At 40.5% G+C, this 72089-nt stretch overlaps 2 protein-coding genes and 1 pseudogene across 3 annotated transcripts; all 3 read left to right on the forward strand.

Annotated features, from left to right (window-relative positions):
• The first annotated feature begins 11302 nt into the window (after window positions 1-11302).
• On the forward strand, window positions 11303-11689 carry LOC143621600 (uncharacterized). The gene has a single exon (XM_077092965.1). The coding sequence runs from the start codon at window positions 11303-11305 to the stop codon at window positions 11687-11689; it is 387 nt and encodes a 128-aa protein (XP_076949080.1).
• A 2609-nt stretch (window positions 11690-14298) lies between these two features.
• On the forward strand, window positions 14299-25432 carry LOC143621601 (DELLA protein GAI1-like; annotated as a pseudogene). Its single transcript, XR_013151569.1, has 3 exons — window positions 14299-14793; window positions 15404-16260; window positions 25341-25432. The product of XR_013151569.1 is annotated as a DELLA protein GAI1-like (transcript).
• A 4961-nt stretch (window positions 25433-30393) lies between these two features.
• LOC143621602 (DELLA protein RGL1-like) lies at window positions 30394-32579 on the forward strand. The gene is made up of 2 exons (XM_077092966.1): window positions 30394-31050; window positions 31582-32579. Exons 1-2 carry the CDS (start codon window positions 30394-30396, stop codon window positions 32506-32508), a joined length of 1584 nt encoding a protein of 527 aa, XP_076949081.1. The 3' UTR covers window positions 32509-32579.
• Window positions 32580-72089: the final 39510 nt, after the last annotated feature.

A 72089-nucleotide genomic window follows, 5' to 3' on the forward strand; every position in this document is an offset into this window, starting at 1 on the left:
ATACTCATGCAGGAGGCTCACAGCTCCGCGCGCACCTGAACATGGCGCCTGGAGCCAGAGCCGATCTGTATCTGCACGCGCCATACAGCCCACCAGTAAGAGGGCAAGTGGACGTAACCACACCATACAGGCCAGCCATCTTGGTGAAACATTCAAAGTTCACTGAGCGCATCGCGAAGGCCCCCATTCAGCACAAAACCAAGATGCCAAGTGGTTTGGGCAAATATGACGGCACAACAGATCCAGACGATTTCTTACAAGGGTTTTACAACACAGGAAACCTAGAAAGCTGGACGATGCCAACATGGTGTCACATGTTTGCTCGCTGCCTCACGGGCGCGGCGCGTGTCTGGTTCGAGAGCTTGCCGACTGGGCAAATCGATGGGTTCGAGGAGCTATTGGAAAAGTTCCAAGCCCACTTCGTACAGCAGCGCAGACACACGCGCGACCCTGATGACATCATGCACTGCGTGCGCAGGAATGATGAAACGATTGAAGACTACATAACTCGTTTCAATCAGGAGTCTCTGGCAATCGGAGGTATCACTGAGCAACTCTTGCGCGTGGCCTTTATACAAGGCGCGCGCAGTGATCAACTCCGCCGAGCTCTCGTAAGCAGAGATGGCATGCCAACCACTTGGGCCAAACTAATGGAAGCATCGCGAGTCTTCGCGAGAAATGAAAAACAAATTGCCCAAGATAGGGCAAGAGAAAGAGCGCATCAAGCTGAGACACCGCGCAGCAACGAAAGGAGGGGCAAACAGAACTCTGTATGGTCCAGGTTGCAACCAACCAGTTTTTCTCCCGCAGAAAAGCAGGCGCAACCAAGCTCACCCCAGCCCCAAAAAGACGTTCGTAATCGCGGGGAAGGTGACAAGAGGGAAGGCGGCAGAGATCCTAACAGACCTCTGCCAAGAATATGGACTCCCCTCACTAAAACGCCTTCACAGGTGTTAAGCACTGAGAATGTCCAGTTCAAAAGCCCCAAGCCACTACACTACAAGGGACCATCAGACAGTGGCAAGTACTGTGAGTTTCACAAGTCCACAGGACACAACACTGATGCATGCCACCACTTGAAGGATGCAATTGAAAAAGATGTGAAATCAGGCAAGCTGGCTCACCTGGTAAAAAACTCAAGACCAGAAAATGAACAACCAGAAGGTGCCTCTGCCAGCAAAAGGTTCAAAAGAATCTGTGTAGCCGAGGGAGGAAGGCAAGGGCAAAATTCAAGAAAGAGAAGCGCGCAAATCCAAGGAGATTGGCGCGAGCAACAAGTAATCTTCCCAAGAATCAGGGGAGGCCCTTCTATCAGCAGTCCTCTTGTCATCACTACACACATTGCTCATTATGAAGTGTCAAAAGTCCTGGTGGACACTGGCAGCGAATCAGACATCATGTATGAGCAATGTTTCAGGAAACTGGATCCGGCAGACCAAGCAAGGCTTGAAATTGTGAATGCACCGATCTCTGGTGTTTCAAATGAAATCATTCATCCCCTAGGTCAAATACAATTTGAACTAACCATGGGGGATGAGAAACACAAGCGAGCCGAAGTTGTCAACTTCTTGGTCTTGCCCACCACTTCGTGCCACAACATGATCTTGGGTAGGGGAACGATTGCCCAATTCAACGCCATACCGTCGCCAGCGCACGGCGCGTTAGGGTTCCCAACACCAACAGGTGTAACTTTTGTATACCGGGATCATCTGTGTGCAGTGACAAGTACTCCGCGGGAAGGGAGAATGAAACTTCCAATGGCAAACAACGCGCCAGAGGAATGGATTCTCAACCCAAAATTCCCGGAGCAAACGGTCACAATTGGCGCTACGATATCAGACGACACGAGGTTGAGAATGAAAAGATTGCTCACAGCATATATGTCGGTCTTCGCGTGGCAACACTCTGATATGACTGGGGTTCCGCGAGACCTGGCGCAACATTCTCTCAACACCTTCAAGTCTGTAGAGCCAATTGCTCAAAAGAAGAGAGTCATGGGGGATGAGAAGGCAAGGGCCATGAACGAGCAGGTTGAGGATCTATTGCGCGCAAACATCATCCGCCCGATACGATACCAGACATGGGTAGCCAATCCTGTGATGGTAAAGAAGGGTAACGGGTCATGGAGGATGTGCATTGACTTCAAGGACCTCAACAAAGCGTGCCCAAAAGATTGTTACCCCCTCCCAAACATCGACGCAAAGGTGGACTCCGTGGCGCCATTCAAGCTCAAATGTTTCCTGGATGCCTACAAAGGCTATCACCAGATTCAAATGGCACCACAAGACGAGGACAAGACCGCCTTCAGAACCGACAAGGGTGTTTTTTGTTACACAAAAATGCCCTTTGGTTTGAAGAATGCGGGAGCCACCTACCAAAGACTTATGGATGCCGTCTTCAGCGAGCAGATTGGAAGAAACCTCGAAGTCTATGTGGATGATTTGGTGATCAAAAGCAGGGAGGAAAAGCAAATGCTCAAAGACATCGAAGAAACCCTTGGGCGCCTAAAGGAAGTTAACATGAAGCTCAATCCGAGCAAATGCACTTTCGGCGTACTAGAGGGAAAATTTCTAGGTGTAATGGTCACCAAGGATGGTTTCAAGGTGAACCCTGAGAAGGTGGAGGCCATCCTTGACATGCCCTCGCCATCCACCATGAAAGAAGTCCAGAAGCTGAATGGTAGATTGGTTTCAATCAACAGGTTCCTAGCGAACCATGCAAGCAAATCTACCCCATTTGTCAACACATTGAGGAATTGCTTAAAAAAAAAAGCCAATTCAAATGGACTCCTGAGGCCGAGCAAGCTTTCAGTGAGATAAAAGAATGTTTGATAAATCTGCCCGCGCTCACAGCTCCACTTCCTGGTGAAACTTTGACATTGTACTTATCAGCAGGAGAGCGCGCCATCGGCGCAGTATTGTTGATGGATCGCAAGGGAATCCAAACGCCAATATACTATGTGAGTCGGGTGCTGACAGATCCTGAGACGCGCTACTCCATCATGGAAAAGTTAGTTTTGTCACTAACACACGCGTCGCGCAAGCTTCATAGATATTTCAATGGTCATCCCATTGAAGTTCTGACTGGTTACAACATCCAGCAAGTCTTGCAGCGTCCCGCGCTCTCAGGAAGGCTGAAAAAGTGGGCGCTGGAATTAGGTGAGCACACGATCGCCTATAAGCCCCGTCCAGCAATAAAGGGACAAGTCTTGGCTGATTTCGTTGCCGAAGTCCCCGAAGGAAAAATTGATGAGGCTCAGCGCGAGGTAGACCCTCCGCGAGCCAATGATGAAGAAAATGTGTGGAGATTATTCACCGACGGAGCTTCAAACAACGAAGGATCCGGCGCAGGCCTCAAGCTGGTGGATCCAGAGAATCAGGAATATACTTACGCCATCAGGTTGGACTTCAAGAGCACCAACAATGAGGCTGAGTATGAAGCCCTGCTGGCTGGCCTGCGCATCGCGCAGAAATTCGGAGTTAAAAAGCTAGATGCCCATGTTGATTCATACTTGGTAGCAGCACAGGTCAATGGCCTTTATGATGCCAAGGAGAACACCATGCCTCTGTATCTAGAGCAGGCGAAAAAGCTCATCGAGCAATTTGACTGCTTCAGAATCATTCATATTCCGCGCAGTGAAAACAAATCTGCTGACGCGCTGAGCAAGATGGCATCAACCAGCTTCGATCACTTTGGCAAAGATGTCAGGGTGGAAGTATTGAGCAACCCGTCGGTGGGAGCGAAGTCTGTCCTTGTAACTCATACAACCCCTTCATCATGGATAACTCCAGTCATGGAATTCTTGAAGGAGGGAAAAGTACCGGACGATCGCGCACAGGCGAGGAAGATAAGACACAAGTCGCAGAACTATGAACTGCTTGATGGAACATTATATCGACGCTCTTATCTTGGACCGCTCATGAAATGCCTAGATGCTGAGGAAGCAAGCTATGTGATCAGAGAGATACACGAGGGAATCTGTGGAATACATGCTGGCCCGCGCATGGTGGTTACCAAGGCAATGACCGCAGGTTACTATTGGCCAGGCATGTACTTGGACGCTTTAAAAGAAATCCAAAAATGCAAAGCATGTCAGAGCTATGCGCCAAACACCATGCGGCCAAAGAACAACTTGATTCCGGTGACCTCCGCATGGCCTTTCCACAAATGGGCAATCGATATTGTGGGTCCCCTACCGCAAGCGCAAGGGCGAGTAAAATTTTTGGTAGTGGCAGTAGACTATTTTACAAAATGGGTTGAAGCCAAGCCACTAGCAAAAATCACAGCCGAAGCGATGAAGCAGTTTATTTGGAGCCACATCATATGCCGTTTTGGCTTGCCCATGGAAATTGTGAGTGATAATGGCAAACAATTCACTGACAAGAAGATATCCAGCTGGCTCAAGGAATTGCGCATCAACCAAATCTTCACTTCGGTATACCACCCTCAGGGGAATGGCCAAGTGGAGCGCGCGAATCAAAGCTTGCTAAATGGGCTGAAGAAAAGGTTGGAGGGAGAATCCCATTCTTGGGTCGAAGAGCTACCTAATGTCCTGTGGGCACACAGGACATTAAGCAAAACCAACAATGGCGAATCCCCGTTCAGCCTAACTTATGGAACGGAGGCAATGATTCCAGCAGAAATTGGATGCCCATCCCATAGAGTACTCATGATGAGCAAGATTGACAACGAGCGCGAAAGAAGGTTGGATCTCAACTTACTTGAAGGGCGCAGAGAGGCGGCTATCATCAGTGAAGCCAAATACAAGAAAAAACTGGAAAAATATTACAACCAGCGTGTGAAAGAATGCCACTTCAAGAAAAATGATTTTGTCCTTCGAAACAATGAAGCTAGCCGCGCGATACCCCCGGGAAAAATGTCACCCAATTGGGAGGGACCTTATCAAGTCTCGGAAGAATTGGGAAAAGGCGCATACGCTTTAAAAGATTTGAATGGAAAGAAGATCCCGCGCGCATGGAACGCGGCACAGCTTAGAAAATGTTTCATGTAAAAAATGTCAAGTTTGTAATCAAGGCTTTTTAAGCCATTATGAATAATGATACGCTCTATCTTCTCTTAATGTGGATTCTATTACCTTTTGCATACATGTTTCACACTTCCTTTTATTAATTTTGAGCAATATGACAACATTGTATTGGCATCAAAACGAAATAAAAACGAAGTAAAACATACATGCGCGAGCTTCAAGCTCAAACGCGTTAACGAGTCTTAACTCTAAAACGTCAGGGCCTTAGCCCAATTCTATTACCTTTTGCATACATGTTTCACACTTCCCTTTATTAATTTTGAGCAATATGACAAATTGTATTGACATCAAAACGAAATAAAACGAAGTAAAACATACATGCGCGAGCCTCAAGCTCAAACGCGTTAACGAGTCTTAACTCTAAAACGTCAGGGCCTTAGCCCAATAATGTGAGCCTTAGCTCAAATCACTCACAACATCCATCCTACATACTGCGCAGCCTGACCATAAAAATACCTAAACACAACTAAGGCAAAACAAATGCCAAAACATAGTTGTTAAGGTCTCAGGTCGAGGTCGCGCATGCAATTGTAATGGATATCTGAGCAACACATATTGATACGTAAAGGCTAAAAAAACTCATAATTCCATATAATCAATGCGCGATAGCGTCGCGCAAAAGAGGAATAATGAAAAAGCCTAGGCACGTGTCAACATAATCAAGATATGGCAAAATCACTTACAATATGGCAAGGATTAAGTATAATAATTTCCTTACAACCTTGTTCTTATTTCAACGTGCAAGCATATCTTATATTCAACAAGCAAAATAAAGAGATGAATGGGGAATGCGTAAGATGCGAAGAAGGGAAAAACAAAATTTCATTCCAAAGCATTGAAATTTACAAGTATACAAGATGAAAAGATACAAACTACAAAATACAAATAAAAAAAATGAAGGGCTTCTCAAGTCTCCACGTCGACGTCAGCCTCTTCATAATCCTCATCATCGCCCTCAGCATCTGGCGCAGCCCGCTCCTCGTCATCTCCAAACTGACCATAGTCAAGTTCTTCGTCCTGAATGGAGTCTTCTATCACGACAGTGTCAGGAGCGGATCCTTTGGCCACGCCAGAGCCGCTAGCAACGCCAGCATTCCCCGCGCCATCATCACCGCCACCAGCCCCTTCGCACTCGTCAAGTAATTTCTTTAGCGCGGCGAGATCGGGCTGGTCAGCAAGCGCGGATATCTGCAAATCATAAGGAAAAATATGAGTATAAAAGGACTTGGAAAATAAGTCAAGGTTATCTCGTTAAGGTTAAAATACCTGTGCAAGGATGGGAATGGGAGTATTCAAATACTTCTCTCCCATCGCGGCCATGTCCGCGCAGGCAGCGTCGCTCTGATAAGGGTACTCGGATGGGTTCTTCTTCAACATGCCATATTCATAGCCATCCGTAAACCCTTCAGCTCGACCAACCAAGCGCGCGGCAGCGTTGCAATCCATCACAAGGGCCTGGAACTCGTCTGAGTATTTCATCGCGTAAGCACAACGAGTCATGCCCTGTGAGATTAGCCAGTGGCGATCCTGCGCGAGGGAAGCAACAGACGTCTCGAGGGCAGGAATCTGAGAGTTTAATAACTCAACAGTTTCCTTAGTCTGTTTCAGCTCCTCTTTGTCGGACGCTGCCGCCGCCAAGGTTTCTTCCTTCTCCGCCCGCGCAGCATCAAGTGCTTCCTGGCTAGACGCTGCCGTCGCCAAGGCTTCATCTTTATCGGCCTGCGCGGCCGCTAGCTCCTTCTTCAGGCGGGCAACCTCACTCTCCAGTGATGATTTGTCAGTTATAGACTGGACAAGAGCTTGGTCACGCGCCTCCGCGTCCAGCTCCAAGTCGCGCACTTGGCGCGCGTACTTGGCAGCGTCCGCCTCGGCCGCCTGCAGCTTCTCCCGCGCAGCCTGTAGCTCATGCCCACGCTTAACGAACGCGGTGTTGGCACTTGCCCTGTTCTCACTGAGCTCTGCTTGGAGCTTCTCAGCTCTCTCTCGAGCATCAGAAAGATGCCAAGCAGATACTTTAGCCTCTTGCTTGGCTTCCGCAAGAGCATCACGTACCTTTACGTAATCATTGCGAAGCTCTTGGGAGGCAGCAAAGAAAGCCGACCCAGCAAACAGATGGTCTTTGAGCAAGTCATCGCGAGCGCGGGCCTCCTGAAACCTCCTTTCAGCTGGAGGCACAGAATGAGCCCAGAAGTCCTCACACACACCCATGGACTGAAATGAGCTGTCCTCAGTAATGTTCCATCTCGGGCGGTAGATGTGATCGGCTTCCTGCAAACACAAAGTAATGATCTAAGTCATCAAAACACTAATATGAAAGTCCGCGCAGCGGAGAAAAAACAAACTTATACCTGCGGGGACGAAGCAGAAAAGTCAGCGGCAGGCCCACGAGAAGACGGCGACGCGAAACCTCGCGGCGCTGCAGGGCTGGCGCGGCCGCCGTCGGAGTCTTCAGCATGAACCTCCTCATCCTCCTCTGAAATAGGCCTTTTCTCCTGCGACCTAAAATCAAAATCAGTCTCGCGAGGAGGGCTATGCGCAGGAGGAGGTGAGGGAGGTCTCGACGCCGCCAGATCGGCGCGTAAAACGGCCTCCTGCTCCTTAGTAATCCCGATGAGGGGAGATTCATCGCCTGCAGGAGCAGGAGCAGAGCCAACGGCGCTGGCACCAGCGCCAGGAGTGCCGCCAGCAGCTTGTACGCCAGCTACGACTCCTATGAAAAAATCAACAAAAAGAGATGCTTCATGACTTGGTCTAAAAGAAAAAAGTCAGAAAATACAAGCACAATACGTACCTTGGCGCAACTCCGTTCGCGACGCAAACATCGCCATGAAGTCCATTCTACCCTTTTTCGAGGGTAAAACAGGGGACTTCGAAGCGACCTCCGGCGCAGCCTCGGCATCTTGTTGCGCTGTCGCCGGCTCTACAAACATTTGAGTGAGCAAAGATTCATCAGTAATTCTATCAGAATCGCGCTCAAAGAACAGTAAAGGATAAGCAAAGTATACCTGTAGAAGGCGCAACGCCGCTACCCTTTTCCGCCGCGCGAAGGGAGGAGGTAGTAGCACCATACCTCGTGTGAACAGGAGGTCTGCCCACTTTTTGAGGCAGGGAGGACAAGGAAAACTTGGGGGGAAAATCCTGGGTTTTCTCAAATCCCCCCGCCTGAGTAGGAGGATCCTGAGCAACAGGGGCAACATCTTTCTTCTGTTTCTTACTGGCCCCTGCGCCAGTTTTCCCCTTAGCTTTACGCTTCAGTTGGGGCGCCTCCTCCTCCTCCTCCTCTTCCGCGAGCTCCAGCTCGTAGTTTTCGAGCGCATCTACAAAACACGCAACAGAAGTGTTAGCAAAATTTGGTATTATAAAGGAAAATGCATAAGTACAAAGGCTTACCAGGCGCATCGCTGTCAAAGACAAATCCCAGATCAACAGGGATGAACATGTCATCAAAGCGATCGGGGAAGCCAACCTCCCCAGCGCCCAGCGCGACGGAGCCACCCTCCATATGCTCATCATAGGCGGCGTGGACATACTCCTTGCTGACTGCACAAAACAAATCAAATGATATCAGCAAAAAGATAAGTATTCGCGCAGAAGTAATTCAATGAGATCAACTTACACAAGCCGTCAACTTGGATCACGGGCTCAGTCGCGCTGTCAGCCCACCTCCTGCTCATACCCACCCCCACCAGCGCCTCCTCACAAATTTTCTTGGCGGGGGATGGTTCAGCAGTCAACTTTTTCACCCAGGCGCCAGTTGGGTTCTTGACGACACCCACATCCGCAGGCACAGAAGAGATCGCGCGCATGGTCATGCGGATGGGGATCACACCAGCCCTGATGTAAAAAAACCTCTCAGACCAGTCATGAAGGCTCTTGAATGAAACAGTGGAGCACTTGACCTTCTGACTGCGAGGAATAAATGAGAACCAAGAATCTTGGATCTTGGGCTTATAAAAAAATTGAAAGCGCCGAGGGGTGGGCTCCTCGCGCTGAGATTTGCACATGAACTCAAAATGAGTCATGCGCACAAGTCCAAACGGATGGACTTGGGATATATGAATCCCATAGAACCTAAGCAGCGCACCCACAAACCTTGTCATCGGGAGACGAAGGTTGCAGTGGGTGAAAAAATGGCAATACAAGGATATATAGCCGGTAGGCGGGTCCGCCACCGTTTGCCCGGCCCCAGGCAACATGCAGCCAAACACAGGGAGAAAACCCTGAGAGGCGATAATGCTGTCAAGATCGGCATGCCTCAGTTTGCAGGGGATTTCATTCCACCTCTTCACGGCCTTGGTCCTCCCTACCTCCTCCGATGAGGCCTCAGCAGCCTTCTTCCCCTTGCCGGTCTTCTTCAATGTAGACATTACTAACGATTTTCTACGGCAATGGATGGGGGAGAATGTGTCGTCTGAGCTATCAGACATACAACTGTGACAACGAACAAAGGATGCTTCTGAAGAACAGATAGCTGGAAGCAGAACAAAGGTAATCGGAATACAAAGAAAGAAAAGAGCTCTGAATAATAAACAAGAAGATGAAGTATAAAAAAACTCTAAGGGCTGGCTTTTATAGGCCCAGGAGAGAGAAAATTTGGTGCTGATCGGACTTCACGCGCCCCCACTCGCAGGTGTAAGCCAAAGCGAGCGCGACACGTGTCCTTGCCACTGTGTGAGGGGACACGAAAAGAAACTGTACAGCTGCTGCCAGAGTTCACGCGCCACCACTCGCAGGAACGGACCAACGCGAGCGCGACACGTGTCCCTGACAGCATGTGAGGGGACACGAAAGGCAACTGTAGCACCTCGAGCACACGAAAGGCCTGACACGTCTTCATCACTGACGCATGTCAGCAACAACCAACCACGTGCAGGGACGATTCGTTTGCAACAAAAAGGACAGAATTTCGCGCAACGATGAGTAATAAGAAGAAAAAGACAAACCACTACTAAAAGAGCAAACTGTTAAGTCTAATATCTATCTTGCCTCGCTCGCGCGAGACAAGACACACATTAGACTGGGGGGGCTTGAAGAGGTATGTACCCGCCTCAACACCGAGCGAGGCGGGTCAACCCACAAGATATGGACAAGAGGCTTGAAATCAAGACATTACGAAGGCACAAAGCCAAAACCTATGCGCATGGCGCATATCACATATGCTCACGCATATCACATATGCTCATGCATCACATGCTCAGGCATCATATGCCCAGGCACCACACATGCTCAGGCATCATATGCCCAGGCACCACAGATGCCCAGGCATCACATATGCTCACGCATCACATATGCTCACGCATATCACATATGCGCGTGGCGCATCAGCGCGCGGCGCATATCACATGCTCGTGCATATCACATCTGCGCATGAAACATCTGCGCGTGAGAATAAAGAGAAGACCTCGCGCATCCTCAGGATTGGCGCATATCACACATGCACATAATCAACCTCGTCCTTATCCAAATCAGGATTAGGGCAACCTTGATTGTGCACGTCAGACAACCTTCCAGAAGGTATCTTTTTAAGGAATAAGAATATGCTGATGTTGACAGCTGCCAATGAAAGGTGGACAACTCAGCATAAACCATGTGCTACCACGTGATTATAACCAATGAAAAAGCACCAGGTGTCCCCAATGACACGTGGCGCAAAGCAATTGGAGGAGGCCAGCAAGGCCCTGATTAGGTCTAAGCCCAATCAGTGAAAACCCTAGCACTATAAATACAGCATCAACTCCACAAGGAAAGATCATGCAATATCATCAGATAACACATTGAAACAGACAATAACAGAGTATTCAGCTATTAAGCAATACACTCTAAATTCCTTACTCTCACATATTATTATCTTCTTCCACAAATACTTATTCTCACACCGGAGGGTTACCCCAAAGATGACCCCTCTGTCCCTTTCTGAGGGGTAAGTTTACGGTGCTGTTCATTTTGTAGGTGGAAGAACCCAGATCCAAGAGAAACCATCGGTGAAATAGCATAATCACACCCGAGGAAAGTAGATCGTCTACCAGTGAGTCGATCCACGCTTCTTCAGATTTCAATTTTTTTTGGTCAAAATTCAGGATCGGAAAATTTGAGTTCAATACTAAGCTCATCCATGCATAGCAGATCTTATTAGTTGGATAAAATCTTGACGGATAAAAATAATAAATAATGTGTAAATTAAAAATGTAGGACCAGAGTGTCTTCCCACCACATATCCAAAAATATGCATGCATTTTGTGTCTATATAAACCAACCATGGTTAACACCAAACAACATACCAAAACACTAAAGAGTACAAGTGATAATCTTCAAACAAACCTTATGGAGTCCTACACTAAGTTAGCCATTGTAGCCATGGTTCTAGCCACGATCCTCGTGACTGAACCCATGGCTACAAATGGATTCCCCATATGCGGGGTGTCCACATATGGTCTAAAGACCTGCCAGCCTGCGGTGGCAAGAAATGTGGATCCTATTCCGGCACCAACGCCTGAGTGTTGTGCAGCGCTAACTAATGCTGACATGCCTTGTTTTTGCAAGTTAAAGGGCTCAAGCTCGTTGGGTGTTTATAACATTGATCCGGATCATGCGATGGAACTACCCGCAAAATGCAAGCTACCACAAGCGAGTTACCGTTGCTAGATCAAAGTTCTTGATTGTCCTTTGATTAATGTCTTTGTTATATGTCTTTGGTTATGTACGTTCGTGTTTTGTGTCTTGTTTATTGTTGACGTGGTCGTCTTGTGGGTGGTGTAACTTGTAACTTTTGGGATTTGTTCGGTTATTAACAAGTTTATGTTTTTTTGTGGTATCTAAAGCAAATTTTAAGCACCTGAACACTAAAAATCCGTATTCTATAACGTGGCAATAACAAATCAATTGAATCTAATGCTTATAAGGATAGGAGACCGTTCAAAAAATAATCTAAAAAATACTTCTTATTACTCTAATTACAGTAAAAAAGAAAAAAGAAATAAAGCAATAAATTATAATTCTTATTTGAAAATAAAAGTGCTACAACTAATATAAAATGAAATTAAAAGAACAAACTAAAGAGAAAAGTGGCTGAGGATTCGTGTTCAATGATCCCTTAAAACATATTACGTGAAAGAATCTATATGTTTCACAGGGTATAACAGCCGAAGCAGTTTGTAGTGTCGGGACGACATGAGCACTTGAATTGAAACTGTATGATCTATTCTAAGCAATGCGATTGCAAGTGTAAGAAGTGCGTCATCACACCGCCCGTGCACAAGTGCGAGTTAATTAAGGGCACCTTTCAAGGTTTCGCTTGAGTACGACTCATTTAAATGGAACACCAAGTGATGAGCAGGGATGTCCAGAATGTCCGAAACCGAATAAGCAAATTACGGTTGGGCTAAATATGGTCTAAAAGTATTAATTAGGTTATTCAGGTTAAACTGAATAATCGGAATTGTTAATTGGGTTGGGTTTTTGGTTTGTTTTTGAAAAATAATCGGGTTTCGGGGCCGGTTAACCCGAATAACTCAATTAATTGTGATAGTTAGCTTCAAATACAATATTGATGCCAAAGTGAAATAAGAACTAAAAAGTCAATGCTAAAAGTTTTATAAATGAATTAATTATTCTGTTTTTTCTCATTACTCTATTGCACCAAAATGGTAAATCATATCAAATGCTAAAATTGTTTCAATCAATTTGTTAATTTGCTTACCAGAAGAGTTTGTTTATTTGCAGACTTGAAGAACTTTGTGGATACTTTGGAGAGCTTGGCACCATCAAGAAAATCCTTGCTTTTAACTAGAATCAGTTAAATTACCCTTCTACGTAGTTAGATTTATATGTTTTAAATAAATTTTCGTTTTGTATCATACATTTCTCCCGCAACGTCATAGCTTGGAAGTTATACATTTAAACTGATGTTATTGAATCATTGGGGCTATTTGGTAGCCTCTAATGACTAACTCTTAACCATTAAGACTTAAAACTATCTCTTAATCATTAAGAGGTTATGAGCCATTAAGAGGAAGCCTCTTAATAACCATTAAGAGACTACCAAACAACCTCCTAATCAAATTGGACATGTAAATATGTAATAATTAATAAAGATAATTACTTGAGAAATCAATTAAAAATTGAACGGAATTGCAAATATTGCAGTTCACTAGTTACCAACCAAAAATTCAACTTAAAAATATACAATAGCCTGATTAATTTGAGCCCAAACCTTAATAAGGCAAGGTTGTGGTGTGGTTTAGATTTTGAAAAATGAAAACCCAAATAACCCGACCTGATTAACATGAAACCAGTTCAGGTTAACCCGATTAACAACCCTAGTAATGAGTGCTCCTCTTTAAAAACCTTAAGGATTTTGTCTCTCCAGTCTCCACCAATGTGAGACAAGTTCATATATTTTGATAGCTCTAACATTTCAATCACCCAACTTCGAGAATCGATATCAAATTCGTCTTAGCTCTGCTTTGAGCGCGATTTAGCTCGTTGTCAAGCTCTCACACCATATAATACAAACGAAATAGTTAGCGTTTATACAACCGTGCTTACATTTATTTAACAACGTCCAAGAATGCAAAAAATATATTTATATACTTTGTGAAAAAACTCATTTTTCGACTATTTTCCCAAATTTTTCAAACAAAAAAGTTATGAATTATGTATCATAAAAGTTACGGGACCCAGCAATAACCTAACTGTATTAACGAACAAGATGAAAGGGGTAAAGCTTAAAAGCCATGTTTTCTAATTGAACTAGACACGAAATCATTTGTCTTACGAACCATTGGTCGACCGATCGAACCGGATTTAAAAACTGAATGACATAATAATTAGCCTAAAATATTATATAATATATATGAAATTTTAATAACAAAATCTATACATATTGATTCTGAGGCGCCATCATGGTCATATTTTGAGTTTTATCTTTTAATTGCTAAAACGTCCGCATGCAAGTACTGTAACGAACTTAAACGATACCGATCAAATTCACACTACTTCCTGTGTCGGGAATACTTGTTTAAAGAAGTTTCCAACTTCCCAATATACAAACAATTAAAGCCGGCCGCATTACATAGGAATAAAAGCCCCTTTCACAATTTATGTACTTCCTTTCGGCAACAATCTCAGCCCCCATTTCTTAATTCATATTGAAAATGCACCCAAACTTTTTTTTCGGCCAACCAAAATTCTTAAATTTCAACCCCTTTGTAAGCCAATTTGGTGATGATCACCACCAGTTGCCGCCTCCAAAAATGGCTTTAGATGAAGAACTCCCACCGTTTTCAATACCCGAATTCGATGAATCAACAAACTCAAACTCAAATTCAAATTCCAATTCCACGTCAGTATATTCTGAGCCGAACCTTCCCTCCATTTTCAATAGCGCTGAAAAACTATCAACCGAGGAAATTATTAAGTTGGCGGCCGAAATGTTTATATTGTTTTCGACCGAGAGAGTCGATGGGTATACTATGTTTACACACCCGTATGGATCTTCGGCCTTTACGAGGTTGTCTATTGATGACATGAGAGAGGTGGAGCTTGTTTTCCAGCTTTTGATAGCTGCGGAAAAAGTTGGTCGGAAACAGTTTGAAATTGCTAGCAAGTTTCTTGCACGGTGTGGCTGGGTGGCATCAGATGGCGGCACTCCGGTGGAACGGCTGGTTTATTATTTTTGTGAAGCTCTAAAAAAAAGAATCGGAAAAGAAACTGGAATACCCGTTCCTACAAAACTAGAAAGACTTTTTGTGAGTTTTTTTTTTTTTTTGAAGAGCAAGCCTAGTGAGTTTTGATTTTTATTTGTTCATATTAACTAAAAAAATTAGATTTTGTCAAACAATAAGTTATTCGTGATAAACCCATGGTTTATACTCGGGGAATGCAGATGATCGGGTAAGTTGGTGACCTGTCTGTCTGTGATTCAAATGCATATAAAAGATGAGGTTATTCTTGATAAAAATGCATATGGATGATATGATAATTGACACTTCAATCCTTCACTTTGGTTAACGAATCCACTTGATACTAAATATCGTTTAGTTGCAAAATAATTTATATATTTTATTTAATCGAGAAAAAAAATCAGTTATTCACTATGGTCACATAGTTATTTTTCCATTAGAGTGACCTAGTAAAGTAGCTCTTGACATTGAAAATTAAAGCTATAAATGTCATTTTCTATGTTGACGGTATAAATTATTATCGGTTAGTTAGTAATAATTTGGATTATTAAAATCTAATTCGCCAATTTAATAAACTAAAATAGCTATTTAGATATTATTATTTTCAATAATTCTTGTCTTATGAGGTCAAACTAATTACGTTATTGATGCTATATATACTATATACTTGTAGGAGGGTCTAAAGAACGAAAATCCTATGGGAATGGGAACTAATCCAACATTCTTGGAATGTCATCAAGCACTTCCATTCAATCAAGTTTTGCAATTTTGTGGCATACAAGCGATCATTGATCAAATAGGGATCTCAAGCAAAGTCCACTTGATCGACATCCACATTCGAAGCGGTGTACAATGGACGTCTATGATGCAAGCATTGGCTGGACGAACACAATCAATCAAGCTTCTAAAACTAACCGCCGTTGCAACACCTTCGGATGCCCAAAAAGTAGAGGAAACTGGAAAAAGATTAGAGAGTTTTGCGAAAACTTTGAGTTTGCCCTTCGTGTTTAAATGCTCGTGTTACCTGACATCACAGAGGTTAAAGAAGAACAATTTGAGGTTCAAGATGGTGAAGCCGTTGCAGTTTATTGCCAAATAATACTAAGAACGATGATCTCGAGGCCTAAAGGTTTGGAGAATTTAATGAGAGCAATTCGAAGGATTAACCCTTTGGTTATTGTTGTTGGTGAGGTTGAAGCCAACCATAATTCAACCTCGTTTGTGAACCGGTTTACTGAGACATTATTCTATTATGGTGCCTTTTTCGATTGCTTGCAAGCGTGTATGAGCCGAGATGATGTTCACAGAGCCATAGTGGAAGGTGTCTATATTGCTGACGGGATGCAAAACATTGTGGGAACTGAGGGAGACGAGCGAATTAATAGGAGTGTGTATCTAAATACTTGGAGGTTATTTTTTGCGAGGTTTGGGATGATGGAGATTGAGTTAAGTGATTCATGTGTGTATCAGGCTAACCTCGTGTTGCAACGATTTTCATGTGCGAGTTCTTGCACGCTCGAGAGTGATGGCAAGGTGAAGAGGTAGGTCCCAGCAAAGCCCAGTTGGACCCGCAAGACTCACCTAGAAGAGGGACGTCTGCGCAGAAACCAACTGGATCCGCAGGACCAACCATGCTCAGAGACGTGACGTCCTTACGCGCAGTACGCAAGCTGGTCCCGCAGGAAATGCCTCCCGATGGTGAAGGACTCCGCCTGTTCCCGCAGCCTCGGATACAAGCCATCAGGGAAGGCCACCCGCGCAGCAAGGCTACACGCACAAGGCACTTAGCTCTCAATCACTCAGTGTCACCTGAAGGAATGAGCGAAGCCGGGAACAATCCCGCACAAGGGCGGGAGGGGGAATACTCCCGCCCAAATAAGCCAGTCCGTACGATACAGGAAGATCTTCTGTACTATACCTGACGAGGTATGGGAAAAAGATCTGACTAAAGATACGACAGCTTACTGACACAGTATGGCGAGCAGCATGCTCCTGTACTATGTCACTATTAGCCGCTGCCTACTCACCAACTACTGCCATACCACGTGCGTAGCCGGCAGTTGGTGGAAAAGGAATGGTATACAGCAGGCCTGGTCATTATCAGCCGCTGCCTACCCACCAACTACCAGCAGGGCACGTGCGTAGGCTACTGTTGGTGGAACAGGAACACTGTTGCAGCTGGCCATACCTCCTTGGAAATCTACCTTCGGCTATAAATACCACAAATGGTATGACCATCTCATCTTATCATATCTTATCACATTATCATCATATTATACCTGATATCTGCTCTAGCAATCTCTTAATATACTTTTATATTTAAAGAGCAATCTAGTCTGATTCTCACGCCGGAGGGTGGTCACAAGGAGGAACCCCCCCCCCCCCCCCTTCTCAGTGACGAGCTCACGGTGTCTGTTTTGCAGGTTATCAGAAGAACCATCTTCCAAGGGTCTAACCCCTCGTGGGAAACATCTATCTAACCCCCAGGTTACCAGTAATCTGTCCGGGGTCCGGTTAGTGTTTCTTCATTGGCGCCATCCGTGCATAAAGCTAGAACTTCATTTTTCTCCAGTTTTTTCAAACTTCTACAAAGATGGTTAGTGAAATTCCGGTAACCACAACCCCAGCTACTGGGGGGAATACCGGTAACACAATTTTTACAAACACTACCCCGGTTACCCAAGCCGGGGCAAGTGAAGTAAATTTTACGAACACTACCCCAGTTACTCATGCTGGGGCAAGTGTAGTAAATGATCGCCTACTGGGATCCACTGATACCCAGGTTGAGAAACGAAGACTCCCCCGCCAAACTCTCGATGAAGTCAAGGCATGGGCGGAGGCACGACAAAAGGAATTCCAGGCCGAGTTGAACGAACGCTTGCGTTCCGTACAACAGGCCGACGAATTCGAATACTGGGAGGATGACTCGGAGGAATCCGACTCCGACGCGAACCCTCGCCATAGGGCAAAAGGGAAGCGTAAGGAAATGGAATCCCAACCGAAAAGGCATTTTGGACAAGCCTTCAAACCAAAAAGCACAGGTGGAAGTCCACGAGACTTCTCCAAAACGTTCAGACCAAACATTGCAAATGCAGGAACGTCCAAGTTTGCAAGGGACATTGCGGAAGCAATCGCCCCAAAGAGTGCCAAACAAATGCCTAACATAGGCACATATGACGGTATATCTGATCCAGACGATCATTTGAACAGGTTCATAGCGGGGGCAACCGTCAGCAATTGGACGGAACCCACGTGGTGCTACATGTTCCAAATGACGCTTGTTGGGGCTGCTAGAGCTTGGTTTGATCGTCTACCGGTCAACCACATCTACGACTGGGCAGACTTCCAGCAGAAGTTTAGCCAACACTTCAGCCAGCAACGGAAGTATACCGAGGAGCAATGGACAATCCTCAAATGCATACGAGAAGAAGATGAATCTCTGCCAAACTTCATCACTCGCTTCAACTCAAAGAAGCTAAGTTTGGGCAATATCAGCGAAGATCTTGTTCGCGCTGCCTTCATCCAGGGCGCGCATGACCCAGAGCTCATCCACATGGGATGCCATCATGACAGCAGCAAAACGCTATGCGGAAACCGAGAAGCAACTGGGTAGAGATCTCCCACAGAGCACAAACCTCTACACTCAGAAGACGAGAGAAGACAACGTCCTCACCGCCCGATTAAATAAAAAGCGGAAGCTAGGCATTTGGCAGTCAAGGGTAAACTTTGACACCTCATCCGGCTTGCAACATCGATTGGGCGGAAGGGATAATGTACATCCGCACCGGAACTCCAGATGGACGCCACTCACCAAGAGCGTCACTGAGATATTCGCTACTGAAGAGCTCCCGTGGCCAAAGCCTCCAATAATCCGACATCGTCATGATGCTGATCGGAGCAAATACCGTGACTTTCACAAGACAAAAGGCCACAACACTGAAGAATGCATAGACGTAAAAGACATGGTCGAAGCATTTGTCAGAGATGGGACGCTCGCGCACCTCGTGGCGCAATAAAGGCTGAGCAGGCGGGTGCGTGTAGAACCTCAGCTAGGGAAAACACGAATAAAAGTTCCAGCTTCAATGTCGAGACTACATGCTGCGTAAAGAACGAGATCCCAAACCAGGTGCGTATCGGCTCGATGGCACTCCCATCCCAACATGGAAGGGAGCTCATTTACACAATTTGCATGTAAATCAATTCCAATTTGTAAAGAAAAGGCCAAGAGCCACTTCTAATGGAAATGATTCTCTTTAGAACATCGAAGCTGATGATTTTACTTTTCTGAACTCTAATATGCCGGCTTTCACCGTATAATTACGTGAAGTCGTTGCGTGGGAAGGCGGTCCTACCCGCACAAACCCAATAACAGGACAAAACCTTCACGCAGGTCAGTTGAAGGAGAAGTTCAGCACCCAAAAATGAAAGTGCCGGTCTATCCGCACGAATCATAATGAGGAAACTGAATAATAACCTATCAATAACCGCGCGTCGAACGGTTAAACTATGCAACACTGGTAACGGCATTCACATTACGTGAAGTCGTTGCGTGGGAAGGCGGTCCTACCCGCACAAACCCAATAACAGGAAAACCTACACGCAGGTCAGATAAGGGTAAAGTTTTGCCATCCTAATAAGTGCAAGTGACGGTACTACACGCACAATCACGAAAGAGGAAGCAAAACTTTACACCTATTATCAACCACGTTCAAAGGTTAACTTATCCTCAAAGGATAAGGAAGACCTACACGCAGGTCAGATAAGGGTAAAGTTTTGCCATCCTACTAAGTGCAAGTGACGGTACTACCCGCACAATCACGAAAGAGGAAGCAAAACTTCACACCTATTATCAACCACGTTCAAAGGATAACTTATCCTCAAAAGATGAGGAAAGCCTACACGCAGGTCAGATGAAGGTTAAAGTTTAGCCATCCTACTAAGTGCAAGTGACGGTTCTACCCGCACAATCACGAAAGAGGAAGCAAAACTTTAACCCATTATCAACCACGTTCAACAGGTTAACTTATTCTACACTTGGAAAATTGCTAATTTAAACTAAGTATGCAAGTCATAAGTTTATAAAGCAAGAAACCCAAAAAAGGAAATAACAATCTTATACGCAAAAAGATTAATATTTCACAAACGAATTATTACAAGAATGGCCGGGTAACTACCCGCCTACGAAAAGAAAATAAATACATCTGTACAAGACTATCCTAGCAATGGGAAGGGATCTTCAGGATCAAGCTTCAGGGCCGCTTCCACTTGGACCCGCTCCATCAGAAGAACAGGGCGGTTCGAGGAAGGCTTTAAGGATAGCTAACCCATCATCAGCAGCAGCTACTTGGTTCACCTTCTCCACCACTGGATGCGGGAAGGCGGCGTATTGATTTACTGCTTGGTCATATATGGCTTCAGTATCAACATTGTACAAAGGGAAGTTGGATGGCGGGATGCCTTTCTCAACAAACCCTAGACCAAGCAGGAAGCCGACCCGTTCCCCATCCTCGTGAGAAGCGTTGAGGGCTGCGCTCATAGCATCGTCGTAGGATGTCTCTGAGAAGACCCGATGCACAACCTACATAAGAAAATATACAAGTGTCAGCACCCTATTTACAAAGAAAAGCGTGAAGACATGAAGATAGACATACCTGAGGCAACGCTTCTCGAAGAAGCCATTCCTTGGCAACCAGAGCTTCTTGGAGGGCGGCTTGAGCTTGGGTGCGGGCGCGTTCGGCTTCGCTTTTGTTAAGGTTGGCAAGTAGCACTTCCTTTGCAGCAGCCTCTTCAACGCCCTTAAGCTTCCGCTCGGTGTGATCAAGCACGCCCCTCTGGTCCAAGATCTCCTGGAGCTTCTTGGCATCTTCCATCGCCAAGGCATCATGAGCACGTTGGAGAGCCTCTAATTTGGCCTTGAGCTCCTCGTTCTCCACGCGTAAAGGCTCAGCAACGGCTTCAGCCTTGGTGGCCCTCTCGGTTGCGTTCCTCGCAGTCTCCTTAGCCAGCCGAAGCTGTTCATTAACAGCTTGGGCAGCCTTGGAGCGGGCCTCGAGTCGCGCTTGAACCTCAACCTCAAGGGCCTTGAAGGCCTTCTCCTTCTCCACAGCAGCTGCGGCCAACTTTTGGTTCTCCTCCCGAAGAGCCCGCGCTTGAGATACTTCTTTGGCGCGAGCTGCTTTCAACTTGTCGTTTTCACGACAAAGCAGCTCGACGCGCGGCTGCATCTGGGCCTGGAGAACCCGAAGCTCATTGGTTAGCCTACCCTCCTGGTAGCTAGCCATGGCTTCCCCCAACGCACCATGGGGAGCAGCGTGGCGAGCCCATTCCACGCACTCCACAGGGGTACGAAGGGTTGTTCCTCGGCGTATGTTCCATCGCGGAACATACACTTCATTGGAATCCGACACTGCAAAAAAAAAAAAAGCAGTTAGGAAAAGATGATAAAAAATAAAAGTGAAAAAGGGCCAAAGGAACCCTACGCACCTGTAGGGTCTATAACAGGCCGATAACCGCCGAACCCATCACCTGAACCCAAAGGAAACCCATCCAAAAGGTCAGGCAGATGGGAAGGTGGCAAAAGATTGGAGAGTACTCCCATGCGTACCTGATGGGCCGGCCGTCGGTGCCCGGTGGCGGGGGCATGGTGGCAGCCGCCGCAGTCGCTGCCGCAGAATCCGCAGCAATCGTAACCGCCGGCTCGGTGAAAGATGCTGTAAAAATCGCACTTACCACCGGCGGTGACGTCATCTCGGCTGGAACAGTCGGCTCAGAATGAGCAACTGAACCAGCGGAAGCAGGCGCAGGCGCCTGGGGTCGACGCCTCAGGTAGGCTGACCAAGCCTACCGTCATTGGCGGAGAGGTAGTACTCGGCCCCTCACCCTGGAATGCGCCAACATCCACACCTGCGTAAAGAAGAAAAGTGTTAAAAGACTTGGAAGATTAAACTACGAAGATAAAAGCCAAGAGTTGTACTTACGGGTTTTCTTGAGCTTGAACATACGGACGGGCGGGGACGAACCCGATGGAGCCGGTCTCTTGATGCCGGTCACCGTCGTCGCCATTGGTTCTCCGAAGGTAACATTCGTAGCCTCCGGAGCAGTGGTCTTCTCACCACCAGGGTTCCCCCGCCACCTCTTCACTATCTGACTCAGTGTCAGATAGGAGCACTGGATCGGCTGTGGAGGCCGCTTTCTCCTTCCCTTTCCCGCCAGCAGCCCTCTTCTTCCGCACTAACGGAGGACCATCTGCGGATTCCTCAGAAGAAGACAGGATGTCAGGAATTCCAGCAGCGGGTACAGCACTGAGGGGTGGAGGAGAGAATAACGCCTTACCTGGCCGCCGGTGGCTCAGGATCTCGTGGCCCAGCGGATAGACCTCCACAAACCGATCCGCTGTTTGCTCCAGGATGGGCAACTCGTTCTCGTCAAGAGCACGAGTACCCACCCGCACGGGATCGTCAGCTTCCCGCGGGTACAGGAGCGACTCCAAATTGTTCCCCTCTGAAAGAAAAGAAACAGTTAGAAGACAAACTCATATCAGCAAGAAAGACTAAGACATACCATAAGGAGTAGAGTTCAAACCGTATTCGAGAAGGATGGGAACCTGAGACGCCTCCTTCCATACCCGGCTCATCCCCAGCATCACCATCCCGGACTCCGCAAACCCAGTAAACCGGAGATTGGACCCGGGATATCTTCGCAAACCATTCCGCCTCCTGGTAGTTGGTGGCGTGGTGGCTCGGAATGGCTTGGCCATTTTTAAACTTCATGGCAATGGGGACGGCGCGGGCAGAAATGTAGAAGAACTCCCGCTTCCACGATCGGAGACTGCGCTCGGTGGCGCAAATCTTCAAACCCTTGATCCGGGTTCTCAGGGTGTACCACCCCTGGATGCACCTCCAAGTATAGAAGGTCATCAGGCGGTCCACATAGGGCTCAATGCCCAAAATCCGGCACACCCACTCGAAGTGGCGAATCTTGGCGATCGCCATGGGGTGCAAACTCGGTCAAATGCACATCGTGCCTCTCCAGGACACGGTAAACAAACTTTGTCAATGGGAACCTAAGATTCCCATAGACAAAGAATGATGCATATACCCCCGATCTTGCCACTGGGGGCATCGTACACGGTCTGATGGGGTTCAGGAAACTCAGGCTCGAGAGGATCGAGCATGAACTTCCTAACAACATACCTGTACTGATCGCCGGGCAGAGCACACTGGCATTCGCCAGCAGTACTCTTATCATCGACTACAGCTTCAGCATCATGTGAAGACATATTGCAAAGGAAGAAGAAACGATTTCGGAGGAATGCTCAACTGAATAAGAGTATTCACCAGAAATCGCCTTACAGATGAAAGAGAAGAAGTGAAGATGTGAATTACAAAGGACCCTCTTCCCCTTTATATACTAATCGCAATTAATGCGATGAATTTAATGCGGAGGAGAGAGAAATCGAAGGTGCAATGAAACTATGACACGTGGCAAAAAGCAGGCTGGCAACAGCTGTTGACAGGACGCGTACCATTAATTTCGCGGCCACGCGCCCGAAAAATCGCGCCCACGCCCCTGAAAAAGCGTCTGGAATGACCATATAATGTCACGTCACCATAACTTCCTGCACGTCCTGACACAGTCAGAAGAAACCGACGCACGACATTTCAGAGGTTTGGACTGTTCCTATCTTTCCACCAACCTTTCAAATTTCAAAAATTCAAAATTCAAAATCAAAAAGTAGGCGGGAAAATACCCCTTACCTTGGCAAACAAGTAACCATAAGACGGCTGCGGGTACAGTGTTAAGGCAAAACCCTTCACATACCTAGCACCCGCAGGGAATTGAAGCCAAGAAAACCTTGGCGAACAAGTAACCGTAAGACGGATGCGGGTACAGTGTTAAGGCAAAACCCTTCACATACCTAGCACCCGCAGGGAATTGAAGCCAAGAAAACCTTGGCGAACAAGTAACCGTAAGACGGATGCGGGTACAGTGTTAAGGCAAAACCCTTCACATACCTAGCACCCGCAGGGAATTGTAGCCAAGTACCTCGGCAACCAAGTAACTATAAGACAGGTGCGGGTACAGTGTTAAGGCAAAACCCTTCACATACCTAGCACCCGCACGGAATTGACGCCAGGAATACCTTGGAAGTAAAGTAACCGTAAGACGAGCGCAGGTACAGTGTTAAGGCAAAACCCTTCACATACCTAGCGCTCCGCGGGGAATTGAAACCAAGAAGGATCTTCTGGGCAATGCTTGCGGAAACGGATATAACATCCCCGCATAGCGGGAACGTCGAGAACTACGTTGTTTGAAGCTCCAGGATGGAATTGGTAGTCTTAACATAATTGATCACTATGTTCAAAACTACCAAAACCTCATGGAGAATCCACACAAGTGGGACTCAACGCTCCTGACTTGCGAGGAGGTTACAGCCTACCCGCATCATACCCAAAGACCAAGCAGGAAACTCGGGCATTTCTGCAAGTGACAAGGACTTCCGCGGGAGGAATTCCCATGGAAAACCTTAAAAAAAACCCTTTTCAAAACCCTCTGCTTGAGTCCAAAAGTTCACCTCAATTTATTAAACACTCATGAGAAGAACATTGGACTGGGGGACTTGAAGAGGTAGGTCCCAGCAAAGCCCAGTTGGACCCGCAAGACTCACCTAGAAGAGGGACGTCTGCGCAGAAACCAACTGGATCCGCAGGACCAACCATGCTCAGAGACGTGACGTCCTTACGCGCAGTACGCAAGCTGGTCCCGCAGGAAATGCCTCCCGATGGTGAAGGACTCCGCCTGTTCCCGCAGCCTCGGATACAAGCCATCAGGGAAGGCCACCCGCGCAGCAAGGCTACACGCACAAGGCACTTAGCTCTCAATCACTCAGTGTCACCTGAAGGAATGAGCGAAGCCGGGAACAATCCCGCACAAGGGCGGGAGGGGGAATACTCCCGCCCAAATAAGCCAGTCCGTACGATACAGGAAGATCTTCTGTACTATACCTGACGAGGTATGGGAAAAAGATCTGACTAAAGATACGACAGCTTACTGACACAGTATGGCGAGCAGCATGCTCCTGTACTATGTCACTATTAGCCGCTGCCTACTCACCAACTACTGCCATACCACGTGCGTAGCCGGCAGTTGGTGGAAAATGAATGGTATACAGCAGGCCTGGTCATTATCAGCCGCTGCCTACCCACCAACTACCAGCAGGGCACGTGCGTAGGCTACTGTTGGTGGAACAGGAACACTGTTGCAGCTGGTCATACCTCCTTGGAAATCTACCTTCGGCTATAAATACCACAAATGGTATGACCATCTCATCTTATCATATCTTATCACATTATCATCATATTATACCTGATATCTGCTCTAGCAATCTCTTAATATACTTTTATATTTAAAGAGCAATCTAGTCTGATTCTCACGCCGGAGGGTGGTCACAAGGAGGAACCCCCCCCCCCTTCTCAGTGACGAGCTCACGGTGTCTGTTTTGCAGGTTATCAGAAGAACCATCTTCCAAGGGTCTAACCCCTCGTGGGAAACATCTATCTAACCCCCAGGTTACCAGTAATCTGTCCGGGGTCCGGTTAGTGTTTCTTCACAAGGGTTTGGTAGTCGGGTGGAAAGGAACTCCATTGTATTCTCTTTCGACATGGAAGTTTGCTTAGATTGAGGAACAGAAGAACATGTTTGTAAAATATAGCCATGTGATTTTCTTGTTCTAGACATGTAACATATGAATAAATGATTTAGGACGTTATAAAATATTAACCTGTGTCAAAAAGGCCCCAGTAAATTTGATAATGTTAAGTTGTTTTAACATGATATGAATAAGTACGTTGTGGAATAAGTACTTGAAAAACTGGTTATATATAAGAAAAGATTTTCAGATAAACTAAAATCGTTTTAGAAATTTGTATCATGTCATCCTTTTGGAAAACATTTGTCCTGTTTAATTACTTTGAAGTTTCATGCCAAGGATGACCACAACAGGGAGAGTTTACTACTATGATTCATGATTGATAAGTGAACAATATGACAAACTCACAAAATCTCTAATAATATTTGTAAATTAAATTTATTTTTACAATCAAAGGACTTAAACTACTATGATTTATGATTGATAACAGGATCAAATACATTTTATTCTTAACATGAAAACAGTGAGAACTAGTTTGCTGTTATTATTAGGTTTATTTTTTTAAGTGTTGTTGTTATTTTTTGTTTGTATTTGCTAATTTTCGATTTTGAGACGTTATAAATATTTGCTTATTTGTATTTTGTTGTTATTATTATATTTTTTTCTTTTGCTGATATAAGTATTTGTTGTTATTATTTTGTTCTTGATTTTGATTTTTTTGTTGTAATTTTTAGGTTTTTTCTTTGTTATTATAAATAATTGTTTATGTAGATTGGTATTGTAGTTGATATTGTTTCTTACGTTCTCATTTTTTTATAAATTGATATTATTTCCTAAGTTCTCATGTTAAGAATAAAATGCATATGAACCTTCCCCTATGTCGCATATATATATATATATATATATATATATATATATAGGAATTAAATAGATTGGAATATGTGGTTGAGATTAAATCTGGCAAAAAAATCAAAGCATGAGAGAGAATAAAGATGTAAGTGGTTACACTAACTTTTACGTCCGTTACACGTGTAAAAAGTCGACTCGGTGCGTAAAAATTTCTGTAATTTTTTTTACGTGTATGTAACCTACATATATTACGCATATATAAAAAAAATTTGCAAAAAATTCGTTACACTGAGTTCTTTCGAGTTCTTAAAACTCAAAAGGGTTCTCATTTGAAATCTCTCGTATATATATATATACACACATATATATATATATATAGGGGAGGGATATTTTGAGAACCATGTTGAGTTTTAAGAACTTAAGAACTCCATTCTATTCCACACATTTAATTAAATTGACTGGAATATGTGATTGAGATTAAATCTGACATAAAAGTCAAAATCGGAGAGAGAATAAAGATGTAAGTGGTTACACTAATTTTTATGTCCGTTATACATGTGTAAAAAGTCGACTCGGTGCGTAAAAAATCCTATAATATTTTTACGTGTATGTAACCTACATATATTACGCATGTGTAAAAAAAAATCATTACACTAAGTTATTTCTAGTTCTTAAAACTCAAAGGGGTTCTTATTTGAAATCTCCCCTATATATATGTGTGTGTGTGTGTGTGTATAGGCAAAGTATAAAATGAAAACCCACTTGAGTTGTGAAAACCCGCCAAAACCCTATATAACATCGTTTTGTTTTGTTTTTTTTGTTACATGTAATATATGTTGTAATATTTAATACAAAACATCGAAATATTAAAAAAATTGTTTTGCTATTTTTTAACATTTTTTACTAAATTTTTTATATGTTTTTAGGAGAGAGAAAAAATTATATTTATGTTAACTTTTTTTATTAACTTTAATTGTGTATTACAAAATTTAATCTTTAAATAAAAACATGTGGTTGAGATTGGGTTCTAGAGTTTTCACAACTCAAGTGGGTTTTTATTTAACCTAACCCTATATATTCCTATATATATATATATAGGAAGAGGATCAAGAGAAAACTCATATTTAGGGAGAAAACTTAAAAACTCTTAAAGAATTATTTTTAATTAAATATAAAAAAATATTTTTAAATTTTCGTTTTTGCTATTATTATTATATTGTGGTCCCCTTCACTCGAAAAAAATAAAAAATAAATAAAAAAATTAAAAAAAATTAAAAAAAATATTTGTGTATTGTACATGTGTAGTAGTGTTGTATTATATGGAAAAAAAATAATAAAATAAAAGTCGATGTAGTGCACATGTTCATTAATGTTATATTACACATACGTACTAATGTGTAATCGATGTGCGTATTAGTCTTATATTGCATATATACGATAGTGTGTATCAAATATGTGCAATAGTGTTGTATACTATGCAATACAAACACTTTTGCATACATGCAATGCACACCATTACACATGTGCACTACACCGACGAGGTTATCGAAAAGGGCTTTTTTTTTTGGAACCAATAACAAAATATAAGAATAATGGAAACAGAAACTTCAAAAAAAAATTTAAAAAAAAAGTTAAAAATAGTTTTTAGGTGTTTTTAAGTTTTTTATTTAAGAGGAGTTTTCACTGGATCCCACCATATATATATATATATATATATATATATATATATATATATATATATATATATATATAGGGTATGGATATTTTGAGAACCATGGTGAATTTTAAGAACTTAAGAACTCCATTCTAGGCCACACATTTAATTAAATTGATTGGAATATGTGGTTGAGATTAAATCTGGCAAAAAAGTCAAAGTAGGAGAGAAAATAAAGATGTAAGTGGTTACACTAACTTTTACGTTTATTACATATGTGTAAAAAGTCGACTTGGTGAGTAAAAAATAATGTAATATTTTTGCATGTATGTAGCCTACATATATTACGCATGGTGTAAAAAAATTTTCGAAAAAAAAAATCGTTACACTGAGTTCTTTCGAGTTCTTAAAACTCAAATGGGTTCTCATTTGAAATCTCCCCTATATATATATACTAGTTTTAGAGCCCGTGTTATACACGGGATAATTCAAATTATAAAATTACAAGTAAAACAAATAATTAAATAGTGTATACCCGAGAATGCATCTTTCTATTGAAAAATTCATTCTCGATGTCATATATGTATAATTGAAAGAATTTTGGTTATGAACCAATTTCGGAAATAAGACCTCTCATACGATAGTAGTTATAACCACTCAGCCTAAATACAAAAGGAACGTTACCTTTATTAATATATTTATCAATTTACCACCCATCAAATGAAAGTAGAACATTAAATTGTAACGATAAATGTTCTTTAAGAACTATGTTTTTTTTAGCTACACCATGAAAAAGATTTTGATAAGTTTCAAAGAGCTTCTCGACTTTGTCATAATAGCAACATAAAAAATAACATGCTAACCCATTCAATTTTGTGAATATTTTGTTTTATTTGAGCATAGTTTTACATGACATGCTTCCCAAACAACGTTCTGATCACCATTGAAGGAAAAATTAATGTTGGGATATATATTTCAAATTTGATAAAAGTTAAAAACATTGATAGGTAATCTTTTCTTAAATTTTAATAGTTGAAGGAAAAATAGTCAATTTGCCAAATCAAGAACCTTTTGATTATTTCAAAAAATGTCCTTAAAAATAATTTTGAAACCCGACTCATATATAAAATTCTAACTTTTATACTTTTAACATTTTCAAGTCAACACTTTGAAACCATAACAAATTTGACAATAAATCTAGTTTGCATTTTCAAACTTTAAAAATACTCAAAATTTTCATTTTTGACCCGTAACAAATTTTAACCTAAATGTATTTAACTTGTACCAAACAATCTATTTACCAACTTTTAACCCATAAAATCAACTCTAAGTTTCAAAACAAACCCGAAACAATTTTCATTCGATAAATATGATTTGTTGTTGATTTTTGGAATTCAGCAAGTATTTTGAAATATAAAGTAAAATAATATGTTAATATTTATATTTATAAAAATATATAGATATATATAAATATAGTGTAAAATGAAAGTGAATAATAATTGATCTATTACATATATATTAGTTTTGGAGGGAAAAAATTGTAAGAATTAACCAAAAGATGACAAGTGTCTATATTTATTTTAATTTATTAGAATAGGTAGATATATATATATATATATATATATATATATATATATATATATATAATTGGAAAGTGATTTCACTTTTATGTGAATGTATTTAAGCTTCCTTATCAAAGGGCTTGTAGCCTATACATATTAGTGTTTCTTCCTAAGCGATTGAGATTTTAGTCCCATAAAGTAATAAATGCAAAAGTTTAGGATTAGAATTAGTGATAGCGTTAGATGTTCTATTTTTTTTCTTTTAATTTTTCTTATTGTAAGTTTCCTTCTATAACTACGCCCACAAGATTTTAATTTTCTTTATAAGTTTAAGATGTTTAAAATAGTGAATATAAGAATTTCTTAACTATTTACACATTTGAGTTCTAAATGAAATTAGTGTTAAATAAATATTACTCAAATTCTTATCAAGATGTTGAGAAACAATTCTAACAATGACGAGATAGTTGTATTGTTAAACTCATATCATTTAAATTCTCGTAAGTCCCTAGTTCCCTCTCCATTGAAAAATGTAAATGGGCTTAGTCAACGGCACTTAAGATCATTTCCCTAAAAGTTTAAATCCAGTAAAACTTAAACAAACTCAAGCCTAGATCGTATCTTATCAAATAAAAGAGCTCAAGTTTCACATACCGAACTTACCCAGTCTTGCAAAACTAAACAAACCTATTATTTACACAAATTATAAACATAAAAATTTTGCACATTATACAAATTATTATTATCTCACCATCTTTCGTTTTCTAATATACAAACAAATAAAGCCGGCCGGATTCCTTACTCCTCCATAGTAATGATCCTTCTGTGTACTTCTGTACTCCTCCTTCATCGTCTTCATCACCCGCCGGCCGCCACCATTCCTTTAATTATTCCCCCATACTTAACCCAACATATCACTTCTCATCATCATCATCTTCTTCATTAGTAATATTATGATCCCAAACTTCGCTTTCGACCAAACAGACTTCAACCCATTTCTAGAATATGACGATCACCACCACTTTCCACCGCCCGTTGTTAACGAACAACTCCCGCCTCTGGTGGACGTTAATCAGTTCGATCACACACCTCAATTCAATGAATCAACTAAATTACTATCAAATTCAAATTCAAATTCCAAGCATTTTGATAATAATACTTCCACAACGTCCCTGGAGCTCCTGACTAGATACCGAAGCAAAAACAAGATTCCAACTGAGGTTCAAACCGACGAAACAGTGACCGAATGTGTTGGAACGCTTTCGACTGTCGAAATTATTAAATTGGCAGCGGAGAAGTTTATAAATTTTTCGACACAGAAAAGCGATGGGTATACTATGTTTACACACCCATATGGGTCTTCTGTGTTCACTCGGTTGTCGATAGATGAGCTTAGAGAGGTGGAGCTTGTTTACCAGCTTTTGAGGGCTGCTGAAAGAGTTGGTCGGAAACAGTTTGAAATTGGAAGCAAGTTTATTGCACGGTGCGGGTGGGCGGCGTCAGACGACGGCACTCCTGTCGAATGCCTGGTTTATTACTTATGTGAAGCTTTACAACATAGAATCGGAAAGGAAACTGGAATACCGGTTCCTATGAAACTAAAAAATTTCGTGAGTTCTTTTTTCGCGAATTAATAGTTTTTTATAGAGGCTAACCGCTAACCTACAATTTTTTAACGACTAAATGGTACACTCTATAAGGATTGAACGGCTAACTTAATAAAAAATCACAAATATATTAGTAAATTGTATTTTAATAATTTAATTTATGAGCATTGGCTAATAATAATTCATGTTAAATAATCGGTGACAGTCATTATGTTGTCTTTCATTGTCAGCGGCATTTTCATTTACAAAATTGTTTATAATTACGTTTAATTTCGCTCACAAGGAAAATGTGTTTCTCCGTTTCGCTCATAATCATTCCCATGAGCGAAAGAGGGAAATCAAGCGTGAAATTATGATTTTCATATGATTAAGATTGCCTTGTTAGCAAAAACGTTGGTGTGTTATTGATTATATTGTCAGTATGAATTAATAACGACCTCTTCCATTATTAAATCCAATGGGGAGTTTTGATTTTCGGGGTAAAGCTAGGTATGTTATAAACTTATGATTTACCTTGGCCTATAAACTTTGCAGGGCCTAAAGAATGAAAATCCTATGGCATTGGGAACTAATCCAACATTCTTGGCATGTCACCAAAACCTTCCATTCAGTCAAGTTTTGCAATTTTGTGGCATACAAGCAATCCTTGATCAAGTAGGGACATCAAGCAAGGTACACTTGATCGACGTCCACATTCGGAGCGGTGTACAATGGACGGCTATGATGCAAGCGTTGGTCGACCGAAATTCAGAAATCACTTGTTTAAAACTAACCGCCTTCGCAACATCATCAGATGTCAAAAAAGTAGAGGAAACCGGAAAAAGATTAAAAAGCTTTGCAAAAACTTTGAGTTTGCCCTTTTTGTTTAAAATACTCGTGTTATCCGATATCTCAGAGGTCAAAAAAGAACAATTCGAGGTTCAAGATGATGAAGCCGTTGCGGTATATTGTCAAATAATACTAAGAACAATGGTCTCAAGGCCCCAAAGTTTGGAGAATTTGATGAGAGCAATTCAAACGATCAACCCTTTGGTTATTGTTGTGTCCGAGGTTGAAGCCAACCATAATTCGACCTCGTTTGTGAAGCGGTTTACTGAGGTACTATTCTATTATGGTACGTACTTTGATTGTTTGGCAGTGTGTATGAGCCGAGACGATGCACATAGAGGCATATTGGAAGGTGTTCACTTTGCTGATGGGATGAAAAACATTGTGGCGGATGAGGGAGACGAGCGAATTAATAGGAGTGTAAATATAAACACGTGGAGGCTATTTTTCACGCGGTTTGGGATGGTGGAGATCGCGTTGAGTGAGTCATGTATGTATCAGGCTAACCTTGTGTTGCAACAGTTTTCGTGTGCGAAATCTTGCATGCTCGAGGTTAATGGCAAGTGTTTGGTTGTCGGGTGGAAAGGAACACCGTTGCATTCTCTTTCGACATGGAAGTTCGTTCAAGAATGATGAACACGAAATCATGTTTGTCGATTAAAGTTCATGTGAAGATTCTTGTGTAAGTAACATTTATTTCCTGTTTAGAAGGTATTGTGTGTGTTGGGCTTTAGCCCATGAATTACATAAGGCATTGCCCACCAAAGCTATAGGCTTGCATTTTAATATTTTAATAAAGTATTATTTGTCTTCGAACAAAATGTTGGATATATAACATTATAACATATTAGTATTTATATTAGTACTAGCTTTAGAGTCCGTGTAAGACACATGAAGATCTAAATTATAAATAAAACAAATAATTACATAGCATATATGAAAAAATATATTACATTTATACTTTTATTTATACTACGTGGATATAAATTGATTTTATTCATATCACAAAATATTTTTTTAAATGAACTTACTAAAAAAATGCACGTGCAGAAATGTATTTGAGAACGCTCCTTTTATTGAAAATTACATTCTCGGTATCATATATGTAAAATTGAAAGAATTTTGGTTATGAACCAATTTTGGGGATGAATATTTCTCATACAATAGTAGTTCTAATCACTCAGCCTAAATACAGAAGGAGTGCTACCGTTATTGATATATTTATTAATTTTCCACCCATAGAAGGAAATGAGAACATTAAATCGTAACGACGAATGTTCTTTAGGAATTATGTTTTTCTGAGCTACACCATGAAAAGAGTTTGATAAGTTTCAGGGAGCTTCTCGACTTTGCCATAATGACAACATAAAAAATATTTTGTGAATATTTTGCTCCATTTGAGTATAGTTTTGCATGGCATGCTTCCCATACAACGTTCTTATCACCGTTGAAGGAAAAGTTAATGCTGACACAAATGTTTCAAATTTGATAAAAGTTATAAACATTGATAGATCTGGTGGTGGCATGTCGGAAGTGTTAACTATCTTTTCTTAAATTTTAGTAGTCAAGGGAAAAATAGTCAATTTGCCTAATCCCGAAACTTTTGATTCTTTCCAAAAATACAATTGAAAATAAATTTGAAACCCAAACTTTGTGGGTTCGTGTTACCAACCGGGCTTCCTTTCTCTCGTCTTTTTCTTCATTACGAGTTAGGTTTGGGTTTCGGGGACGATCTACGGTCCGAGCTCTTGAATATGTTCTACTTGTTCGGCTTGTGATTGAGACCCAGATTGGGATTGTATGTATTGTTGCCACATCAAAAACTCGTACCATGGGGCAACTGACCCTTGCATCACTTCTGGGGTCAATAAATTGTTGGGATCCAGTTTTGGATAGAGAATGTGAAGATGAATATGGTGAATGATGAAGATGAAGATGAAGATGAAGATGAAGATGAAGATGAAGATGAAAGATAAATTAGAAATGGATTTACTCATTTAAGAGGTATTTGTAGTTGGCGGTTAATTATTTAAAATAAAATAATTTTAAAAAAATCAACAGTTGTACAACGGTTCAAAACAAACCCATCATTCTTTGTGATGTGCGTGATGATGATCATACACATGACGTCAAACGTGATAGGAGGGTTGGGGGGGGGGGGGTTATAATACCATTCTCCATCATTTTGTCCATATCAAACATCATTTTCCTCCCTCCTTAACCACACCCCAAAGCCCTAGTCATTAAGTTACCGGTACAAAAGCGAATGTTTAAACACAATTTCAATTAAATTTTAATTAACTAGACTAACGGAACCTTTTTAATGTCTCCTTTGACCTTTGTTACCTGCCCATATAATGAGGATCACTCACATTGTGTACAACTTCTATGTGTAAGTTAAGCATCTTCTAGCATATTCGAAAAGGTCACTAGCCCCTTTTTTGGATGTAACTTTTAATAAAGTTTTAACTTCCAATATCGAAGCAGTTTTGATTATTCGTAAGAACAACTGCCCATTAAATATCAACTATGGTCACACAAAATTAGTTGTCTGTATTCACTTTAACATAGAAAATTACGGGCTGGCACTGAAAGTGTATCTACGTGTTACTTAAAACATTATAATATAAAATTAGGCAACCGCATAGCCCATTAACCCTAGAAAACAGGCCTAGCTTCCCCCACCTTCATAGTGGTGCACCAAATAACCTGTTAACCACCAAAACCAGTTATCTAACTGAAATTGTTTCGACCTGACACTCAAAGTGGGCATTAAGCAACCGACTTCAAACCCATAGAACCGTATGTTAGGGATCCTTGGTTTTCGTGTGTTGAACGGGTTAACCGAAATTTAGTGGTTCTCCTCATGCTAAAATCGGTAAACTAATTATTATCACGGAAACATGAAACTAGCTGTTTATCGGAATTCAGAATGTGTTTTTTATACCACTGAACCCCCTCCACCCCCCCCCCCCCCCCCTACCGAAAAACACACACAATATTGAACTGCGTTTGAGAATGATGTGACAAAGGTCTCTTTTATGTACCATTATCCACGTCAATCTTTTGTTAAAGGGTAATTACAGTTTTTCTTTATAGGTTGAACCCATATATTTTTATAAATTATATTTTTGAACCAGCAGTATGATGACACGTTTTACATTCACAACATTTTTTTGTCTTCTATATTTTTTAACATTATGAACTCTAGAATACCTTTTTTTTTTTTAACATGTATATACACAACTTCAAGTAGAAAACAGCTGCAAGTCCCGAATCTGGATCACTGCAATGTCTTGACACGTTATCTTCACGGGAATCAGAACACTCACGGGCTCGTGTAAGACTGGGTAATCGCTTTTCTGCCTATCATTCGGAAAGATATGTATGAAGACATGCACAACTCTTAAGGAGTTTCCACATAAAATACAGTAGATTTAGTTAGTATCACTTCTACTTTTACGCACCATAAAAAGCTACCATGACATACAATGACTGTTCTAAAGTCTATTAGGCCTAATAACTTCACTAGTTAAGCACACAGAATCAGTATATCTATCACTTTCCAAGGTTGGATCAATTTTCTGTTACACATAGTAAAGATACTTCTTACGAAGTAGTAGACTTGAAAAATAATTTCATCTCCCATAAAGAAAAATAATTTAACTTCAATCGCCCCGACCAAATCAAAGTCTTCAGGGAAACGGCTATCCCGAAGATCCAATGGATCAGCTGGACCGACCACATACTAGTATGTGTCCTTCTAACTAAGTATGATCGACTAATTTTCAGCGAAAGAATGAAAACACATTATAAACCGCCCCGGTCACTTTCAGTCATCTGGTTAATGGCTATCCTCATATTCTACAAGTAGAAATGAGGACCAAACATATCCGAAGACATGTCCTTCAAACTGAAGTAACTGACATAATTCTAAGCGATAGTGACGTTTTTTTTTTTTTTAAACAAAAACACACGACATGGTTACTCGGGATTGATCATCCCATTCAGCTCAACAAGGTTTTGAAATCTAGTTTTGTCAAACGCTTTCATGAACAAGTCAGCGAAATTATCTAACGTGTCAACCTTTTCGAGCACAATCAGTTTCTTCTCAGCACAATCCCGTATAAAATGATTGCGAATGTCAATATGTTTAGTTTTACTGTGCTTTACGGGGTTGTTAGTTACTGAGATAGCAGCAGTGTTATCAATGCAAATAGGAGTAAGTGAGAAATTCAGACCATAATCGCGCAACTGTTGACTTCCGACTCTGATTGCACCCTCCATAATCAGAATTTGTGTACGCGACTAGCTCCAAGTCTCCTCCTCTCGAGTACCACAACCCCAGCTTCGGCTTGCCTTTGAGATACCGCAGTATCCTCTTCGCACCCTTCAAATGAGATTCTTTTGGGTTTGCCTGAAAGCGTGCACAAAGACAAACAGCAAACATTATATCAGGCCTAGAAGCAGTTAAGTACATTAAAGAACCTATAATTGCCCGATATTGGGTTGGGTCCACGTCTGCATCGTTGTCTGAATCAGCACCCAATTTATGATTGACGCAGACTGGAGTATCATATGGAGTGCTGTCCTCCATCTTGAAGCGTTTGAGAACATCATGGACATACTCCGTCTGATGAATGAACATCCCATCTTTCTTCTGATCAACCTGCAATCCTAAAAAGAAGGTTAGTTCACCCATACCACTCATTTCAAATCTCTTATTCATGACGGCCTCAAACTCCTGACACATGGCGACCTTTGATGCAGCAAAGATAATGTCGTCCACGTAGACTTGCACCAGTAGAAAGTCGCTCCATTTTCTCTTGAAGAACAATGTGCTGTCAATCTTACCTCTTTCAAACTCATTCTCAAGCAAGTAATCGGATAACGTTGAGTACCAGGCACGTGGTGCCTGATGTAGTCCATACAGCGCTTTACTTAGCTTGTACACGTGATCGGGAAAGTCAGGGTCAGGAAAACCCGGAGGTTGCTCAACATACACAACCTCGTCGACTTTACCGTTAAGGAAAGCACTCTTCACATCTAACTGAAAAACCTTCATCTCCTTATGAGCAGCAAATGCCAAAAACAGCCGAATGGCTTCCAATCTTGCCACAGGAGCAAACACCTCATTGTAATCAATCCCCTCTTGCTGATTAAAGCCTTTAACAACCAGCATCGCCTTGTTCCTGATAACAATCCCTTTCTCATCTCTCTTACATTTGAAAACCCATTTCGTGCCTATCGCATGCACATTCTTCGGTTTTTCAACCAAATTCCATACTTCCATTTTCTTAAACTGAGCTAACTCTTCTTGCATGGCCTCGACCCACGAGCTGTCCTTAAGAGCCATTTGATAGTTCTTTGGTTCAATCTGGCTGATGAAGCAGGTGTACAAGCATTCGTTGATAATTCCCGTGTCTTTAATGCATGTGAAAACACAGGTGTGCTCATTCAAGCTTTTTCTTGTTTGTACACCGGCGGACAGATCACCTATCACGTTCTCCAAAGGATGATCTTTGTGAATTCTCGTAGTCGGAACCGAACTGACATTCAGATTATCTTCCAAGTTCGAAGATAGCTCATCAATGGGTGATTGATGTTGAGAGTGAAACGGATTGATGAATTCCTCTTTAGTAGAGGCAGCAGGGGTATTGACAACATTTGACGAGGAAGGCTGACATTCATCATACTGTGGTCGTTGCACCAAAGTGTCTTCCTCATCGCATATCATCTTCGTAGCAATTCTTTCCTCAACTTCTGCAAAATCTAGATAAGGTATGTTAAAAGATTTAAAAAGTCTATCATAGTCGAAAACCCCAGCGGGTCCCGTGCTTGGTTTTGGTGATTTGTAACTTGTGATATCAGTGTTACACACCGCCTCAACCTTGCTGGTCGATGTATTAAAGACCCGTCTGTTGGGAGTCCCAACAACGTATCCGACTAAGATTCCTTCGTCGGCTACTTCACCAAATTTAGAATTGGTCTTTAATATCGAACACGGGGACCCGAATGGTTCAAGACCACTCAAGTTGGGCTTTCTCCCGTGCATAAGTTCATAACAGGTTTTATTTAATCTTTTAACAGTTAACACTCTATTAAGGATATAACAGGCTGTTGCAACAGCTTCAGCCCAGAACACCACGGGAAGTTTCGAATCAGCCAGCATGGTTCTGGCTCCTTCAATTAAGGTTTTGTTCTTCCTCTCAGCCACTCCATTTTGTTGCGGTGTATACGGTGCGCTGTATTGGTGTTCTATCCCCTTCTGTAAGCAGAAGATCTCCATCTCATAGTTCTTGAACTCAGTTCCATTGTCACTCCTGATGAATTTAACTCGTTTCCCCATGATATTTTCAACCTTGGTAATCAAATTCTTTACCATCTGCACTGTTTCATCCTTTGACTTCAGGAAATATACCCAGGAATATCGAGAGAAATCATCAGTGATCACCAAGCAGTAAGATGTTCCTCCTAGACTTTTTACATTCACGGGACCAAAGAGATCCATGTGAAGTAATTCTAGGGTACTGGCAATTGAATTGACCTTCTTGGTGAGATGGGATTTCTTGTGTTGCTTTCCCTTTTTGCATGATAAGCATTTGTCTTCAAAGTTGAAATTCTTCAAGGGAACACCCAGCACAAGCCCATTTTTGACAAGGTAGTTCATTTTTCGAAGATGAATATGCCCCATTCTCCTATGCCACAACTCGGACTCCGATTCAGTTGCTTTTGACAGAAGACACGATTCTTCTGTGGCCATATCAGTCGACCTCATATCCATGATATACGTATTCTTCACTATTGGAGCCTTCATAACAATCCAATTCTCTGGTATCTTGAAACCAGGATATAGCACGATTGCCTCATTCTTTGTAAAATGTACGGTGTACTCTTTGTCACAAATCTGCGAAACACTCAGCAGATTGTGCTTCAGTTCTTCAACAAAATTTACTTTCTCCAAAGTCATCTTTCCATTCGACACCGTCCCTATTCCTGTAATCCTTCCACCGCTCTCTCCTGCGAAACTCACTCTTCCTCCTTGAACAGGTTTCCAGTCGTGTAACAATTTCTTGTTACCTGTCATGTGCCGGGAACAGCCGCTATCCACAACCCATTGATTGTTGGCAGCCCTGTTCAACTGTTCCTGCACGATTAAAGCAGATGATTAAAATCTGGGGACCCAAGACTGATTGGTCTTGGGTCGATACATCTCGTACCTTGGCTGTCCAAAGTTAGTATCATAATAATTTCTGTGAGTCCTAACAGGATACCTTCTTGTGGATTGTCTATGAGGCCATTCAAACCTTTGTGAATTAAAAGAATTATTACTTATGGTTTGGTTGTTAGCAGTGAAAAACTGAGATCTTTTTCTTTGAAAACCTGAATTAGACCTATTTCTGAATTTTGATGGGTTTTCAGTTTTAACATTTCCGTTAGTTCTATTCTCAGTTCTCGAATGCCTCACACCTCTGAATCTATGCTTCAGAGGGCAATCAGCAACTAGGTGTCCTAATTGATTACATCTGAAACAACTCATGTGTTCAACTTTCTTTTCCATAGTTGTTTTAGATGTTGAGGCTGTATTACCGCCCGTTTGTCTCACATAAGGTGGGACATACGGGTTTAGTGGAGATTTCTTTTCAGGTGTTTTCTTTTTCTCTCCACTTTTTGGTAACACTTCCTCTTGTTTTGTCTCACTCGACTCAGATGACTTGTCCGAGTTTGATGAGACAGGACTCGGAGCAGAAATCTTAACACTAGTAATAGGCTTACTTGTTTCGCCTTTACTAACTTCTGGTTCTCTAATCGTTACCTTAACCGGAACTGTCTGACCATAGTCAACATCGACAGATTTCTGATTACTAAGGTCATAAGTGTAATTATGATTGAAAGGTGGTGGAACTTCATGATAACCAATTCCTCCCCTTTTTGGGGAACCTTGATCACTAACGAGGTGTTCAAGTATAGCGGAGGAATTTCTGAATTGCTCAAGTTTCCTGTTAAGTTCCACCACTTTCACCTGGTGATCAGCTATCTGTTTATCCCTTTCAGCTATTAGTTTGGTTTTCTCTTCTAGTACTTCATAGCTAAGATCAATCACTTGAATTTTTTCAGCAAGCTTTGCTTTAAGACTTTTAATATCTTTCTCACTAGCTTTAATTTTTACTTTGTAACTATTTTCTCTAGCTTTAGTGAAATGATGATCTTCTTTTAATGTTTTAAATTGCGCATTCAAACTAACAAACTGATCAGTTATAGTTGTCAGTTGTTCAGACAGATGTTCACACTTAGTACAAGGGAGTTCGGTACTTACCTCGGAGAGCTGGTCTGCCACATCTGCCATGTAAGCTTCATTTTCGCCAGTTCCCTTCTCACTATCTGCAGTTTCGATGTTTGCCAAATTGGCATGTTCAAATACTTCTTCAACATGCAGATTCCAGTTGTACTCCTCATTCTGTCTGGAAATCATGGCTCTATAGTCATTACCACTACCACTCTGCTGTGTAGATCTGTTTTGACTGCGTTCTACACGTTCATTTTTGCACTCTTTTGCAAAGTGGCCATTCTGCTGACAGTTGTAATAGCGAACCTTCGACTTATCAAACCCTGGCCTCTCACCGACAAACTTCCTGCCAGTCTTCTTCATGAACCTCTTAACCCTTCTCACAATCATAGCCATCTGCCACTGCAGATCCATCTCCTCCAGATCATCAGCATCGATCTGATCATAGTCTTCATCCAAAATTGCAGGATCAACAATCTTACCCTGAATGTAATTCTCATACGAAGCAATAAAAGATGCATAGAGAGCAAACTGCTGTTCAGCAGATTTAACACTCATGGGCATCTTCGAGTAGTTGTTGTTTGAAACACTTGGGGAAAAACTACTCTTGGTCGCTTGAGGTTGAGAAGCATTTGATCCTCCAGCTACAAAGCACACATCACCGTTCATGTTGAGAGATACATGTCCTTCATGTGTTGAGCTAGCGCCTGACTCTCCCTTAGAGTAATAAGCAGATGATTCAGTTTTCGAACTTGATCCTGAGTTAACCTTTGCACCATACATACCCGGATCTTGAACCTGATCGGTAGGTGTCTCCTTTCGTACCATGTTCAGTTCAAACGTTCTTAGCTTGTTAACTGCTGTCTCCAGGTCATAGTCAGCAAAGTCTTTGTCTTCTCTCATCAACACAGTATACATCTCCCATTTCGGTGGGAGAGCATCAAGAAGCTTTTCAACAATCTCATCTTCTTTGTAAACAATTGAATAATTGTTGAGTTCAGTCATCAGATGATAATATCTAGTGATGATATCATCAAGTGATTCATTCTTCAGATACTTGAAGACCGAGAATTGGGTTTTTAGAAGTTTAATCTTCGATGCACGAATTCCCACATTGCCTTCAAACCGGTTTTCAAGCGCTTCCCAAAGCTCTCTGGCAGTTTTATACTTTCTGAAAGTGTGCAGAATCTCTTGTGGAAGAGCCATTGTAATTGCTGCATGAGCTTTGCTTTCGGCCTCATACATTTTCTTCTCTTCTTCTTCCATTTCTTTGTATTTCTTGATCTGATCACGACCCTCATACTCAGCAGTAGGTGGAATGTAACCATCTTGTATGCACACCCACATCTTAGCATCTTGGTACTTGACATATTGTTCAAAACGATCTTTCCACGCTACATAATCGGTTTTCTTAAGCATCTTCGGTGCCTTTGTAGCCGAACCCGCTTCCACTTCCATCTTAACTAGTTCCGTAATGTTTATTGAAGACATCTTTCACGAAACCCAAAGAAACTCGAAAAATAAAAAATTTTATTTTAAACAGTACTGTAGGCGAAGTTGTGGATAACTTCGCTTAAGACTGAACTTCGCTGATTCTGAACTTCGCTTCCTTTTTAAATTCGCCTGGTTCGGCGAAGTTGTGAATAACTTCACTTGAGGTAAGCGAACTTGAGAGGTAGGCGAAGTTATGGGTAACTTCGCTTGAGATAAGCGAACTTGAGAGGGTAGGCGAAGTTGTGGATAACTTCGCTTAACCTTATATCTTCGCTGAAACCCTACAAACAGTGACGGCAACTTCGCCTGATGAACACGATGAATATGCAGGTCTGATTTCTGGATTTTACGAGGTTTGTGAAGGTGTTATGGGTTTTTTATGATTGTAGGAGGCGAGTATAACACAAAAACTCAGAAAACTCGTCCCGTGAATAGTCGAACGGAACGATTTCTACACCCGCGTGATAATCCCGAACCACACAATCGAGCAAAAGCTCTGATACCAATTGTAGGTTCCCAGCCGGATCTACACGAGATATCGCGTTTTACGTAGGTGCGGAATCCCTACGTAAGACGTTACGAGTATAGAAAACGATACGAGCTAACACACGATACGATAATCAAACACACGTTGTATTCCAACCGTAAACACGTGATACTATGATCACTGAATACAAACTCTCGAACTCGAATTACAACTTCTGTTAAAATCAATTACACAACTGCCGTAACCTAGCAGACTATATAGGCGACAACTTCGCCTGGTTAGTTCAGGCGAAGTTGTTCCTAACTTCGCTTGTTCCACAAGTTCGCCTATAACTAGCAAACTTGTGATAACTTCGCTTACATACAAAACTCAAATCTAACTAACACGATTACAGACACTCGACACTGAACTACTGACATCATGCACCAACATTTACATTCAAAAAGTTAACAATAATGCTTTTAAACAAAACTTCGGTTTTTGGTTCGGTTCTCAACTCGGGATGAAACCGAGGCTAGTCACCACATACCCAATACCATGGAACTTGACAAATATGAACAATAAACTAAAATATGTAGAAGTTAAGCAAGTATAACAAGTTATATGGTTAGATTTGTTAAATATATAAACAAGGACTACAAAGTCCTCCATGTAACCTTGCCTTACTAGCCCGACATTTCAACCGGCCGAGACCGGAGAAATGAAAGACCGAAGGTAAACAAGGAGTGTATATTATATATATGTTGTAACATCAAGCTTTAAGTATTGACAAGTTAGTTAAAATGAAAGATTAGCTTATGAAGAACAACCTTAGAATTCAAGAATTTGAGAGAGAAATGAAGAAATGAGCAAGCACAAATGAAGAAGATGGGTGTGTATATATAGGGTAAGTTGAATGGGTCTTTCATAAAGGGTGTTTCATGAAAATGGGTTGGTTATAGACCCAAGAAAGCACAAACTACAAATGGGTCCTTCAAGTCTCCATTTTGGTAGTTTTAGTCCCTGGAGTTCGTTTTGAGCGTTTTCGGAGAATTTTAAGAACCGAAAATGGTGTTTTTTTTTATCTAATAACTATAAAACAAATATTTAACATACAATTCATCATTTTGATAATATCGAAAGGTTCGGGATACAAAACGGGTCGGGTTTACATTAAGAATACAAGTATAAAATAACCCGAAATGTCACACAACAGTACCGATTTGTTCTAGTACTTCAAATGGTCCCACGAAACGAGGACTTAACTTTCCTTTCTTGCCGAATCGTACAACTCCTTTCCATGGTGATACTTTTAGTAGAATCTTATTGCCTACTTGAAATTCCAACGGCTTACGAAGAACGTCTGCATAGCTCTTTTGTCGATCTCTTGCTATCTTAAGTCATTCATGGATTTGCAACACTTTATCCGTTGTTTCTTGGACTATTTCGGGTCCAGATATTTGATTATCTCCTGTTTCGGACCAACGTACATGTGTTCTACATTTTCGCCCATACGAAGCTTCAAATGGTGCAGCCTGAATACTTGTATGATAACTATTATTATACGAGAATTCCATTAGAGGTAGATGATCATCCCAACATCCGCCTAGATCGATCACACAAGCTCGAAGCATGTCCTCAAGCGTTTGAATTGTCCTTTCGCTCTGCCCATCAGTTTGAGGATGATAAGCAGTGCTAAGATTCAACCGTGTTCCTAACGCTTGTTGGAAACTATTCTAGAAATGAGACGTAAATCTACTGTCTCGGTCAGATATGTAGATAATGGCACACCATGTAATGCTACGATGTTGTTTACGTAAATCCGTGCCAATCTATCCATAGAATAAGATTCATTGATAGGCAAGAAATGAGCGGATTTAGTTAACCTATCAACGATTACCCAAATAGCATTGTGCTGTCGAGTAGTTTTAGGGAGTTTCGTAATGAAATCCATTGTTATCATCTCCCATTTTCATACAGGAAGTTCAGGTTGTTGGAGTAAACCTGAAGGATTTTGATGTTCTGCCTTGACTTGTAAACATGTTAAGCACTTAGCAACATTTAAAGCAATATCTCTTCATCCCATTCCACCAGTAGTTCGGCCTAAGATTTTGATACATTTTATCACTACCAGGATGCATCATGTACTTTGATTTATGAGCTTCACTCATGATCTTTTCACATAAATCACCAATAATCGGTACCCAAATTCGGTTCCCAAGTCTGAGTATGTCATCGTCTCCTTTTACCAAGAATCAATGGTGCCATTACACTTTTCTTCGGAGATTTGGTTTTCTTCAATTGCTTGTTTCTGAGCTTTCTTGATTTGTTCGATTAGATCTATTTGTAGTTCTAATCTCAAAGCTCAAACCCTTTTGGGTTTCTCATGTTCCTTTCGGCTCAATGCGTCAGCTACAACATTTGCTTTTCCTTCGTGATAGATGATTTCACAATCGTAATCGTTTAAAGTTTCCATCCATCGTCTTTGACGCATGTTAAGTTCCTTCTGATCAAATATATGATTTAAGTTCTTATGATCAGTGTGCACGATAAACTTGACTCCATAGAGATAGTGTCTCCATAACTTTAAGGCAAAGATTATGGCACCCAACTCTAGATCGTGAGTCATATAATTCTTTTCGTGCACTTTCAATTAACGAGAAGCATAAGCTATTACTTTCTTGCTTTGCATTAGTACGCAACCCAAACCTGAATGAGATGCGTCACTAAATACAACGAAATCCTCTGTACCCTCTGGCAAGGCCAGTATTGGTGCATTTGTAAGCTTTTCTTTATGTAAATCAAATGCTTCTTTTTGCTTGGTTCCCCATTCATATTTAACATTCTTTAGGGTTAATGAAGTTAAGGGAACTGCTATACGGGAGAAATTCTCGATGAATCTTCTATAATACCTAGCCAAACCCAGGAAACTTCGGACCTCGGTTGGCGATCCAGGAATCTCCCATTTAGATATTGCTTCAATCTTTTCGGGGTCCACTTGAATTCCGTTTGCGTTGATAACGTGGCCAAGAAATTGTACTTCATGCAGCCAGAATTCGCACTTGGAAAATTTGGCATACAATTTCTCGTTTCGGAGTATCTCAAGCAAGATTCTAAGATGAACTTTGTGATCTTCTTCTGATTTAGAATAAATAAGTATATCGTCGATGAATACGATTACAAATTTATCTAAATAAGGTTGGGGCATTAGTGAGTCCAAATGGCATCACGGTGAACTCATAATGTCCGTACCTTGTTCGGAAAGCTGTCTTTAGGATATCTTCTTCTTGAACTTTCAACTGATGATACCCAGAACGTAAATCTATTTTCGAAAAGAAACTCGCTCCTTGCAATTTATCGAATAGGTCATCAATTCTAGGTTGCGGATATCGATTCTTAATAGTAACTTTGTTCAAGGCTCTGTAATTGATACACATTCTCATGGAACCATCTTTCTTCTTGACGAATAAAATCGGAGCTCCCCAAGGTGATGAACTTGGACGAATAAACCATTTCTCTAACAACTCATCCAGTTGTTTATTTAATTCCTTCATTTCCGTTGGAGCCAAACGATAGGGGGATTTGGTTATTGGAGCTATTCCCGGCATTAAGTCTATTCTGAATTCGACTTCTCGATTGGGTGGGATTCCTGGAAGTTCATCGGGAAAGACATCAAAAAATTCGGATACAATGGGCACATCTTTGATTTCCTTCGGTCTTGATTCTTCCGTTACATAAGCCATAAATGCTAAACATCCTTGGTTTAAGCATTTATTAGCTTTCATCATGGAGATATGCTAACATGACCAGCATCTTTGTCGCCCGCGATTTGAATTAGTCGCTTGTCAGGGGCTTGAAGTTCTATGATTTTCTTATTGCAAATGATATGAACATGGTTGTCAGATAACCAATCCATACCTAGAACTATATCAAAGCCCGCTAAGTTCATAGGAAGTAATTGTACAGGGATGGCATAACCTGCTAACAAGATCTTTCCATTTTCAAAGGTCTCGGAAATTTTAACTATCTCACCACTGGCCGTCTCAACGTTTATGGTTTTATTTAATTTCCTTAGAGATTCGTTTAATAGACTACAAAATTTATAATCTATAAAACTTTAATTTGCACCAGAATCAAATAAAACTCTTGCGTAAACGTTATTGACTAAGAACGTACCGGTGATGGTTTCCGGTATGTTGGCGGCCTTCTGGGTGTCAAGTACAAAGACTCGTGCATTTCCCTTCTTTCCTTCATTCTTGGTGCCGCTTCCTCTAGCACCTCCAACACCTCCACTCCCAGCAACATTCTTCTTAGGACATTCAAAGCTAAAATGCCCCGTTTCCTTGCAGTTGAAGCAAGTCATCTTTTTCTTCCAACAATCAGCAGTGGCATGTCCTGGTTTCTTGCATGTGCCACAGATGACAGATGTAGACACTACGAACCGACATCGACCCAAATGATGCCTCTTACAAATTTTACACAACGGGTAGTTAGAATTAAAACCACCCCTTCTCCTATCCACATCTTTTCCTTTGAAACGATTATTTCCTTTTCCTTTCCTGTCATTTGTCGAATATTCCTTCTTGTATTCTTCTTTGTTGCGGATCAAACCATTCATCAAATAACTAGCCAGTTCCATGGCGGATTCGGCTGTCTGTGGCATATGAGATCTTACCATGTCTCTTATCTCTCTCGGTAGACCCCATATGTAGCGGGTTACCTTGTTTGATTCAGGTGTTACCAACTGTGGCAAAAACCTACAATATTCTTGGAACTTGGTATTGTATTCTCTCAGATTGGTCCCAACTACATTGTGATTCAAAAACTTGGTTTGAACTAAATCAGTTTCATGCATTGGACAATATTTTTGCATAACCAGATCTCTAAACTCTTCCCATGTCAATTGATACATGGTCCTCCTTCCTCTTGCCGTCAATAGAGTGTTCCACCACTCTAAGGCTTCCCCTTTGAACATCTATGCCATGTACTAAATCTTTTCCTCCTCAGTACATTTGCTTATAATAACAATTGATTCCATCTCTTCGAGCCATCTTATGGTGGCTATGGCACCCTTGTCGCTATAAAATTCTTTTGGTCCACAATTTTTGAAATATTTGAACAAACAACCTTCGATTCGTAACTTCTTCTTAAAGGTTTGGTGGATCTTTTCACCATTAGTTGATCCCTGATCACTTCCTTCGTCTTGAGGGGTAGGATTAGGTCGGGATTTGGATTTGACAGACTTGTTGGGTTGTCGATTTTCACTTTGGTGGACGGATTTTTATTTTAAGATGGGTAATAAGGTATTCATGTCGTTAATCATTTCTTGCATTTTGGTTATTAGTCGCTCATGGTTTCCTTGAGCAGGCTCAGTTTTCGATTTGTTGCTTTCAGAAGCTTCTTTATTTTGAGAGGGATTATTTTGTTTCGACACTCTGAAATTATAAAGAAATTGACTCCTTACCAAGAGTTTTTATTTATAATACAAATGAAATATCTTACATTAACGATCATTTCTACCACCATTGACTTTAAAACAAACGATACTATCACCAGTACAACGGACTTATTCTAGAAACAACTGGTACTACAACAACGAAACAAGGAACAAACGATATAACCACAACAGAACAGGGAACAACGGTACGGTCACAATAGAACGGGATCTTCAATCCTTCACGTATTTCTTGATTATCTTCTTCAACTTACTACACTTGTGTAGTAACTTCCTTTCCATTTTCTTCTTCTTGCTACTCTCCGTAGCCAACTTTTTCCGTGATTCATCCGTCTCATGCAGTGCTCGATCCAAATGCTCTTCCTGGGACTGAGGGATGAGACTTGGATATCTATACTGGGGCGGTGGATCACGATACCCCATCATGACTATGTCATAATGGTTTCTTGGATACGGCGGTGGTGGACTGGATTCAACTGGCATGTTGTGAAAAACTTCTGCAGCCTCTTCTTGCTGCTTGATTTCCTCTGCTTGTTCCGAGATGGTTGGAAAAACACCTGTAAAGAGTGGAAAACTAACTGTGAGTGCTTTGACATATGGGTCTTGTGGATCATAATGGGGGGACAGGTGAAACAATGGTTGCTGGCAGCCTATACTCTGTGGACAGTCACATCCTGGGTGGTTTTGCACCTCAGGATTCCTCTCATCAATGCTCATCTCCTTTGGAACCTCTTCCTCTAGTTCTTCTTCCGGGTCTTCTTCCGATTCTTCTTCTGGTTCTTCTTACGATTCCTCTTCAACTTCCTCCTCGGGGTCTTCTTTTGGTTCAACTTCCACATTACTTTGATTCACCTAAATCCGAATGGTCTCCGGTTGTATCACTCTCATCTTGGGTCTCCTTGATGGACCTGAAACAGAATGAGGAGAATCTGTGGGGTTGTAGACTGGGTTCTTGGGTCAGAGTAAGTCTGCATCCAACTTGGGGTACCCTCCTTGGGATTGGACTTAGCTGGTTCGTCAACCTCCATGTTATTGGAAGGATGATTCCTTGGGGTTGGCAGATCACTTGGAATGTTGATTGGCATTTGCTCTGTGCCTGGGAAGTGAATGGGTTGATTCCCATGTAACATCCCGAAATTTCCAAAATGATATTAATTATATTACTTAATAATAGAGGGAAAGTTTACTCGGGTTATCGGGAAATAAATAAATAGAGTAGGAGTTGGTATGGGTCGGGCTAGTGTTGGGTAATGGATATGGGTTATGGACTTGGGTTATGAAAGAAGGAAGGAGAGTCCATGGGCTTAAGCCCATGATCCCTAAATATAAATACCATTATGTAAGGCCCCGAACCCGGTGACCCTACTTTAGCGTCGGATTTACTCATAAACACAGTTCTTCAAATCAGAGTTTATTAAAACTTTTCGCGGAATATAAAACATCAATCATTTGTTACAAAACATTAAATATTTTCTTTGATACCATAACACAAAACTTTATATTTAAAACATCTTTACTTCTTTCTTCAGATGCCAGCCGTTCAATCCATGCCGTGTGTCATCCTCATGCTAACTCTATAATCAGCTCACCTGCGTGCATACTAAAAGTCAGCTACGCTGAGTGAGTTCTAGTTAATCGAACGCCATACAATACATACACATACACACATATCCGTAGATACATATCCATACTTCACTAGTTACCCTTCTGTTCTACATACATACTTGCTACCATACATACATACATATCTACAATCACTAACCTCAGTCTACCGAGAGTACGTTCATAGTTCACCGTCTATACCTGTACTCAAGGTCGTGAACACGTACAAGGTTCGCAGTCCTTACCTATGTTCACCATTTATGGTACGTACAAGGATCGCGGTCCTTCCCTATACCATAGTACATCCACAACACGTACAAGGTTCGCAGTCCTTCCCTATGTTGCAACCTAATTCATAGCACGTATGAGGTTCGCAGTCCTCCCCTATGCTACAAAATCAGCACGTATAAGGTTCACAGTCCTTTCCTATGCTGAAATACATCCACAACACGTACAAGGTTCGCAGTCCTTCCCTATGTTGCAACCTAATTCATAGCACGTACGAGGTTCGCAGTCCTCCCCTATGCTACAAAATCAGCACGTATAAGGTTCACAGTCCTTTCCTATGCTGAAATACATCCACAACACGTACAAGGTTCGCAGTCCTTCCCTATGTTGCAACCTAATTCATAGCACGTACGAGGTTCGCAGTCCTCCCCTATGCTACAAAATCAGCACGTATAAGGTTCACAGTCCTTTCCTATGCTGAAATATATCCACAACACGTACAAGGTTCGCAGTCCTTCCCTATGTTACAACCTAATTCATAGCACGTACGAGGTTCGCAGTCCTCCCCTATGCTACAAATACAGCACGTATAAGGTTCACAGTCCTTTCCTATGCTGACGCCTATCTACATTACGTATAAGGTTCGCAGTCCTTATCTACGTTTACATATATCTTCTACTTCACGTATAAGGCTCGCAGTCCTTAACTACGCCATCACCAGCCGAGTCTATGTCCGACAGAAGCTAGAGGGATTTGCCATCCTAACTTACTATGTCGAACGTAGAACTCACATGCCATTCGTGTACCTATATACACATACTTACATTATAACATAAGAACACTCTAGGCATTCTTTACCTCATTCATTTAACAACCATACCCCTTGTCGTTACGTGCAATATCCGAAGATCGTTCACGCCCCGACAAGTATTCATTTGAAATATTCATACATCTTCGATATATAATATTCGTACCTTTATTTTTAACCTGACAGTACGCGCAATATCCGAAGATCGTTCGCGTACCGACAAACAATCATTCATATCTATCACACATATCACATATGACATACACTTATCACTTAGGATAAATGTATTAACAACACATCGAGTATGCACACAGCCCCGAAAACATAACAAGGAATGGGGCTAGAAACTCACCTGAACTCTGCTTCTTTCTTCTGATAGCTGTAAATCCCTTCTTTAACTGAGCTCGGCTGACTGTACAAGTTACACGTATCAATACTCGCCTGATCTAATCTGGTGGCCTAGTATTAGCTTACTTTTACTTATCGCTTTTAATTTATTTCCTAATCGAACTCGGCTTTAGGCGAAGTTAAACTTTAGGCGAACTTAGCTTTAGGCGAAGTTACCAGCTAGGCGAACTTAGATTTACAGCGAAGTTGCCATCAGGCGAACTTAGCTTGAAGGCGAAGTTAAACCTTAGGCGAACTTAGCTTTAGGCGAAGTTACCAGGTAGGCGAACTTAGCTTTACAGCGAAGTTGCCAGCAGGCGAACTTGGCTTCAGGCGAAGTTGTCATCAGGCGAACTTGGCCTCAGGCGAAGTTACCAGTTAGGCGAACTTAACTTTACAGCGAAGTTGCCATCAGGCGAACTTAGCTTGCAGGCGAAGTTCATCAGGCGAACTTAGCTTGCAGGCGAAGTTCATCGCTTTGAAGGCGAAGTTGCCCAGATCAGCCGCTGTTCGGTTTCTGTCCAGCATTTTTGGGCGATTTTAACACCCTTGCTATGGTTCGACATCACCCACTACGTTCCCGACCATTTTCGGTCGTATCTACAATATAAAACTTAGATCTTTAAACTTCAAAGATCAAGAATCATACCTTTTTGAGCTTGTTTGGATCTCGTTTAACTTGTTAACACAACTAATCGCTCTCTCTCTCTCTCGGATCTACCCGTTCCTCTCCTCGGATCTGCCCGGTTCCGGCCGCCGGCGAAGTTGTGGTGTAGTATGTTTTTGGAGTGTGTTTGGAATAGGTGGAAATGGAAGATATTTTTGGGTTTAGGGGATATTTATATCCCTGAAATCCCATGTATCTAAGGCCCATTCTCGTTTAACCCATCTCAATTAATCCAAGTCCATGGTCCGCTCCTTACCCGATATTAATTAATCACGCGAAATCACTAAACATAACTTCCTTTATTCAACATTAAAATTTTAGGATGTTACAAGTCTCCCCTCCTTAAAGAGGTTTCGTCCCCGAAACCAAACTTATTCCCTGTAAAAGGAAAACTTCTTATATTTACACACTTTATTGAATCGCCTTCGCTTTCTGAGTTATCCTTCTTACTCCCGACTTTGCAGCCATCGAATGGTGGTCATGTGTTTTAGCTATTTAAGGTAGCTTGTCCATGAGACCCTCGAAGTACCATGACTCATCTCATCCTTCCAAGGGCTCCGATTAGAACTTTTAACACTATTGTCTAAAACAACATTTCATCATAACATAATAATCATTCATAACCTACTCAATATATTACACGTCGCTGATAACCATAAGTTTTAAACCTTAACACACAACAAGTCCTTAAGCAAAAGTAACTTAATAAAACCATTGCATGAATAATTATTCCTTCATCAAGCGTTCCTCTCTGTAGTTTCCCCAAGTCTTTATCTTTCCGCACCTCCCGCCCCTGATTCCTTGCAATCCCTAGCCATGTGGCCAGCTTTTCCGCATTTGTAGCACTTTGGACGATCAGGGCAGTCTCGAGAGTAATGCCCACCCTTTCCGCATCGATAGCACCTGTCTGTCCCAATCCTGCATTCCCCCGGGTGCACTCGCCCACACGTCTTACACGCATCCTTGTTCCCAACCTTGGCCTTCCTCTCATCAGTTGTTGTCACCACCTCGCCAGACCGCTTAGCAGAGGTAGCCCATTTCTTCTCCTTCTTTTCCCCCACCACCACATCGTTCTCAGTCAGGTCAGCATAAACCACTTCTGCAAGTTCAACAGCAGAGTCAAAAGTAGCAGGTTTATTTGCCCTGACAAACATGCGGACTTTTTGTGGCAATCCCCTCACATAACATCTGATTCTTTTGACCTCAGTGTCAACCATATCAGGCACCAACCTAGATAGTCGGTTGAATTCAGTAGTATACTCACGATGCGTCATCATACCGGCCTTTAAATTCAGAAACTTCATCTCCGTCCTTTCAACCTCGGCATCTGCGCAGAACTTCTTCATCACCAACTCCTTCAGATCGTCCCATCTCAACGCCTTGATCTCATCCCTAGTCTTTCTCTGCTCCACACCTTCCCACTAATACATAGCTTCTTCCTCAAATGACTGAGTAGCATAACCCACAGCTTGGTCGGGACGGCATTCGCTAATGCGGATAACCTTGTCCATAGCGGTTATCCATTGGAGAGTAGCGATTGCGTCTCCCAACCCAGTCAGCTTTGGCGGCTCGCATCCCTTGAAGGACTTATAGTTGCACCCACCTTGGCCTCTTTTCCTGTCATCGACCTTCACAGACTTGTCCTCACTCGAGGCCTCTCTTTCTCCTTCCCCATCCTTCCTACCATCACCACCCGCCCCTTCAGCAGCTCGTTCACGACTTCCAGCAGATCTTTCAGGATTCAGGTCCTTCACAGCAGCAACTACAGCTTGAACGATGGCTGCTTGAACTGCAGGGCTAAGTTGAACCTCTTCGTTGTTGTTCTGGTCTCCTCCCGCTGCGCTTCCTTCATCTTCGGTGTGGGAAGCTTCTTCTACCGAGGGTTTCCGGACAAGACGAGGCCTGCCACGACGTCCAGTGCGACCCCCAGTTTCCACAAATTCTCCAGCTCCAGCCATCAGTATTCTAAAAGGGAAAACACAAACATCATCACTCAATGAACTATATAGTACAAGGATAGCAAGGCTAACAGGTAATAACAGTGGCCAGCTGTGACTAGCAGATCACATTGCTTTCCGTGTCCTATACACTTCCCTTTATGAGTCTCTTTGTGCTGGTTCTACTTAAGCAGTTAGTCAAATCAAACAATCAATTATTTCTATCCTTATCGTTCACATATCTTTCCTTTCTCATTAACATATATCATTTAATCATACACTTTACCTTTACTGATCTTACTTGAGCGACACATGGCATTCTCGAACTGGCATCTTCTTCCCTTTCTTACTTAAATCCCATACTCTGTTCGAGTCTAAGCATGTAGGATGCTTAAATCTCTCGAACTTTGCTCTGATACCAACTTGTAAGGCCCCGAACCCGGTGACCCTACTTTAGCGTCGGATTTACTCATAAACACAGTTCTTCAAATCAGAGTTTATTAAAACTTTTCGCGGAATATAAAACATCAATCATTTGTTACAAAACATTAAATCTTTTCTTTGATACCATAACACAAAACTTTATATTTAAAACATCTTTACTTCTTTCTTCAGATGCCAGCCGTTCAATCCATGTCGTGTGTCATCCTCATGCTAACTCTATAATCAGCTCACCTGCGTGCATACTAAAAGTCAGCTACGCTGAGTGAGTTCTAGTTAATCGAACGCCATACAATACATACACATACACACATATCCGTAGATACATATCCATACTTCACTAGTTACCCTTCTGTTCTACATACATACTTGCTACCATACATACATACATATCTACAATCACTAACCTCAGTCTACCGAGAGTACGTTCATAGTTCACCGTCTATACCTGTACTCAAGGTCGTGAACACGTACAAGGTTCGCAGTCCTTACCTATGTTCACCATTTATGGTACGTACAAGGATCGCGGTCCTTCCCTATACCATAGTACATCCACAACACGTACAAGGTTCGCAGTCCTTCCCTATGTTGCAACCTAATTCATAGCACGTACGAGGTTCGCAGTCCTCCCCTATGCTACAAAATCAGCACGTATAAGGTTCACAGTCCTTTCCTATGCTGAAATACATCCACAACACGTACAAGGTTCGCAGTCCTTCCCTATGTTGCAACCTAATTCATAGCACGTACGAGGTTCGCAGTCCTCCCCTATGCTACAAAATCAGCACGTATAAGGTTCACAGTCCTTTCCTATGCTGAAATACATCCACAACACGTACAAGGTTCGCAGTCCTTCCCTATGTTGCAACCTAATTCATAGCACGTACGAGGTTCGCAGTCCTCCCCTATGCTACAAATACAGCACGTATAAGGTTCACAGTCCTTTCCTATGCTGACGCCTATCTACATTACGTATAAGGTTCGCAGTCCTTATCTACGTTTACATATATCATCTACTTCACGTATAAGGCTCGCAGTCTTTAACTATGCCATCACCAGCCGAGTCTATGTCCGACAGAAGCTAGAGGGATTTGCCATTCTAACTTACTATGTCGAACGTAGAACTCACATGCCATTCGTGTACCTATATACACATACTTACATTATAACATAAGAACACTCTAGGCATTATTTACCTCATTCATTTAACAACCATACCCCTTGTCGTTACGTGCAATATCCGAAGATCGTTCACGCCCCGACAAGTATTCATTTGAAATATTCATACATCTTCGATATATAATATTCGTACCTTTATTTTTAACCTGACAGTACGCGCAATATCCGAAGATCGTTCGCGTACCGACAAACAATCATTCATATCTATCACACATATCACATATGACATACACTTATCACTTAGGATAAATGTATTAACAACACATCGAGTTGCACACAGCCCCGAAAACATAACAAGGAATGGGGCTAGAAACTCACCTGAACTCTGCTTCTTTCTTCTGATAGCTGTAAATCCCTTCTTTAACTGAGCTCGGCTGACTGTACAAGTTACACGTATCAATACTCGCCTGATCTAATCTGGTGGCCTAGTATTAGCTTACTTTTACTTATCGCTTTTAATTTATTTCCTAATCGAACTCGGCTTTAGGCGAAGTTAAACTTTAGGCGAACTTAGCTTTAGGCGAAGTTACCAGCTAGGCGAACTTAGATTTACAGCGAAGTTGCCATCAGGCGAACTTAGCTTGCAGGCGAAGTTAAACCTTAGGCGAACTTAGCTTTAGGCGAAGTTACCAGCTAGGCGAACTTAGCTTTACAGCGAAGTTGCCAGCAGGCGAACTTGGCTTCAGGCGAAGTTGTCATCAGGCGAACTTGGCCTCAGGCGAAGTTACCAGTTAGGCGAACTTAACTTTACAGCAAAGTTGCCATCAGGCGAACTTAGCTTGCAGGCGAAGTTCATCAGGCGAACTTAGCTTGCAGGCGAAGTTCATCGCTTTGAAGGCGAAGTTGCCCAGATCAGCAGCTGTTCGGTTTCTGTCCAGCATTTTTGGGCGATTTTAACACCTTGCTATGGTTCGACATCACCCACTACGTTCCCGACCATTTTCGGTCGTATCTACAATATAAAACTTAGATCTTTAAACTTCAAAGATCAAGAATCATACCTTTTTGAGCTTGTTTGGATCTCGTTTAACTTGTTAACACAACTAATCGCTCTCTCTCTCTCTCGGATCTGCCCGTTCCTCTCCTCGGATCTGCCCGGTTCCGGCCGCCGGCGAAGTTGTGGTGTAGTGTGTTTTTGGAGTGTGTTTGGAATAGGTGGAAATGGAAGATATTTTTGGGTTTAGGGGATATTTATATCCCTGAAATCCCATGGATCTAAGGCCCATTCTCGTTTAACCCATCTCAATTAATCCAAGTCCATGGTCCGCTCCTTACCCGATATTAATTAATCACGCGAAATCACTAAACATAACTTCCTTTATTCAACATTAAAATTTTAGGATGTTACACATTAACCACCATTTAATCCTCATTCTCACATATTCCATACACACACACCCAAAACACACACGACCCGAACCAAGATCCGAAGGCGAAAACCCGAGCTTGTTGGTGCTGGAATGTTGTGACGGACCAAAACAACATCAAGGCTTAACCGTGTTCGTAGTTCGACTCGTTCAAGGTACGTTTATAGTTAGAAATCGTTCGTGTAGGTTCGGGTTGATTTAAGAAATGATAGATCTGAGTTTGTATGGTAAAAACGAATCCAACAAAGCTAATCTTACTGAAAATGGTTATGATTTGATGGGTTAATCGATTGATAAAAAGAACCCGTAACCTATATGCCTAAATCGCACCCTTTAAACATCGATGTTAGGTCGATTTGATGGTTGGGGTTTGTAGGCGCTGGTCAGACGATCCCGTGGGTACCTAAATCGAGTTATTTGTTTAAGAAACGAAGGTGATTAAGGGATTTAAGAACGAACAGTAGCTGCAGACGACAACTTCGCCTGCAAGCTAAGTTCGCCTGATGAACTTCGCCTGCAAGCTAAGTTCGCCTGATGACAACTTCGCCTAAAGCCAAGTTCGCCTGATGACAACTTCGCCTAAAGCCAAGTTCGCCTGATGACAACTTCGCCTGCAAGCTAAGTTCGCCTGATGACAACTTCGCCTAAAGCCAAGTTCGCCTGATGACAACTTCGCCTAAAGCCAAGTTCGCCTGATGACAACTTCGCCTAAAGCCAAGTCGCCTGATGACAACTTCGCCTAAAGCTAAGTTCGCCTAAGGTTTAACTTCGCCTAAAGCTAAGTTCGCCTAAGGTTTAACTTCGCCTAAAGTCAAGTTCGATTAGAGAATAGATTAAAACGATAAGTAAAAGTAAGCTAATACAAGGCCGCCAGATTAGATCAGGCGAGTATTGATACGTGTAACTTATACAGTCAGCCGAGCACAGTTAAAGAAGGGATTTACAACTATCAGAGGAAGAAGCAGAGTTCAGGTGAGTTTCTAGTCCCATTCCTTGTTATGTTTTTGGGGCTGTGTGCATACTCGATGTGTTGTTAATACATTTATCCTAAGTGATAAGTGTATGCCATATGTGATATATGTGATGGATATGAATGATTGCTTGTCGGTACGCGAACGATCTTCGGATATTGCGCGTACTGTCAGGTTAAAAATAAGAGTACGAATACTATATATCGAAGATGTATGAACATTACAAATGAATACTTGTCGGGGCGTGAACGATCTTCGGATATTGCACATATCGACAAGGGGTATGGTTGTTAATGAATGATGTAAAGAACGCCTAGAGTGTTTTTATGCTATAATGTAATTATTGTATATGTGAAGTATGTGTATACAGGTACACGAATGGTATGTGAGTTCTACGTTCGACATAGTAAGTTAGGATGGCAAATCCCTCTAACTTCTGTTGGACATAGACTTGGCAGGTGATGGCGTAGTTAAGGACTGCGAGCCTTATACGCGATGTAGATGATAGATGTAAACGTAGATAGGGACGGTGGGCCTTATACGTGTTATAGGAGAAAGACGCCAACGTAGATAAGGACTGCGGACCTTATACGTAACGTAGATAAGGACTGCGGACCTTATACGTAATATAGATAGGCGTCAGCACAGGAAAGGACTGTGGACCTTATACGTGCTTTATTTGTAGCATAGGGGAGGACTGCGGACCTCGTACATGCTATGAATTAGGTTGCAACATAGGGAAGAACCGTGGACCTTGTACGTGTTGTGGATATATGATGGTATAGGGAAGGACCGCGGACCTTGTACGTACCATGAATGGTGAACATAGGTAAGGACTGCGGACCTTTTACGTGTTCATGATCGTGAGTACAGGTATAGACGGCGGACTATGAACGTACTCTCGGTAGACTGAGGTTAGTGATTGTAGATATGTATGTATGTATGGTAGCAAGTATGTATGTAGAACAGAAGGGTAACTAGTGAAGTATGGATATGTATCTTCGGATATGTATGTATGTGTTGTATTGTATGGCGTACGATTAACTAGAACTCACTCAGCGTAGCTGACTTTTAGTATGCACGCAGGTGAGTAGGATGAGGCAGCTCGCTTGAGAAAACACGTGGCACTGAATAAGAGGCTGGCATCGGAAGACTCAAGACGTTTAAGTTAATGTTCGTTAATTTTGAAAGACAAAATGATGTTTTAAGACAAGACGTGTTTTGTTACGAAATGTTTTATGAAAGCATTTATATTCCGCGAATGTTTTAATTAACTCTGATATTTAGAACTGCGTTTATGAGTAAATCCAACGCTAAAGTAGGGCTACCGGGTTCGGGGCCTTACATCCCATATGGGACCACTGGTGTGAGGGGTCTGTCCTGGTGGAAGAAGTTAGCATAGTATTCATCACTTTGACCATCGGGAGGAACGATGGGTTCTGGATGGCCTGCTTGTCTCATTTCTTCGTAGAAGGATTCTATCATCTTATTGAATATTGACATCTAAGAGGATAAGAATGATAAGGGATAGAAAAGATTAGAATGATAAGGGATATGAAAGAATACCAACTTATCTTATCCTTATATAATAAAATAATAAATATTGAAACTTTATCTCTGATCAAAGCTTAGGTATACATATATACCTAATTCGCTAAGATCGATGGCTCTGATACCAACACTTGTCACACCCCGACTCAGGGCCTAGGTGTGACACCCAACGTTGGTACCTGTTTTGTAAATATATCAGAGTTTAAGGTTGTAAAGCGGAAGACTTTAATAAAATATTATTATATTTAAAAGACGGGATTTTAAAACACCCGTTAATTTGTACATAAGTGTTTGGATTACAAAACCATGTTTCACATTATTTTATTTATAAAACATCCATTAAGCCATCAGATCACATTATTTTATTTATAAGCCATGTTTGGATTACAAAACCATGTTTCACATTATTATCAGGGACTGGTCCCTTTTGTCTCAGATTTTTTTAGGGTCTGGTCCCTTTGCCTCCAATAACCATACATGTCACGTCACTCGTTCATACATTCATTTTCATTCATGCATACTTTACATATCTTCCGGTCATGGATATACGTATATGTACATATTCATTCGTATAAACATTCCATAATAGCAGTCAATACTTAGTCGTACATATAACATACACATATCATACACTTACCATTTAAGTTAAGTGTATTAACAACTTATCACAAAGGAGTATGCACACAGCCCCAAAAAAATAACAGATAAAGGGGCTAGAAACTCACCTGAAGTCGGTTTCTCTCGCCGTTAATAGTAATGCCCTTCTTTAGCTATGCACGGCTAACTGTATAACACATTACGAGTGTCAAATATCCATTACTACTACTTCTTATATCTAAGTCAATGACACCCTCAACTAACGGGGGTTCGGGGGCAGCGCCCCTGGTAGCGGGGTCTAGGGGCAGCAGCCCCTAGCAGGATCTAAGGGGCAGCGCCCCTGGCTGGGCTTGAGCTCGAAAAAATTTTATTTTCATTAACAGTCCTTTAACAAAAATGCATCAGAAAATGAATTTTATAAAATTTCGCATGGAAGAATTTCGCTTCGCATGGGACTGTTTCGCTTCGCATGGAAGCGTTTCGCTTCGCATGAAACTGTTTCGCTTCGCATGGAAGCGTTTCTCTTCGCATGGCTATGCGAAGCGAAATGCCTGTTTCGCTTCTCATGGCTGAGCGAAGTGAAATGCCTGCCTTTCTTCGCTTTTACCATTTTTAAGCCATTTTACTTCGTGGCTCTTCCTCAGGACCTGATTTTTACTCTTTCCCAACTTTTGACACATTCTGACCCCATGCACCTGATCCTGAACTCATCTCTCAAAGTCCAAACACCACCTTTTTATCACAAAGTGCACCCGAGAGGTTATAACTTACTTACCAAGTTTATATTTTTCTTACATTTCACAACCCGATCTATCATTATAACTGTTTGCATGCCGATTCTAATCACAAAACTTAACCATTTTAAACTAAAACCCACCTTTTGCTTGCGGGTTCGAGTTCAGATCTTGACAACTCGAGGATCTGGACGTGATTCTTGTTGCTTGACGATGTTAAACACGAGATTCCACCCTTCTTTGGCTTGGATTTTAAATCCGAGTGCTAGAGAGAGTGTGTGTTTCTTGAGTGTGTGTGTTTGGATAAGAAAAAGAAAGGAAAAGAAGAAGTGGTTGGGCTTATATAGAGGGGGGGGTTTCACGGGTCCCACCACCCATTCCCAAATCCTACTCCCAAACACTTAACACAAGACTAACTTAACGACACACAGTTAAATAACAAAACTTTCCGTCATTCATTATTTAATAAAAAGTTGGATGTTACACCCGTGCCCGAGCCCGTGCCCGTGCGCGTGCGCGTCGGGTGCTTTGCACCCTCTGCTAGGACTAGGGAGAGTGGTTGGCTACTTTAGAACATTATCATGGAATGTTCTCTCCTTATAAAATGCTTAATTTTTCTTTCTTTCTTCGATGTGGGATGGAGTCTCCTTACTCCATTCCTTAACATAAGCTACTTCCATTCTTTGTCTTATTTTTCTCTTTACTTTTGCCATGAATATTTTTAGTCCTTAAGTTTTATTAGTTTGTCAAATTTGGACCAAAATTTTCGTGATGTTACGTTTCACCTTTTTCAACTCCAATCCCGCATCCCCACACTTAAACTTTACATTGTCCCCAATGTAATTTACTGTTAAAAATTGAGTGTAGTACACGAGAACTTAAAAATTTTAACAACCAGAGTACAGGAAAGAGACACATGCACCTGATTAGAATTTCTCTTGTCAAACGGGTCCTGGTGATAAGTACTGTTGCAAACTTGACCCAAACTCCTTGAAATTTGATGTTACACTATAAGCTCCACCGAACCATGACTAGACCACCATGAACTTCCCCACACTTAGGGTTTAGTATGACTGGTATACACAAACAAAAAGTAAAATGCAAAAAGAAAAACAAAAATAAAGAAAAAAAAACAAAAGGTCGGGTTGCCTCCCGGTCAGCGCTAGGTTTTTGTTAAGGTCTTCAGCCAGACCGTTACCTCATTTGGCAGTTATGGTGGTCTAATGGAACATTTACCTACCGAATTTCCCACGCAAGCTCGGTAGTTAAGATGCCAAGGTTGTGCGTCCTCTTCAATTGTCAACATCTCTAATGAACTAATACGGGCCTGTGTGAACACACAATTGCCTTTTGAATTTCCCACATATGCCCGATACATAACACGTCTAGCCCGAGCACCGTTCCTTATCTTCGAAGCATCAAATGTTGATCGGGGGTGAACCGAGCATTTTCCCACTGAATTCCCCCTGTATGCTCGGTAGTTACGGTGTGCCCAGGCTTTCTTCCTTATGGTAGACATGTTAGTAGAACCAATATGGGCCCATTTCATCATGTTTTGTTCAAGGTCTTCCAAACCCACCTTCCTTTTCCTTGAACCATCCCCCTTAACTTTGTTTATTGGTGTGCTTATTATAAGAGAACAATAGGGATTCACCTGTGCTGCTTCAATCACGTGCTCTTCAAAGGTTGATATGCCTGCAACCGGGTCCCGGGTCTAAACTTTCAACTTCATGTCCTAAATGATCTGAATTGTGTCCCTTAATATCATCATCTTCATCCATAACCACAACATTCATTGCCTCATTAGTAATTGACGAAGTTGGTGCGGTATTAATTTCCACAACCTCTTATTTCACTTCATGCTCTGAAAGTCCCTGAACCTCATCTATCACTTCATCATCCACCACGACACCACTAGCCAACCTCTCTCGTTCTTGTTTAATTTGGGCCATCTCTTCTAATAGTTGACTCATCAGTTCATCTTGGGTAGCATTAAACGTTTCTTAAAGCTCTAACCTTTCATTTATAACCTTATTATGAACTTCTTGATCTCTCTTCATCTCCTTTAGAAAATCCATAACATCTTTAATAGACGCTTCATTTTTACCCAAGGAATCTTCTTGATCTTGCTGATAATTCCTTTAATAAGTACCACCATGATTATAATATTGAGGGACTTATTCGTATATTGGTTGGGGGTACTCATCATAATAGTAGTTTTCCTCATCTTGGTAACTTACAAAAGTTGGCATCTCAGGTCCATCACTATCATACTCATCAGCTGACTCATAATACCCATGATCATTAGGTGGAGGCGGTGAATAATTTTGGTATTGATTGTTACGACCTTGCTGATTGAAGTTCCTTTGGTTATAATTATCTGACTTGCAGTAGCCTTGAAGGTTTGGTGAAGGTGGTTCATGATATGAAAATGGAGGGTACGAATCGTCGTCCTCCACGGCCTTATATCCTTCAACTAGGTCATAAACCCAACTCTGCGTCATCTTGAGTTACCTGCATACATGAGACACACAAATACCTCGCGTAAAATCAAACGAATAAATGTAAAAAAAACAACTAAATTAATAAACTAAACTAGCACTTTGCGCGTTGATTCCCCGGCATCGGCGCCATTTTGATCGATGTCGAAAGGTCAATCAAAAACATTTTTGAAATACCTTTACTAGCAAGGGCAAGTAAGGTGTCGAATCCACAGGGAATCAGTGAAAAGTGCTAATCGAGCTTAATGTTTAATAAATAATTATGCTAGGTGGACAAACGATGTCAAGCAGATTAAATATTAATTTAGTTGTAAAACAATTAAAAGAAAAGTAACCAAACTCCAGGTCTCAGGTTGTGAAGCAACTCGACCAATTAATTAAACTTATTTGGAAAACTCGTTTGCTTACACCTATAATCAAAAGACTAGATATTTGACCTTACTGATTGACAGAACTTGATCTGAACAATTGGTTTGGTTGAATAATAACCTAATTGATTACCAGTTTTAGGATTTGATAAATGTAAGTGATTTAATGGCTAGAGATAAACGGGTCAATGACTCTAAGAACCTAATCCTAAAAGTTGATGACCACAAATCAATTAACTGATAAAATCACAAAACATTCAATTACGAAAAACTATTGAATGCACAAACAAACGCAAAAGATTAATCAACCGAATGACTAATCAACTATAGTTCCAATGCAAAGATTCAAAATACAAAAGGTCTTGCTTACAAACACAACCCTACTCCCGGAGATGGTCACAGAAGCTTTAGCCTTGCATCTTCATCTTGAATAGCTTGATTATGGTGTGGAATGATGAAAGCATGGATGATTGTGGTGATTGGTAGGTGTTAGGATGGTGGAAAATGGCTTCCTAATACCCAAAAACGGATAGGAGAGGTCCCATTTTCGTAACCCTCAGGTTATATTTATATATGGAGGCAAAAACCTAAAATCCGCGTCTTTTACGAACTAGGCCGCAATTTGTGCTCATAAGACCGCAACTTGTGGCCTCTCTTCCAAAATTGCCTGATCAGCGCCCCTGCTTGCAATGATAGATCCCCTCGCACTGTTTTGCCCATAACTTCTTCGTTATAGCTCCGTTTTAGGCACCGTTTTCGGCCACATCTTCGTCTTCAAATTCTCTATCATTCCATGCAATAAAATCTTCATTTCCATTCCATCTCATATGCGCCAATTTAGCTCCTTTAAGCTCCACTCACCTGTAAATGTAAAACTACTCAAAGTAATCGTGTCCAAGACATATAAAAACATAAAAGACACGATATAACTTACTTAAAACACATTATTTCACCCACACATCAATGCCACAAATGAAAATTTTCCCATAAAACTTGTCTTAAAGAAACCAAATCAAACTTAGAAATATATTTAAGTCATTAAGTAAATAGCAAAATCAAGTAATAAATCAACTAGGATATTTGATTTGAAATACAAACAGGATTGTGGGTCTTCATTCAAACCCGTTGTTGGGTCTGGACCCGATCCGTGACCTGATTAACTCCATATGTTATACACGTGAACTGACCCTGTTAAACGATAAATGGGTTTCAGGAGTTCGAGTGTGGTGGGCTTCGGTGACCTTACCCGGTTTATGTTGACACTTACTAGTGCTTTTATAGGTTGGATAAACGTATAGTAAAGTAGATGCTAGAGAGATGATTTAACATAACCTATATATTCACATTGGCACATTGCTATGATATTAATTGCTTAGAAGACACCTAACGAAGTTTGATGATAACCTGGGAAGGTGCTTATAGCTCTCTCACTCTAGTAGATTATTATACATTTATATTGGTACCTTTTGGTTTATGAATTAAAGAAAATACAATATTCAAATTCATGATAAAATTTTAAAAAAAAAATAAATGAAGCATACATAATTTGTATATAAAGTTGAGACAAAAACCTTTAAACCGTCGTTTTTTTTGTGTATAACACAAAAATCACTCAATTAACACAAAGTTAATGCGTGAATTGTTAGTGACTTAATGAGAGGAATATGAAAAGACACACGTGGAATCTTTTATGCACTATTTCACCGAAATACACATGTACGTCTCACTACACTATTTTCTAACACGCCCGTTAGAACATTAACGTTTACACAAAACGTTTTAAACACATATTTTTATATATATAATAAATCGTATCTTACACACATGTTAGATATTTAAACATATGTTGTATACCAATACACTCGTTCTAACCCACATGTTAGAAAAATAACCGATTACAAAAATGGTTTTAAACGGATGTTTTTTTTAATCGCCGTTTCTAACACGATTTTTAGAAAACAGACGATTACAACAATCATTTTAAAATGAACGATTTACTAAGAACCATTGCTAACACAGTTGTTAGACATAAAACCTCAATGGTTATCCAAAAACCGTTTCTAACACTGTTGTTAGAATAGTAACGATTACAAAAATCGTTTCTAAACCAAACGGTCGAATCAAACAATTCGTTATGTAACACAACATTTTTTAGATATAAGATTGTACTCCAATCTTTAAAATATCTAAAAAAGATATTGTACCACAAATTATATTTCCTAAAATTATTTCTAAAGGTTCATGAAAAATATCTTTTATATCAATTCTTTCGTGAACCTAAAATCCTTATAAGTAAGGTTTAAGATTGTAGCAACAATCTCACGAAATCTGTTTTAAGATTGTAGGACATGGGTCACTTTTTATTTAAAATAATAACGTAAACACTAACGATACTCTCATTAGTAATGAGAATAAAGTAGTACAATACCCTTTACAAAACGAATAAATTAAATATAAAATATGATTTTTCTCTTCATATTCAAAATTAATATGCTCCGATGTCTTTAGCGGGTTCTTTAACGGGTCTTCATATACTATCCTTGTCTTGTGTCATCATCACATTTGGTCTTCGACTAAGCACCTTGACTACAACAAAAAAGCAAACAAAATATTGACGGTTGTGGCTGAGGATTCATGTTAAACACGGGTCCCTTAAACAGATTTCGGGTCTCTACTAAAGAGTCTGTCTGTTTTCCAGGGTACAACAGCCGAAGCAGTATGTACTGCCGGGGAAGACCACGCGCCCGAGGTTACACCAGGTATATTAGTGTATTAGAACTTGGAAAGATGAATATAAATTTTAAAGAGTACTCCTCTCTAATTATTCATGGAAGAAAGAAATATGTTATGTTTCTTTGGTTGGTGTGATTCGTATTAGTGAAGCTTCATCTTTTCTTCTTTATAAAATGAACCTTTTATATATTCATTACATAAGAACACAAACCATAAATTTTATGTCAATTAATCATGCCATAAACAAGAGTTAATTAGCATATTAAATTGTAATAAAAAAGGACTCTTGAAATGTTTTTAATAGGTTACATGAACCATCAATTTGAAGACAAGATATTATTGGTCATAACATGATTAGTGACATAGCATTATTTACACCGACCACACATTCGATATCTCATTCATTATTATATTAGTAAAAACACATTTTACTAAATTTTCCAACAGTCCCCCACATGAATGGAGATCGATCAATACACATAAAATTTCCAATATAACCTCGACAGTTGGGTATTGCAGGATAGGTAGATGTTAGCTTTGAACCTTCCTTTGTGAAGCATATACTTAGTCTCCTAGTGGTTAGTAGACGCGATGTCCTTGAACAAACCCCCATTTGTGTAGACGACAATAAACTTCACACAATACTCTCCCTAGCCGGGCACATCCCCTCATTGTCATGTCCTTTATGGTCCTGGAACACTAGCCTGGTTCTGTGAAAGCTCTAGGAATTGCGCACCCCACAATTTCATTCGAAGCGCCCTCACTTCTCTTTCACATAGGTGATTATCCACAAATCATTAAAAGCATTAAGGCTATAATGATTTACACAAATCATTAACCATATATTATGCTTAGCCTCATAACATGTCACTGTTGTGATAGGAATGAACTAGGAAGTAACTAGACTCCTTTTAAAATTTAGGAGGATATATACATCAGCTTATGTGTTAACTTATACATAAGCTATGCCCCCACAACGACCACCCTTAGATATATAATTAGGTTGTCCTATTGAACTTAGATCTTGGGATCTCCAGTCAACTAAGTTAGGTTTTCCTTTATATACCCTTTTTAATGGGCTTTAGCCTCATTCCGTAACTTGATCTCTACTAAACCCTCGGGTTGTTGGATCCATAACATTATCTTTGACTTTGTCTAATCACTACAGATAACTTGCGTAGTTGAGATCAGTTGTCATGATCTGTTCTTAAATTATAAGTTAATTTTCCTATTGTCAACTTTCTAAGACTATAACCTCAGTGGCCACCTGAATCTGGTTATAATATTTGTCTTTTTAAGATACACTTATCATTAAGGCAAACACATCTCCATTATGTACTCCGACCTTTTTGTGCTCCACTTAGTTGTGTGTTTGCAATGTTAGATTGCTTTACAATAATCCTCATTGCTAAACCTTCCAAGTTCAAATGCAAGAAACCTCCACATTTAAGTGCTATTGGATAACATCATCCAACTTTTGAATGGGGTAAAGAAAGGTTCTTCCTTTCTACACAAGATTGATAAATCATATCAATTACCTTTTCTGCATACTTCTAAAGAGCAGTTTCTTAAATAACTTCCCCCCACATTTCTTGCATTTTAATATAGTTTGTTTAACTTTACTTATGAAGACAACTCGACACTCGTGATTTGAACAAGACCACGTCTTTGTATCAGTGAGTTCATCAATGCTTACTAACTAATAAAGTAGCACATGCCTTAGTGTTAGCTTCCACCACTTGATAAAGTTTAAGCTAAACCTGTCATAAGGTTGTTAACAAACCATCACAAATCTAGAAGGATTATAAATCACCCTCTAGAACATACCTAAAAAGTTGAGGTCTTCTTAAGATCCTCATAAGTTATATCATTTCCTTAGATTAAATGAAAATTTCTTTAAATTTGTCTATACACAAATTCGTTCTTGTAATGTTTCAAATGTTTCGTGTTAATTAGTCTTCGCAAAGCACATAATTAACAAATATTAGTCTAGCATGCTTTAAACTACAATACTTTAGCATGTGAACATAAGATGCATCATTCTGATCCTTCACAGCCATTACACTATCACTTTGAAACACTCCACCATTTGTTAGACAAAATTACAAGACTTATTCACAATCCCTAAACCTTAATATTCAGAAAAGTCTCACAAGTTATTGTATGTAGAACATACATAACTTTTTCATTCATTTAAGGAACATAACTCTTTTGCCTTTGATCTTCAATGCTTCACCATTGATTTATATGGACTTTGAACATAAGTCTTAATCCAAATCATTTTGATGAATACATTTATTACCAACAAGATGAACGCTACTCGTCTACAATCACTATTATGTTGAGATAAAGTCAACTAGATTGACACTCAAACTCTTGGAATTCATATTTGCATAAAGTGATTTATACATTTCATTGTTGTCTTTTGAAACTATTTATTGAGATACTCTCTCAAAATGAAAGGCAAACTTTCACATAGTTCAAACAAAATGGATGAAAGTAGAAACATCAATATATTCATCAATTTTGTAAGCATATTACTCTTAAGATTTACTTAAATTCAATTATAATAATAACATAATAGATCTCTATAATTCACACTCGATGAATTTTCAAAGATGAATATCCAACGATATAAATATCTCATTACGTTTATTATGTTACAATTCACATTTAGTGAATCTCCAAGGAGTTAAATACGTCATCAACATATATTAATTCACATTTACTGATTTCCAAGGAGGTAAATATCACATTCTTGTGTATTTCATCTTAATACACTCATTGTGTTATTTCATGACCCTCTATTGATGTTGTTATACATTTGATATATCGTCTTAGATTTTAGTCAACCCAACAACTCACAAGTTGTTTTTATGCAAAATTCTTTTTGAACTATCAATTTAAAAATTATCTTTTTTTTAACATAAATTTTCCGTTAAAAAAATCTATAAAATAATTTTGTTCATCACGATAAATATTGTTTTATTTGGTTGTAAAACTGCATGTGTTATCCGAATATATTGAACACAAAATAATAATACAACCGAAACTACAACATAAAGTGTAAAACACCTTTTAATAAAAAAAATTCGATCAATGGGTAAACAGACGACATTTAGACATCAAATCTCGAAGTGTTATTATCTTCAACACTTTCATCATCCGATGGAAATCATCTCAATGATATCATTTTATGTTATGTATTGAGGTACTCCCTCAAATAGAACTCCATACACACATATCCTTATATCCTCATTCTATGTTTGAAACTATACTCTTGAAAAATATGTTCAAAACAACATCAAAGTTGTTACAATTACTACATTTAAGTAACGAAACTTGAACAATCAATTTTGTTCACAACACGAAGTTGTTTTCCACCATATATTATCGTTGAAAACGTTATCTTAGATAAACATATTCTACTTTTAGCAAGAGTAGCTAACCATTTTTGAATTATCTAAAATATACAAAACTTTGTTTAAAATCATTTTAAAGCACTTTCTTACTTTTGCAATATATTATATTAATAATAACAAGAGTTTATAAAAAACAAAGTCAAGACCTGAAACATCAAACAATTTATATGGTTTAGGTTTAAGACCCTTGTACTAAAATGGTTTCCAGACATATGTTATAACGCACATTATAAAACTGAACGTTTATATATAATGTTTTCCAATGATAGAATCTATAAAAGAATCCATTTCTACCTGTTTCTAACGAGTACGTTAGAAAATTAAATGTTTACATAAAGCATTTCCTTTCAATATGGTTTATAAAATAAACAATTTCTGACAAACATGCTAGAACTTAAACAATTATAATGCGTATGTTGTAGGAAAAAGATATCTATACATGAAACATGAAAGTTGAGACAAAAACCTTTAAACCGTCGTTTTTTTTTGTGTATAACCCAAAAATCACTCAATTAACACAAAGTTAATGCGTGAATTGTTAGTGACTTAATGAGAGGAATATGAAAAGACACACGTGGAATCTTTTATGCACTATTTCACCGAAATACACATGTACGTCTCACTACACTATTTTCTAACACGCCCGTTAGAACATTAACGTTTACACAAAACGTTTTAAACACATATTTTTATATATATAATAAATCGTATCTTACACACATGTTAGATATTTAAACATATGTTGTATACCAATACACTCGTTCTAACCCACATGTTAGAAAAATAACCGATTACAAAAATGGTTTTAAACGGATGTTTTTTTTTAATCGCCGTTTCTAACACGATTTTTAGAAAACAGACGATTACAACAATCATTTTAAAATGAACGATTTACTAAGAACCATTGCTAACACAGTTGTTAGACATAAAACCTCAATGGTTATCCAAAAACCGTTTCTAACACTGTTGTTAGAATAGTAACGATTACAAAAATCGTTTCTAAACCAAACGGTCGAATCAAACAATTCGTTATGTAACACAACATTTTTTAGATATAAGATTGTACTCCAATCTTTAAAATATCTAAAAAAGATATTGTACCACAAATTATATTTCCTAAAATTATTTCTAAAGGTTCATGAAAAATATCTTTTATATCAATTCTTTCGTGAACCTAAAATCCTTATAAGTAAGGTTTAAGATTGTAGCAACAATCTCACGAAATCTGTTTTAAGATTGTAGGACATGGGTCACTTTTTATTTAAAATAATAACGTAAACACTAACGATACTCTCATTAGTAATGAGAATAAAGTAGTACAATACCCTTTACAAAACGAATAAATTAAATATAAAATATGATTTTTCTCTTCATATTCAAAATTAATATGCTCCGATGTCTTTAGCGGGTTCTTTAACGGGTCTTCATATACTATCCTTGTCTTGTGTCATCATCACATTTGGTCTTCGACTAAGCACCTTGACTACAACAAAAAAGCAAACAAAATATTGACGGTTGTGGCTGAGGATTCATGTTAAACACGGGTCCCTTAAACAGATTTCGGGTCTCTACTAAAGAGTCTGTCTGTTTTCCAGGGTACAACAGCCGAAGCAGTATGTACTGCCGGGGAAGACCACGCGCCCGAGGTTACACCGGGTATATTAGTGTATTAGAACTTGGAAAGATGAATATAAATTTTAAAGAGTACTCCTCTCTAATTATTCATGGAAGAAAGAAATATGTTATGTTTCTTTGGTTGGTGTGATTCGTATTAGTGAAGCTTCATCTTTTCTTCTTTATAAAATGAACCTTTTATATATTCATTACATAAGAACACAAACCATAAATTTTATGTCAATTAATCATGCCATAAACAAGAGTTAATTAGCATATTAAATTGTAATAAAAAAGGACTCTTGAAATGTTTTTAATAGGTTACATGAACCATCAATTTGAAGACAAGATATTATTGGTCATAACATGATTAGTGACATATCATTATTTACACCGACCACACATTCGATATCTCATTCATTATTATATTAGTAAAAACACATTTTACTAAATTTTTCAACAATTGTCACCTGTCTTGGCGTCATATATTGATCACTGATTTGTCTTTTGCACCATTTTTGCATTTTATATTTGATTATTGTTGTCGTATGTTAACAGAGAATCTATACCAGCAAGAAGAAATAAAACAGGTACATGTAATTATTGTTGGAAGATTCTGCATTTTAAAAGGGGTTACAAATTTTATAATGTAATTATTGTTAAAATTTTATTTTCTATAAATAATTAACAGTACATGTAATTTTGCATTTTATAATGTGTCTAAAATTATCTTTCAATAATTACCAATAGAATATTATAGGGGTTGCAAATTTTAATAGTTTGTTGACTTCGTGTCTTTGATTGAGCCAGCTTGCACCCTCGATCCCTCATCTCAATCAACACTCATTAGGGTAGTAGGGCCAATCAACACTCATTAGGGTAGTAGGGGTGTTTTCCGCAAGTGTGTTATGGTGCAACCCTCGATCCCTCATCGCAATCAACACTCATTAGGGTAGTAGGGCCAATCAACACTCATTAGGGTAGTAGGGGTGTTTTCCGCAAGTGGGTTAGGGCTATCTTGGGTTAAAGAATCGGCTTGCAATTTCGGATTCATGAAACTGATTATGAATGCTTGATGGTGATCGTGTCATATGACTGTTTATGATTTTAGAAAATAAAATTTTAAACTACAAAAAATATGTGAGAAGTGATCATCAATACCCCGCAATCATGTTGAAGCGGTGGCTATGTGTTTTTGATCCACCAGGTTCAAATAACGACATCAATGTTGTCCAACAATCTTCAATATTTACTAACGATATGCTTGGAACCTCACCTAGTGATCTAAATGTCGTGGTCTAAAAAAAATAAGAGTAAATCAGTGTCCTATTCACCTTAAACTAGTTAGGGTAAGTAGGGTGTCGAACCACGAGAAGTAAATGGTCAATTTGCAGTGTAACTGATT

This window comes from Bidens hawaiensis, unplaced genomic scaffold (genome assembly GCF_021521415.1).
Source record: "Bidens hawaiensis isolate Kalapana, Puna unplaced genomic scaffold, B.hawaiensis_p1.1 tig00002922_1, whole genome shotgun sequence".
In the NCBI taxonomy this organism is placed as follows: domain Eukaryota; kingdom Viridiplantae; phylum Streptophyta; class Magnoliopsida; order Asterales; family Asteraceae; genus Bidens; species Bidens hawaiensis.

Coding starts and splice junctions, on each gene's coding strand:
- LOC143621600 (XM_077092965.1), top strand. CDS start 11,303: ATGGTTAACACCAAACAACATACCAAAACACTAAAGAGTACAAGTGAT.
- LOC143621602 (XM_077092966.1), top strand. CDS start 30,394: ATGATCCCAAACTTCGCTTTCGACCAAACAGACTTCAACCCATTTCTA. Junction 31,051..31,581: donor CTATGAAACTAAAAAATTTC/GTGAGTTCTTTT, acceptor TAAACTTTGCAG/GGCCTAAAGAATGAAAATCC.